This window comes from Populus trichocarpa, chromosome 19 (assembly GCF_000002775.5).
Source record: "Populus trichocarpa isolate Nisqually-1 chromosome 19, P.trichocarpa_v4.1, whole genome shotgun sequence".
In the NCBI taxonomy this organism is placed as follows: Eukaryota; Viridiplantae; Streptophyta; class Magnoliopsida; order Malpighiales; family Salicaceae; genus Populus; species Populus trichocarpa.
Window position 1 is genome coordinate 1,441,744 of NC_037303.2, and position 72,089 is coordinate 1,513,832.

General features: G+C 30.8%; 6 protein-coding genes and 2 non-coding genes across 11 annotated transcripts; 1 reads left to right on the plus strand and 7 right to left on the minus strand.

Moving 5' to 3' along the window:
- The first annotated feature begins 5,824 nt into the window (after positions 1-5,824).
- LOC18108103 (uncharacterized) lies at positions 5,825-10,943 on the plus strand. Its single transcript, XM_006370955.3, has 7 exons — positions 5,825-6,209; positions 7,394-7,423; positions 7,688-7,783; positions 8,368-8,479; positions 8,598-8,889; positions 9,008-9,062; positions 10,731-10,943. The coding sequence occupies exons 1-7, from the start codon at positions 6,057-6,059 to the stop codon at positions 10,797-10,799; spliced, it is 807 nt and encodes a 268-aa protein (XP_006371017.1). The 5' UTR covers positions 5,825-6,056; the 3' UTR covers positions 10,800-10,943.
- Positions 10,944-12,805: 1,862 nt separating this feature from the next.
- On the minus strand, positions 12,806-13,811 carry LOC112325368 (uncharacterized). Its single transcript, XM_024591856.2, has one exon. The coding sequence runs from the start codon at positions 13,620-13,622 to the stop codon at positions 13,035-13,037; it is 588 nt and encodes a 195-aa protein (XP_024447624.1). The 5' UTR covers positions 13,623-13,811; the 3' UTR covers positions 12,806-13,034.
- Positions 13,812-16,210: 2,399 nt separating this feature from the next.
- LOC18108101 (trihelix transcription factor DF1) lies at positions 16,211-18,878 on the minus strand. Its single transcript, XM_024591857.2, has 2 exons — positions 18,291-18,878; positions 16,211-17,875 (listed from the first exon to the last, which is right to left on the minus strand). Exons 1-2 carry the CDS (start codon positions 18,518-18,520, stop codon positions 16,615-16,617), a joined length of 1,491 nt encoding a protein of 496 aa, XP_024447625.1. The 5' UTR covers positions 18,521-18,878; the 3' UTR covers positions 16,211-16,614.
- Positions 18,879-24,983: 6,105 nt separating this feature from the next.
- On the minus strand, positions 24,984-25,098 carry LOC112325403 (U5 spliceosomal RNA). The gene has a single exon (XR_002979458.2). It is a non-coding gene; the product is annotated as a U5 spliceosomal RNA (small nuclear RNA).
- A 922-nt stretch (positions 25,099-26,020) lies between these two features.
- LOC18108099 (actin-7) lies at positions 26,021-33,388 on the minus strand. Of its 4 annotated transcripts, XR_002979335.2 has the most exons (7): positions 33,187-33,355; positions 32,448-32,519; positions 31,953-32,346; positions 31,251-31,864; positions 31,060-31,146; positions 27,865-28,281; positions 26,021-26,661 (listed from the first exon to the last, which is right to left on the minus strand). XR_002979335.2 is itself a non-coding variant. In XM_024591322.2 (6 exons), the coding sequence occupies exons 2-5, from the start codon at positions 32,505-32,507 to the stop codon at positions 31,081-31,083; spliced, it is 1,134 nt and encodes a 377-aa protein (XP_024447090.1). In that variant the 5' UTR covers positions 32,508-32,519; positions 33,187-33,355; the 3' UTR covers positions 26,021-26,661; positions 31,060-31,080. The 4 variants fall into 4 exon arrangements, 3 of the variants coding, with proteins under 3 accessions (XP_024447090.1, XP_024447089.1, XP_052305557.1); XM_024591322.2 differs by lacking the exon at positions 27,865-28,281; XM_024591321.2 differs by lacking the exons at positions 26,021-26,661; positions 27,865-28,281 and adding an exon at positions 30,634-30,885.
- LOC112325402 (U5 spliceosomal RNA) lies at positions 27,488-27,602 on the minus strand. Its single transcript, XR_002979457.2, has one exon. It is a non-coding gene; the product is annotated as a U5 spliceosomal RNA (small nuclear RNA).
- A 14,062-nt stretch (positions 33,389-47,450) lies between the features above and the next one.
- On the minus strand, positions 47,451-48,377 carry LOC18108098 (RING-H2 finger protein ATL78). Its single transcript, XM_006370949.3, has one exon. The coding sequence runs from the start codon at positions 48,313-48,315 to the stop codon at positions 47,638-47,640; it is 678 nt and encodes a 225-aa protein (XP_006371011.2). The 5' UTR covers positions 48,316-48,377; the 3' UTR covers positions 47,451-47,637.
- Positions 48,378-65,742: 17,365 nt separating this feature from the next.
- Positions 65,743-67,020, minus strand: LOC18108097 (RING-H2 finger protein ATL78). Its single transcript, XM_006370948.3, has one exon. The coding sequence runs from the start codon at positions 66,972-66,974 to the stop codon at positions 66,333-66,335; it is 642 nt and encodes a 213-aa protein (XP_006371010.3). The 5' UTR covers positions 66,975-67,020; the 3' UTR covers positions 65,743-66,332.
- Between the last annotated feature and the right edge of the window lie 5,069 nt (positions 67,021-72,089).

The window sequence follows — 72,089 nt, forward strand, 5'->3', positions numbered from 1 at the left end:
GCCGGGGTTTTACTCACTCACCTAGGCCCACAAAATGCGCTTTCCGGGGGGTGGGGTTTCCTCGAATCAAAAAAAAAGTAAGGCAAAGCCAACCTCCACAATTTGGCGATGACGTCTTTCAATGGCACCAGCTTGTTGATGCGTATAAGGGCATGTTACTCGATGAGTAATTCCTTGAGTTTGTAAAAAATGATTTAAGATGCGATATTCACCACCCCAGTCAGTTTGGATGGCTTTAATTTTAGTATTAAATTGACATTCGACTGCAGCTTGAAATTTTTGAAAAATTTGTAATGCATCAGATTTGAGTTTTAATGGGAAGAGCCATAAAAATTTGGTCGAATCATCAAAAAAAACTTATGTAATAACGTGCACATGTAGTTGATAAGATGGGTGCTGGCCCCCAAACATCCGAATATAATAATTCTAATGGTTTCGAAACAGAGATATGTGAATTAGAAAAAGGCAAAGCATGGCTTTTGGCCATTTGACAGTGAGAGCAAATAGAACTTTTATTACTGGTAATGGGAAAGGAAATAGCTTTATTAATAACTGGGAAGGAAGCATGGCCAAGGCGCCGATGCCACAAAGTGGCAGAGATTTGAATACTAGAAAGAGCTTGCGGCTGAAGACGAGCAAGCGACACTGAAAAATTGTAAAGACCGTTACAAAGTGGTCCCCAATGCAGGACATTCCCCAAATAGTCCTTCACAAGAAAAAAAAAGGCATGAAACTCAAAGAAAACGTTATTATCTTGACAGAAATAGTGGACTGAAAGAAGATTTTTTTTAATTCAGGAACTAGTAGTATTTGGTTTAGAACAAACAATTTGGATGGGGAAGATAAAGTGGAAGTACCACTTTGAGTAATTTTCAAACCTGCACCATTTGCCACTTGAATATGATCATAACCATCATAGTCCTCATTTTGAAGATGAATGTTGTTCAGATCATTTGTGAGATGATGTGTGGCTCCTGTATCGAGATGCCACTCATGAGCAGCATGGTGATGTCGGGCAGCAAGAAAAGCATGAGGTGGACGTTGTTGGGATTGATCCTGGTAAGAGAGATCAAAACGATGATAGCATTTAAGTGCATGATGACCCGGTTTGAGGCATACCTGACAAATAAGAGAGTTATATGCTCTTTGATCACGAGTGGTTGAACAGTCACCTCGACCTTTGCCACGATAGCTACTACCACGACCTCGGTTAGAGGATGGATAGATGTTACCAGGGCGAGATTGAAAAAGAGGAGGTTGTCTGGTGGCCATATTCATAGATGCAGCAACCTGAATGGTGTCATGATGTTGATTGATCCTTGACTCAGCAATAAGAAGCAGGGAATAAAGCTCCTTCAATGTGACAGCATCAGAACGAGAGGTAATGGTAGAGACCAATGAGTCATACTCCTGACCAAGGCCAGCAAGAATATAAGTAAGAATTTCATCAGACTTGAGAGGTTGTCCAGCAAGCGCAAGTTCATCAGCCATGCGTTTGATGGAAAGAAAATAATCCTTAGCAGTCATGGCTCCTTTACGTGCAGTGGCAAGCTGAGTACAAAGTTGAACAGCTTTAGCACGTGAAATGGAAGAGAAATTTCGTTGAAGAGCAAGCCATACATCTTTTGAGGTGGTATATGACATGATCTGAGAGAGAACATCCTTCGTAAGAGAAGTATTGATGGTGGCAAGGATTAAAGAATCCTGACGAAGCCAATGGTCATATTCTGGATTGGGTATCTTAGTAATGGCACCTGTAGTGGGATGAGGGGCATCTATCTCTTGTGGAGGTATCTGAATTGTGCCATCAAGATATCCAAAGACACCTTGACCATGGAAATATGGGAGGGCCTGAGCTTTCCAAACAGGATAATTTGAATGATTTAGTTTGACACTGAGGGTAAGAGGTAAATGGGAGAGAGAGGGAAGAGAGAATGGGGAAGCAGTGTTGGGAAGGGTAGCTGAAGAAGAAGAAGCCATTATATGCGAAAAGAAAAAAAAAAGAAGAAGGAGAGGATCAGACATTGGTCTTTTTTGGGCTCTAATATCATATAAGATAAAAGCTCTGTTTTGAATAATGTTTTCTTATTTGTCATTCGTGAATTACAAGGTGTTTAAATAGATTACAGAATAACAAACTTTAACTAAGTGTCCTATAAATCATCTGATTTGAATTCAAAAATAAATTACATGCCTAACTAATAGATTTTGCAGATAAGAGATTTATTGCAGACGTTTTAAACTTTGAATCTTCAGTTGAACTGGTCATGTTGATTTGTTCTTCCACAGTTTTGATATACTAATATTAAAAAAAAAATTAAAAATAAAAAAAAATATTTTGATACAATTCTAAATTAAAAGCAATTTGAAAAGCAATCACTATTGCACTCTTAAACATACTCTTTATCTATTATTTATTTTAATTAATTTAATTGTTATATTTTATTAGTTAGGGTTATAAATTAGTACGTGTTTGGTATTGTGATGTATGTTTTTTTTAAAAAAAAAATTTAAGATTAACACATTAAAATATACTAGTTTAATTTTTAAATGAAAACAATTTGAAAAGACAGGTTATAACACAAAAACACTGATTTTGCTGGATGTAGGGAAAGGTGTTTTTTTTAAAAAAAATCTAATTCAATTGTACATAATTTGCTTAAACCTAATAAAAAGGAATTTAACTATAATTCATGAAAACTGCCAAGAAAAATATTGTATCTTGTGTGCATTTATAATATTCTATTGAAAAATTATTCATGTGCAAATTTTTATATTAAAAAAAAATTCATACGAATTGATATATCAACTAATAAATAGTAAAATAAAGATTTAATGAATTATCTAACCTCCCATTCTATAATAAATTGCCAAAATTATTTTTCCTTTCCATATGCATGTATTTCTCTTCAACAGTACTGTAAAGGGGTAGAATAATAAATATAATTTAATCTTTATCAGAATAAATAGTAACATAAATTATATCAATCACAGATTAAAAAAAAAAAAAACTTTATTGCGAACTAGGAATTGCCCCGATTTAATGCGAGGTGTTTCATAAATGTAAATGCAATGCACACAACTAAGAGGGTTTGGGTGGGAGGTGTGATTGTTTTTTTTTTCAAAAAGCTACCATATTTCTTACTAAAAAGCATGTATTTTTTGTTTTTAGAAAGTATGGTGTGTGCTTTAAGAGAGTGGTACCTTAAAAAAAAAGCTACCACACCTCCCACCCAAACACACCCTAACGAGTATTATATAGAAAACTTGGGTACAACGTATTTTCTTCACTAAGGAGATGGCTTCTTTCTTTCTGTTTTTGCATTTTTCTCTTCTTCTTTTTTTTACTATTTTTTTAATTTTATTTTTTAATATTTACTTCATTTTGAATTTATCTTCCTAAATTATTTTGATTTTCTTTCTATTAGATTATTGCAATCTCAAATAAATATCTCAATATTTAATTTATGCTCGATTTTATGATAATCTATTTTTGTTATTGTTTTATTAAGTAAATAATAGTTTAAAAAATAAAGTTCTTAAACTTAATAAAGTCCATAACTCAAATCATGAATTTAGCTAATTAAGTTGCGAGTTGCTTTTTTTAAGTCATTTTAATTTTTAAAAAGTTTAATCATGTTTTTTATTAGTCGTTCGTGTTGACTTTGGACTCCTCAAGTTGACTAGATTAAATCGGGACAACTTCTACACATTTTAATTTTAAACTCAAGCTAGAAAAGAAATCCAAACATAAAGTTTCAAGGTTAATCAATTAAACTAAATTTAACAACAAATACCAAATAATGTTTTATGACATGAATGTTTTTGTCTGCATTGATTTTTTTTTTAATTTTAATTACAACGTAACCTGACCATGTAAACTAGTAAAGTATAAACCAGAAGGTACTTTTTTTTTTTTTTTTGCAAAAGTTGTTTAAGGAGCTAAAATAAGTCATATAATAATAATAATAATAATAATAATAATAAGATTGAAATTTTCAACCACTGCTTTCTCTTGGTCCGTTAACATCGGCAACTTTTACCTTTATTTGGGCCTAAATTGTTGGGCCACATGGACCTAATGAAAAGTTATTGGGTTACACCAAACCTCTCAAGACTATTATTACATGGGCTTACATGATAAATTAAATTTGGAATAATGATACGTGGGCTGAGCATTTCAATCCAATGCTTGATCTTTGCTTAGCCCACCTTGTGATTATTATTATTTTCGGGTTTAAAATTTAGGATTTTTTAAAGTAACATAATGCACTAAAAAATAATGATAAAAGGAGAAATTTTCATTTTTTTTCCTATTATATTTTCAATTTTTTATTTGAATTCTCCAATTTCTTTTCAAATTTGTCACTATAAGGTATCCAATGACACTTGTATATTTATATAGTTTAAAAAAATATCTTTATAAATTTTTATTTTTTAAAATACAGAGATTCACTGTAAAATTATCTCATAGATTATATTTATTTTATCTACCGAACAATTTTTGTATCCTCTTAATTTATCCCTTGCATTATTAGACATTAACCAAATTGCAACATAAGACAAGAATAAACTCGATATAAAACCAATGAACCACCCACTAAACTAATTTAGTTTGAATTGTTGAAGTATATAAACCAATTAATCTTGAGTTGAAGTGGTCATAACTAAGCAGATTTAATTGATTTAGCGTGTATTTAATATTATAATAATTTTTGTGATTATAATTTAAGAAAAATTATAAAATCTAATTTTTTTAATCAAGATTTCAAGATAAAATCACCAATAAAATCATGTAAATTTATAATATATTAATTGATAAAATACTTTCGAAACAAAATAAGTGAGAGCCTTGATGAGTTCATATGAATCTCTTAAAAATAACACATTATTTACTAAGAGTGTTTGATTTGGAGGTTGTTTTGGTTTTTTTTTGTGAGGCCTACATAAAAAGCATATGTTTTTAGTTTTTAGATGTATGATTTGTGATTTAAAAAAATTATATCTTTAAAAAAGACCACCACACTTCCAACCAAATACATACTTAAACATCGGATTATTAGAACATAAATCCTCGTTTATTTAGTTATTATGTTAAATTAACTATTTGTTAGTGTAACAACAATTTACCTTATATATATATATATATCTTTCATTAATATATTTTTATTATTATCGTGAGTAGTAATTCGGTGTTCGTTTTTCAAGAATTTTTGCTGAACAATTCATATTATCCATGTATTGTTCATATTTCAACAATAATATATTTTTAACAATTTAACTAAAGAACTGGTGACCTGCAACCTATATCGAAACAAGGTTTGGTTCATTTTTAATAACATTATAATAAAAGTTCAAAACCTAAAGTTGTTAAAATTGGCTGAGATTATGAGTTAAGAAAGTTAATCAAAGTAAATTTCATGGGTTAAGAAGGTCAGCTAAGATAAATTTATTTTATTTAAAAAAAAATTAAAGTAATATTATTTTAAAAATATTTAAATTAAATTTTAACTAAATTAAATTTCATATTATTTTTTAAAAAAACTCAACTTAAAGTAAAATAAATTATATTATTTCACGAGACCAAAAAAAATATAAAAACATAAAAAATAAAATTCATGTGCAACATATAAGTTTATAATTGTTTTTTAAATGATATTTGAGATTGTAATAGTAATTATTTTTTAAAATTATTTTTATTTATAATTATATTGAAAAAAAATTGTTTTTAAATTTATTTTTAACATTAATAATATTAAAATAATTTAAAATTAAAAAATTTTAATTTTAAAAAAATTAAATAATCTTTTTGAACGCAGGAAAAAAAACACTCTTATTTCAACCGTACCATTGGGCAAGGAGAGGACTTCGCCGACGCCCTCACTTCCCTCGCTAATCACCGATGCACAAACTCTCACTTTCACTCTCTCTCTCCCCCGCCTCGCTTTTTCGTGCCACAAGAACATCACTTTCCTCCGTATAACAATAGCTCAATTACAAATAAATTCAGGAAAGCATTGAAATATTGTTTTTAGTCAAGAGTTGTTTGTTTTCCTATGATTATGCAAATGCCCCGATGGAGAAACGTGATTTTACTCAAGAATTCATTGGTACCAGCTTCATCACAATCAATAACAACAAGGACCCATTTTGCTTCAATTCATTCTACACCTATTGCATGCGAGAAACGGAAGAGCAAACGGGTTGATGTGAGTTCAAATTAATTTTCTTCTTTGCAGTTGTGGTTTTATGTGGGAAATGTTTAGATTTTTTTTATGAATTTTGGGATTTTTTTATTTGTTTTTGTAATTCAATTTAAGGTGATGATTGATTAGCTACACGGTGTTAGTTTTTGTGTCCTTTTAGCTCAATGTGTGTGAATATATTCATTGGGGTTGTTTCTTTTTGAAATTCAAGATTGAAACTTTATGTTTTGTTTGTTGCTTATGAGTCATAATTCGTAATGGGTCAGCTGGATTCTACTGAAAGATCCCTATTTGTATTGGGTTAGAAATTAGAACCTATCTTCATTATGAACAATTGTCTTGAATGTTGGAAATTGGGAGCTATGCGATTGCAGTAGGTTATTATGAACTAAGTGGACTTGTTCCATGTTCTGTGTCCCATGCTATGAACTGAACCACATGTCTTTAGGTGGAGAGGAAACATGAAGCTTTCAACAAAATGAACTGTACTATGACATTTACCTTGAGTTGAAAATGATCAAGTGGAAAATTTCTAGCAGTTCAAAAATTTCTTCGAGCTGAATATATTTAAGTCCGAAAACTTCTAGGTGTGCTACCTTGTTCTCGTAAAATAAATCTTGAACTCCTCAAACTCTTAGCAACTCTAGACTTGAATGAAACTACCCAAATTCCCATGGATTCTGGTGAAATTTCGACAAAATTATGACAATATTCTGTTCTACAACCAAAAACTGTTGCCATTGACTTCCCGTTGTTGCACAGATTCCAAAAGTATGAATCTTTCATCATTTAGATTTTAGATAAAAATTGTATAAAGTGTGTTTCTCATTTATCCCTGAGGAAGTTATGAGAGTTTACATGCCTCTGATAAGCTGCTAGAAGCATATTTGGGTTTCTCTTGTTTGGGAGCATCATATGGCCAAACCAAATATTGGGACGACGAATAACCAATTTTAAATCTGAATGTTCCTTTTCCAGTTTTTTGAATGTATTGGCCCACATGAAACAGGGAGATGATATTTTCTGGTATACTATTTCTCTTTGTAGTTAATTTCTTTATTAGATGTAAGTTAGAGATTCGTCATTGTTTTTGCTTGTTACATTCTTCATCTATTTGCTTATTTTCTTACAGCTGTGTGGATACTAAAGATTGCCTATGAGAAAGACTAACATTGTTCCTTGGCCAGGATAACAGAGGATCTCAAAAGCCATCTAAGGTAAAGAAAAATGTTGCAACTTCTGGTCAACAACATATGTTACTGTTTCTCTCCCTGCTTAGAAATTGAGATGCTAAAATTTACTTTTCACATAAATTTCAAAAGTCATAAAGCTTTTCTTGTGTCTCCTATCTTGATAAAATTTGCTTTTTTACCCTTTACATTTAACAAACTTTGTATGCACTTCCCTTTCCTGTCAGTGTATTTTATTCATTTAGTTCTCTTTTAAAAAAACAAAATTGTGACATGCGAATATAACTTCAGGATTACATAAAATTTGTAAGACGCCAAAAACGTGCTGATGAGAAGAGAGCATTGAAAGACCTTCTCTACAATAATGGACCTCTTAGAATATTTCAGGTAAACTTCTCTGTTACTTTGTCTGAATTAACAGAAATCCTTGGTGCAAACATACATTATTGCATTGACATTTTACAGAGCATTTTAATTGGAGAACTCTATGAACAAGCAGTCAATCATTCTCAATAACACAGTTTCACCGGTATAGCCTAGATTGCTCTAAGAAGTCTTTTATGTGACTGTATATTGCATCCAGTTTTTGTCTTTGCAGAAAGGATTTACTTGACGATTTTGCAATGAGTGTATGGATACAATCAGTGTCTTCTTGATATGAACCTTCTTTTTCTAGTTTTATATCTATCTAACTCAAATTCTAGTTGTTTAATGAAAAGGTGCAGCATCATCATATCAGTCGTGTAGTTTTTTGGAATGGCAATCTGAATCATGAATCTGATTCTCCATTTTTTTCTTGACCAGAAACAAAAGCCATGAATTGTTCCCTGTTTGTTTATTATGTGAAGCATATCTATTTTCTCAGAGACAGAGCATGTACCTCAACCTTTAATTCTCTTTTTTTTTTTTTTCTGGTCAAAAGTTTAGCTTACATGTTTTACAAGTGATACTGATTTGCATTTTTTATCCAGCACAAGGACCCAGTATGGTCATCCGATGCAGAGCCACCATTTGGCTCCAGAAAAAGGAATGAAAAGGCTTATGCTCGATCTGCTAAGAAATATCACCAAGACAAAATAAGAAGTGGGCTTTTTCCTTTTCCTTTCCTTTTGTTTATTATTTTCAGCCAACTAGCCATAGTACAATGTGACTTCCTCGCTTCTCACAAAAGGATGGACTCCTGACTTCATGAAATGATCAGGTAAGCTAAGAAGAGAGAGTTCTGCTGAGGACTCTGGCGATCCCGAGACAGTTTTTCATGCAACATTTGGAAACAGATGGTATACGTGGTCTAATAAGTCTTTCCAAGGAGAACCATCTGGATTTGAGTGGAGAGAGCCTCCAAAGTGGAAGGACCAAAGATACAAAGAATGGGATGCTAATCGAGAAACAGAGTCTGGCAACGCATCGTATTCTGTGGGATCACATTCTGACAGAACAATCCTTGGTCTGCCTCTAACCGGTCCTTTAAAGATTGAAGATGTTAAGAACGCGTAAGTGCTTTACTGCTTTTCTTGACCACAAAAGTAAGCATATTTTTTTTTTCTTTGATTCAGCAAATCTTCCTCATTACACCATTATTGATCATTTCTGCCTTAATTATGCCTGCAGTTTCCGCTTATCAGCTTTAAAATGGCATCCGGATAAGCATCAAGGTGCTTCACAGGTCAGTTAATAAATTTATCCCTCCACCCATACCAGTATCCAGAAAATCGTGTTTAGTTTTTCCCTCATAAGACTTCGTTGTTTCTTGATCAACGAAGACATTGCCCATCTATAAGCAGGATATGGTATCAAATCCTCATTGCATCACTTTCTGATGATTATAGGGCACACCTATATCTATCAGTTTGTCTTGTAAGTAGTGTGTTTAGAAGTGCTAAGGTTTACAAAGGCTAGTTTGAAATATGTAGAAAACAAGACAAGGATTCTCTACAATGACATTGTAGACCAATTGAAAGGGATGCAGTGCAGCTTGACAGCGTGTTTGTTTTGGGTACAAAATATAACGGGTTCAAATCCTGTCATCCCTGCTGACAGAGTTCTGATAACATGTTTTTGGATGCAAACATGACTTGAAGATGCCTAAACTTATATTAATGCAATCAAGTTTTTATAGAAATTAATTTGACATCACAAAAATGAATTTTATCCAAAATTATTTTAATTGCCAAAAATTCATCATCCAAAATAGCTTTATTGCCGAGATTTATGCATGGTGAAAAATACCTCATGAAAAACTCTTTTAACAAATGTTTTAGTATTTTCACTCAATTGTTTTAAAATGAAGAGCATGAACTTGATGACATGTGCTATTACACTTTTAATCATCAAAAAGCTTTTTATTCATTTCTAGCTAAAAAGACTTTATCACATGAGTTTTCGCATTTTTTATCCAATTTTAGCTAAAATAGTAAACTTGTAATTTTTGAAAGAGTTGTACGTAACACTTTTTACACTAAAGAGGTGACAAGTGCTAGCTGTCTTAAGAGATCAACTTATTTTTTACTAAAGCTTTTGCAACAACTCTTTTTCTTTCAAAAATAGAAATGTAGCCGTTTCTAACATAGATGGAAGAACACATCAAAAATCAAAATATTTTAACCCCATCTTGTTAGTGTGAGAAACAGCCACGTGTGGTCTTTTTGCCTATAAATATCACTCTTTCACTTTAAGTGTAGAACACACAACTCTATTTTTACAACACTTGATGCTTACAAATTCTCTTATCAAAAAAAACTTTTATTATTTTCATAATATTTACAAAGCTTTCTTTGCATCAAATCCCTGTTTCATGTCAGATTACATTCATAAAGACTTGAACTCAATTTACTGTAATTTTCTTTTCATTGTAAGGTGTGAAAAATCCTCCTGAGAGATACCTATTGTAAAAGTGTAAGTGACACTTGAACGACTTGAAAAAAACTTTGATTGTGAGTCATTGAAAGGCTTAATCTTAAGCCTTTCAAAAGATTGTGATCGAAAGGCTTGATCCTTGAAAAAGATTGTGAAAGGTTTTCTAATCTTGATCTTGTAAAAAAGATTAGTGTAGTCTGGATAGTGAATGCGTGAATGGAGGTTTAAAGAATGTAGTAGGTGATTGTCTGAACCACTATAAATTGGCGTCTCTTACTCTCTATCTCATTTTATTTGTGTCTAGCGTGTTGTAGCTGAAATTGATATGTTAAATTTCTTGAAGCATCAAACTTTCAATTGAACATCTCATTCACCCCTCTTAGTTGCTATTTTAGACTTTCAGGTATTGTTAGCTTCAACTTCGATTTTTTTTCCTTGTTTTTCTTCCTGAAGCATTTATTTTCATGAATATTTGCAGGCAGTTGCCGGAGAGAGATTCAAACTTTGTGTCAACGCATACAAATCATTATGTGATGCTCTCGCCTGAGTTTAAGCACCAGGCTGCAACTGAATTCCTCACTGTTAGTCGCCACCTTTTTCTTAATGGAAGCAGCAATAATGGAGAAGAGGTGTACTATATCATTTACTTATATTTTCTTCACAATATTATAAACTAATTCTTTTGATTTTCTTTTTCGCTCTACCAACCCTTTCCTTAACCCATTTTCAATAGCAAGGGTTCAATTTGAGATTTCGATCATATTAGATAAATGGACACAGATGGAATTTTTTCAAGTTTTAGAGAAGCTTGAAATAAATAAATAAATAAATCCATGTTCTAAAATTGTTCATATTCAATGCCTTGGATTAAAATATATAAATATAGGATGAAATGGATAAAATTAATTGTTTAGGCATTAAAAAGAGAATATCCCATTACAGAAGATAAAAAAAAAAATTCCAAAAAACTTTCTAGAAGATTCATAGAACTCCAAAAATATTTCACTTTTACCAGTTCTGCAGTAGAAGATCATGTGAATAAAGAAAAAAAAACAATAAATTATTTGATTTTATTTGGATTTGGCCTTCAATAGAAGATTATCTTTCAAAAATAATCTTCCATTTTTTCCATATAAACAGCCTTCTTACATTGTAAAAAGCAGAGGCCATCTTTTTTGGTAGAGCTGATAGGGCTCTGGTGCCTGAAAGTGTACATATGAGTTGCTGTGGATTATCTGGGCCCTTATTGTGATCTTAACACTGCATGTTCTTCGTTCTATAATCCATGTGGGACCCTTTAATTTGGACAAAAAGCCATGGATAGTTTACTTGTGTTTGAGAGATTGCGGTAGTAATTATTTTATAAAATAGATTTTATTAGGAAATATATTAAAATAAAATAATAATTTTATATAAAAAAGCTTTAAAATTTAAAAAGTTACGGTTTAAAATGCAATTTCAAACTCCACTTGATTCATCAAAGGATTCTAGCCGTGTTTGAGTGAAGAGGTCAATTGTGATAGCATGAAATAGAATGTCTTTCGGACGCTTTTATGAATTGGATAGTTAAAGTAAAGTCTATGACGTAGCTCAAATATGTCAAACATGTAGTTAATTTAACAAAAAATAATCAAAAATTTAAATTCATACTTTTAACATGATATAGTTTACGTGTTCAAAAACAACTATAAATAAAAAAAATTAAAATAAAATTTTAAAAAATAAAATTATTAAAAAAGAAATTCTTGACCCATCTCTGTATTTAACTCAAGTTTAAAATTAAATTATATAAAAATTATTTTAATGTAATTCAATCAACTTAATGTAATTCAATCAACTTAGTCGGTTTAAAAATATTATATGTAATTAAAAGAAATAAAGATAAAATTAAATTTTAAACCAATGAATACTCACTTTCTGGCTACAAATTTTCAACGGGTAGTTTTCTTCCTCCATTCAAATTTCAAACTATAAATATAAATATAAATATAAATATAAATATTAACACAGCTGCATCTATTTATAGATAAATAAATAACTTGAGTTTATTTTACTCTATTTTCGGTCTCCTTGAAATATAAAAATTACAATGTCACTAGAATAGTAAAAACTTTATTTTATTTTTAGTTTCTATGGTTCAGTAATACTTAAAAATTAAGATCTAAACCCTTTATTTTATAATTATTTTAAAAAAACAACAATTTATAGCTTTTGAACTTCAATCAAAAGCCACAATCACAGCTAAAAATCATAACTTTTCTAATCAAACTCTTATTAAATTTTTAAAAACTTAATTAATCAGATCAAATCCAATTCAAACCCAATTAAGTCAAAACCCAATAGAAACAATTGATCTACCCTCTCCCCAAAAAGAGAATGTAAAAAAAGTAGCAAAAGTATTCAAAAGCAGTCCTCATCATGAGCAGTCATCATGCCCAAGACCAAGCTGCTAGCATCTTTGAATGACATTAAATAAATTATTTCCAAAGAGAATATTAAATTAAGTATATCTACTATGAGTTCCTCTCTTGTTTTTGGGTATGCAAAAAAAAAAAAAAAAAGGGGAAACAATAGCTTAGCATTAAAACCAATCAAGGAAAACATAAAAATGAGATTCCAATTTCCAAATTGTAATTGAAATCAAGAATTTAATTCTCAAAAACGAAAACAAATTCTTTCTCACATCAAATTACAGAGATTTGAAGCTATTTTCTTGCTCAACCTTCTAACACTAAGCTTACACTTCTAAAAGACAACATGAATTTGACCAACAGGCAAGGTACTAAAAGCAAAGAAGCACAACTGAAGTAGATACCATGAAGGCATAGATGAAGATCAAGAACCCAAAATGCAAAGCCCAGTTCCTCTTGAACTTACCGAAGTAGCTCTCAGGCGGTTCTTGATAATGAATCTCAAGCTCACCCTCATCACTAACAACAACGTGATCGTGACCATACTCGTTGCTACCACTAGCTGTTCTCATCTTCAACTCCCTTAACTTCTCAGTAGCCAAGCCAAGAGTGAGCTTGTGACACCTTCTTTGGTACTTGAAACCATTGATGCACCTAAGGGTCTGAGCCACGGAGACATAGAAGATGAGGTGTGATAAAGAGAGGAGGATAATGGGTGCCCAACAATGGCGGCATTGAAGGCGATTGGGCTGTGCTTCAGCCATGAAAATGAGAGAAAGGAAGATGAAGAAGAGGAGGAAAAGCTTGTGGAGTTCTTTCTTTTGGAGGTCTATGGCTCTTTTCTTTTCAAGGGTCTTCTCAAAGTGGAGCTGGATTATGGTGTTTATAGCTTGGAAAGCTGTTTCTTTTGGGATTTGTTGGTGGTGGTTGCTCTGGTGGTGGGTTTCATAATCTGCCATTGTTGAGGGAGGGGGCTGTAGGGTGGGGGGGGACTCCTTGTTGTATGTGGCAGGGGAGGGCTATGGGGTTTGTGGAAAAGGCAATATTTTATAGTAGCTGTAATCCAATGGGACATAAAATTCTTGTAAGCATGTTCATCAACTGTTATAATAATGGGAAATTTGGAGCATTCAATTTATGATTTGTTAATTTTGTTTTCGAAGTGAGGGTGTCCGAATTGTTGAGGGAATAGGTATTAAGCTCGGGGATGGATCATGATAAGGTTGGAGCTATAAGTCGGGAGTACTAATTCCTATTTTATTTATTATTATTATTATTAATATGATTATTTCGATACACGCATCTCAATTAATTCTACTTATCCTAAAGTTAATAATCATATAAGTTTCCAGTAGCTCTGAAGGGACTCAAACTCATAACTATTAAGGAGTAAACTCAACACCTGACCAATTAAGCTATCTTTCAGAGTTAATTCATTGTAATTTAGAAGAGTGGTAGTTTTTGTTTTATTAATGTTTTTTTATTTTTGTTTTTAAAAAATATTAAATTAATGTTTTTTTAGTATTTTCGATGATTTTAATATGTTAATATTAAAAAAAAATATTTTTGAAAAGCATTTTATTTCATAATAAAAAACACACTCAAATTAATTCAAAAAAGCATATATATATATATATATATATATATATATATATATATATTAAAAAAATAAAACAACATTATTTAAAAAAAAATCAACAATATTTTTAACTGAGTTTCACATAGTCAACTTAGATATTCGATCAGATTCCGAATTAACTTCATTAATTTTTTTTTATGAAAGTGAAATCTAGTTTAATACTTGAAAAAAAAAACCATCAATTTAATATTAAAAAAATAATTTAAAAACCAAAAGCTATAATAATACTAAACGGACACTAAACCACTCATTAGTTTGAGTTGATATGAAAGACTGAGTATAAAAGAAACTCGGTTCTTACTACAATCAGTAAAACTTGTCCAAATTAGGAAAAATCTTGCCAAAGATTGAGTTTAAAACAGAAGGGGGAGATGGTTTTGCCTATTTTAATTGAAATTATTTAATCTCTAAATAATTTATTTTCCCTGTCATTTTGTCTGTTTCTTCATCTAAATTAACATAAAAATCATATGATTTATGCATAATATATTTTGATATAAAAATATCCCTTACTCTTAATATGATAAGTAATTTATATGTCTTTATATTTTACAAATTGTGTTCAATAACCCTTATTATTTTTTCTGTATAAAATTAATTTTTATTTATGATTTTAGATCATTTTAATATGCTGATGTCAAAAATAATTTTTAAAAAATAAAAAAAATATTATTTTAATATATTTTTAAATAAAAAATACTTTAAAAAACAATAATTAAAATACTCTCAACCACACTAAAATTTGGGTGGAAAGGTAAAATTTCTTCAAGAAAATGTTTCAGTACTGTCGAGGAGTGCATTTGATTTTGGTAATCTACCATTTTCACAAAAATTACAAGAAAAAAAAAACTCAGTAATTTACCAGGGCATGGCCCAACTTTATAATATAAACTAAGCTCAATTTCATGGGCCAAAATCTAGCGTCATCTGTTAAGCTGCACTGCTGCATGTAATTCCTCGGAAGCTGAAATCTAATCCCATGTATACTGTTAGCCACATAATTAAAATATTTTTTTTATCATATAGTATAAGAATTAGCTGATGATCCTAATTAAAATATTTTTCCATTAAATCTTCACCATCTTGTTGCTGACATAACAATTTTCAAATCTTTGTATGACCAATTTGTAAGGTAATATTTAGTTATTATTTCGGATATCGAGATAATTACAATAAAAAAAACTTGTTATTTAATCCTTTTTATTTTAAAAAGATAAAAATTTATTTATTTTTATATTTGTTCATGTAACCAAACATGTTTTTATCCATTTTGTCAATATTAATCATTCTTCACATGCTTGATGGTGATCTCTCTGACTTCTTTAGCAAATTGTTAGCAGTGTTGAATACTTTACAAAGATTTTGTAAGGGAGCCCAAATTAGCAGAGCTCATCTTCATGGCCAGTCTTCACAAGACTGGAAACCTCCTCATCTCTTGGCACTATCAGAACTCTGACCTTCACGCACCCCTTTCAACAGGAGTGTCCATTTTTCTCTACCATGATCACCACGGCAGCACCAATTTGCAGCAGTGGAACTTTCCAAGATCAAGAATGTTACACACATATGCCTAGCCTGTGGCACTGAAGTGGAAAGCATTTTTCTTCCAAGCTTCAGGATTGGAGGCCTGCCAAGGCAAAGATACAAGGATGGATAGGAGATGGCAGGAGTCAAAAGGTACTGCTTTTGCCGATCACACCAGATCAGCTTGCGCACGGGTGATAATGATAGGCACTAGTCAAAAAAGTGAATCACTTTCAACGTAGTGTTAGTGATGAGGGCAGTCTGCCATTTTTTTTCTCCCATAGTTTATCTCCTCTTTACCTGCTCCATGGACTGGTCCCTCCTACACAAAAATAACCTAACTATTTGCAATTTGTCATCTAAAAAGGTGATGCTAGACTGCACTGCTCATGTAACATTTGATTGATACAAATATGAACAAACATTTTCCCACCTTTGCATACATGTGTGAGCTTTCAAAAGCTAAAAAAGTGAAGTGTAAACAATTTTAGTACATATTAACCTACTACTAATTTCAACCTCTATCTCTCTTGACATGTTTATTCAACAAATGATGACCATATACACTATACATATGCAAGGATGCCGCTTTCTATGAGATGTATTCCTAATTGGTTCTTGACAATAAGGTCTTCGAAACCGGAAAGTTCATGGAACCATGGAAGAACTCCATAATCACTTTGACCCACATCTCAGAATAAGGCAAACTAAGTATAGCTGTGGAAAGAAATTCGTTGTCTAATGACTCCATAATTTCCATTGAAGAAGGATCAATAGCTACAATTCCCTTACTCCATAATTTCCAATGAAGAGGGATCAATAGCTACAATTCCATAACCATCTCCATCTTCTTTGCCTCTATAGTCTACTTGAATCTGATCAACATTTTCGCTTTCTCTGTCTTCTGTTGTGGCAGAATCTGGCAGTTGTTGATCTTCTTGGCCACCCATCATATGCATTAAAAGTTCTTCAGGCTTCAACTCGTAACTGGGATTATCAACCCTCCTAGTCTTCTCTCTGTATAGAGCATCAAGCTGCTGAAAATAAGGACAGGTCTTAGAATCCCCAGGTCTTTTTTTATTGCTATCTTTTACCCTCTTGAAGTACTTGTTCATATTCTCCCATTTCTCTTTGCACCTCTTTGCACTCCTATCATAACCGAGATTTTTCATTGATGTTGATATCTCCTCCCACAGCGGCCCTTTTGGTCCATTTTCTTGATACTGGAATTCAAGATAAGTTCGTATCTTGATCAAAGATTCAATTTCTTCTTTAGGCCATCTTGATGAGCTCATGTTGACAAAACTCTCAACACTGCTATTTTCATGTGTCTTCACTACATTCTCCACTGGAACTGCTTGGTTCTTGGACAGTAGCGCTGGAGATGTTTGATTGTCAGGAAATTTCATCGGGACTGTAGGGTTGTCAGGCAATTGCACCGGGATACCTTGCTCAGAGAACTTCTGTAAGAATGCAAGCACAGCTGCATCTTTCGCAGCTGCAATCGCTCTTTCGTGAACTAAAAGCTCTTGTTCTCTCTTAATCCTATCCAATTCTTGCATCTTCCACACTTCTTCTCTAGCTATCCTTTCTTGCTCGCATTTCTCTATTGCTTCTAGAAACTTATTTTGCAAATTCTCTTGCTTTTCTATCACTTCCTTCATCAACCTCTCAAAAAAATCTGTTAATCTCCGCTTCTTCTTTCTTGTTCCTTCTGATTCCTCACTCGAAGTAGATGCAGTTGAAGTAGAGGTGGCGTCGGTGCAATTCATTCTAGGACTCTGGACAGAACATGGAACATCATTTGGGATGAAGCTCACTGGGATTACCGAGGCCGAAGGCATTAAACAATGATCTTTATCTGACGATGTAGGTGACACTAATGCATTGGTCTTATCTAAAGCTTGTAATTGTTCAAAAAACCTATATGTCTTGCCATTCGGCCTACCGGACTGACTTCCTTTGGTTCTTCTATGATACTTGTAAATATTTTCAAACTTCTCTTTGCATTTCTTGGCACTTCTGTTATACCCAAGCTCATTCAATTTCCTGATAGCAACAGTACCAATAGGAAAAAAAATAAATTCCATGGTCTCACTAACGGCTTAAACTTTGAATAAACCAATAAAAAATATCAAACATGATTCAATAACTAAAAATATTAACACACGCAGTAATTTGAGCTAAAAAGCCATCCTTATTAGACCCTTTTGACACTATACACAAAATTTAATGCTAATTAACTTAGACTATAAAAAATGAACACAATAGACAAAAAGAACGGTAATTTTGCAATTCTGCTCAGATGGGTACCTCGAGATTGATTATTATGCAATAATTTGCTAAAAACAAGGTCTTCTCCACCATTTTCTCAGCAACCAAACGTAAAATGACAAAAAAACATAAAGCTCAAAACTTTACGTCATTTTCTATCAAACTCTCCAGAAGAAGCTAAAAAACTCACCTCGAAACCTCTTCCCAAAGAGGAGCTTTAACAACAGAGTCTCTAAATGCAACATCCATATCTGACCTTATCTCCAACAAAGCTAAAGTCTCTTGCTTTGGCCACCTGTTAGCTGTTGAGCACTGCACACCCTCTTCAGCTTGCACCCTCATCCCCTCATCGCCTTCCTCGTCCTCCCAGTCACCGGCGGCGGCGCTTGAATTTTCCAGGAAAGTGGTTGACGCTTCCATGATTTTGATAGGATAAAGAAAAATTACAGCTTTAGACAAGAAAGGTGAATTCTTGGAGTTAAATTTTCTTTCCTTCTTTTTGGGTTTTTGTTTTTTAAAATAAAAATGGGGTTTTTAGCTTCTCTCTTACTGCTACTACCTACAATTCTACTTTGTGGTTATGGTTCAATACAATGGTGGTGAAATTAAATTAGGGTTTTTGGTTTTTATAAAGGGATAAAGCTGGGAAGGTGTAATCAAGTGGTGGGTACAACAAAATAACAAGCTTGATTTTTTTGACATGTGAGTTTTGGAAGTATTTTGGGGTTAAAGGAGATGGAGTTGGGGGTTGACTTTTGGTAAAAAATAGGAGGCTTACAAATAATTAAAAAATAAAATAAAATAATTGATAGAATTAAAGGGTAAAAATTGAAAAGTAAAAGGTAAAAGAATATGGATATGATTGTGGTGGCAAGTTGTTTATTCTTGTCTTAAATAAGAGGCCTACCAAGCCCATTGTTTTCCCTTTTCAGTGTCTCCATTTTACATAATGAGACTAGAGAGGAGGAATCCATGCATTTGGATAGATATAAAAAAAAATTGATGTTTAAGTTGTAATTATTAATATTTATAATACTAAAAGAAAGATAAATATAAAAAAAAGAAATCACACTTGATTTTAAGAATTTATTTCTTATATTTCTCACTCTTAATCCAAAATCTTGAGAGATTTTGTATATCAATATTGACATATTAAGAAAGATAAAGAAATTAAGCATAAGATTGTCTTCATATTTATCTAATCTTCTCATCTCAATAGCATAATTTAGTGTTTGTTTTTATATTACAACCTGTTTTTAAATTAATTTTTATTTAGAAAAAATATTAAATTAATATTTTTAGATATTTTTTTGATGATTTTAATGTGTTGAAATTAAAATTCTAAAAAATATTATTTAAATATATTTTAAATTAAAAAATACTTTTAAAAACTACTCCCAATATAATCTAAAAATCATGTATTATATATATATATATATAAGGGAATGGAAAATGGAATCACATAGAGAGGTTGGAAATATTAAAATAAAATGAATGCTTGTGGGTGTAGACGAGGCTCCATGTCACGATGCCAAGTTTTCGAGATAAGCTGCATGTCACAATGATCCAGAGATCATTAAACAATTAGATTTGACAGCTTTGCAATTAGGACCTTACTTTTACACCAAGGAATATGAGTGGAATACAATACAATAGAATTTGCTCATCCTAATCATGCAAAGCTGGTGAGAAAAATTAGTTTTTTTAATTATACATATATAAAAAAAGTGCTAGAATGGATTACTCAAAGTGTCTTTTTCATAATACTTGCAGGCTGATTTTACAAAAACATTTTTTTTTAATTAAAAACATATTAAAATATTTTTTTTAATTTTTAACATACTAGCATATCAAAACCATTAAAAAGTACGTTAAAAAATATTAATTTAATATTTTTAAAGAGAAAAACAATTTAAAAAACAAATCGAAACACAAGAAAAACCAACTCGGATAATCCTGCCTTCTCATAGATGCCAAGCAAGCAACTACATGAAACAACTCGCAAAAGTCCAATTTTTCAACCATAGATTAAGGTGGTGAAATTGTGTTCTTAAACCACCTATGTATGTAGATAAATGGGACCTTAGTGAGCGTGACAATCCAATTTCAGAGACCTTTTGTCCTCTACTTTGCTTCAAAATATCTTGAATGGATGCTTGCCGGAGATCTCGTAGTGTCAAAATTGAAGTAAAATGGAAGTTATTATCATGGCGCCATGCATGAATGTTTTAATTCTACAAGTAACTCTCTATTCTTGATGAAGACGTCGTGTTAATTTCTAGCATTTGATTGTGGTTTAAAATACATAATTACTTTCTTCTTGCGTGAGGGACTTCACTTTGTCAATAATTTCAACTAGCACCTATGTATGTGATTGTTACGAGGTAAAGGGGAACTTCTAGTATGTTTTTTTTTTTTTAATTATTATTATTATTATTTAGTGTATTGATCAAAAAATAATTATTTAAAAAATAACATCTAGAAAGTTGAATGACCGTTTATATAAAAATAAAATATTTACGTTATGTTATTATTAAATTTAAAGAAGAAACTAAAGCAAGTGGGAGAATTATTGTGAATCCTCTTTCGTCAATTCGTGGATTTTATTGTATGATACTGTGGGTTAATAATTATTTTTAAAGTATTTTTTTATTTAAAAATATATTAAAATAATATATTTTTTAATTTTTTTATATTAACACATCAAAATAATTTAAAAACACAAAAAAAATTAATTAAATTTTTTTTAATAAAAATACTTTTCAATCACATAAAGTAAATGTTTTGCCTTGCCCTATTAGATGTTGTGTTGGCTTGGTGGCAACTTGGTTTCTTTGACTTTGACGATTTCATCTTAAATGCTTAATGAGGTGCTGGCTTAACCTAAAAGAGTATAGAAGATTTACTCATTTTCCCCTTGTTTTTTAGTGTGTCCTAGAATATGATAATTTTTTTAAAAAATGTTTTTTTAAAATATATTTAACTTATAAAAATAAATTGATGTTATTTTTAGTGTTGTTTTATAGTTTTAATGTATTGATATTAAAAATAATAAAAAATATTTTTAATAAATATTTTAATAAATTTTTAAGTAAAAAAATATTTTTAAAATGAACTCTACATCACAATAACATATACTCACTTAATCTAACACTCCCCTTTTATTTTTTCCTTTCGCCTCACATTTAAGACCAATAAATACATGAAAAATCTTATGATATTCAAACTGTAACTAGTAATATCCTATAAGTTACTTGATAAGATTTACTTTGAAAACAAAGACAGACACGAGTGAGAGAAAGAAAATAAGATTCATGACTTATCAAAAATGATAATAATATCTAAGTTATTTACTATAAAATGAATTTAATTAAGTAATTAATAGGATGTTAGTAGCTTCACTTTGAGCACCATAAGATTTCTCATGCTAATCTTTTCAACTTCTAAATTTTAATATACTTTATATTAGGATTTATTAATACCCATAATTTCTCAACACTTACCAAAAAATTTAATCTTTCATCCATTGATAGTACTTTCTTTAAAAATTTAGAATATTGGTATTGATGTAATTATGATGTGTTTATATCATTATATTTAAATAAAATAGTAAGAAAATATTAAATTTAAATCCAAAGTCAAATTATACTATCCTTGAAAATCTTATCTCTTAACATTTTTTTTCTTAAATGTATTTCGATGTGTATATCAAACTTTTTTTTTATTATTATTATTAGAGAATTTTATGGATCGATAATAAATCAAAACGAATTTCCAAGTTCTTGGGCTATTTTCTCTAGACGTTTTATTTATTTCAGTGGAAATTCCACAAACAATTTTGGAATTTTGAAGAGAATGGTGACCTTATAGGACAAAGTAGTTGTTATGAAGTTCATCCAAGAGTCACTTTCCATGGCAGCAAGAAGGGAGCTAGCTGCCTATTTCGCAAAGGAAAGAAATCCAGCTTACCTAAATCATACATGGGGTCAAGTTGAAATTTCTACCATGGAAAGTGAAAAGCAAAGCTATCATCAACCACATGGAATGGAGGATGGAGGGTGAGAAGTAAGCATATGAATGTGAAAGCTTCGAGGCTAAAAAAAGAAAGGATTAAACTCAATGTATGTAATTATGTATAGTATCTTCTTCTTTTTTTGAAATTGTATTCAAGTATTTGACTTGGAAAATCATCAAATTAATTATTTTTTGTGATTTTAATAATTTTGATGTATTAATATTAAAAAAATTATTTTAATATATTTTTAAATGAATAATACTACAAACTTTTCACTATAAATAAAAGCACACACTTACGAACTCTAATGATTGAGGAATTGCTTCAAAGGAAAAGGTTAAGCCATTATAAGGCTTGTGCAGAAATTGGTTGGTAATCCTCAATTTTTTTTAATCAAAGTTTCAATAAGGGATAATTAAAAAAAAAAAGTCTCGAATAGTTTGTTGATTCTTTTACTTTATCTTTATTTATTTTTTTAAATTACACTTTGCATATTAAATCAATTTAAATTTTTAAATCAGATAAAATAATCAAATTACCGTTAAATATATAAAGCACAACTTCTACGAGCCCCAATTTAAGAATGGAGCTTGAAAAAGAAAATGAAAATTCAGAGAAGAGATACCCTCCTTTACCTTTGGAAAAACTAAACGCCCTCAAGAGCCCAAAAGATTCAAATGATCACAAACCCCACCGCCATCGTTGTAAAATTATCGCTCAAAAACAGAAATTATCACACTTCCAAACTGTAAAATTAGTTCTCGGGAGCCATAAATGGAGAAATGACTCACATGAACCCCACCAAAGAATTCAAATGACTCGCATGAACCCCACCAAAATTAATTGTTTTGCAATCATTTTGTCAAGAAATTGATTAAATTCTGGGGCCAAACCACTCATCTTCTTTGCCAAGCCTTGCAAATCGAATCTAGCCAAGGCAGGAGAGGGCGCCCCCAATAACTTTGTCATGTACAAAAATAATGGCTTCAATTATTTCCTGTGGGCTTGATAGAGATTGAAAAGAAAAGGAAGAAGAAAAGAAGAAGTTAGCTACGATAGTGGTTAGAGTTTTTTGAGGTCAATGACAAAGCTATGATATTAGAATTAAAAGGGATTTTTTAGTTATTAAATCAAATATAATAACAATTATGTGTTGATTTTTTCTTGCTTCGCTGACTTGAGAATATAAACTATAATATAATTTCTAAAAAAATAGAAGCAAAGTAAAAACAAACAAGTAAACTATATGATATTTTTTTTTTTTTGTAATCATCTGTTTTAATAATTTTAATAGCATTCCTTAAATATGTTTCCCTGTCATCCTAATTATTTTAAAAATATATAATTTCACTTCAAAACTTTATAACTAAATATGTTTTCATATCCCAAACAAACCTGTTTTATAATTTGTTATGCACATTGTTTCACTAACTATATGATATATTTGTTTTGCTGCCCGGGAAACAATGACAGTGGAGGTAAAGAGTACATGTCACAGTTTTTTTTATATATTTTTTTATTATTATTAATATTGATATCCGAGTTAGCTTGTTCAGACCTCAACTAATTACACGAGCTCTGAAATTAATAATTATGTAAATCTCCAGTGACCATAAGATTTATAAAACTTGAATTAATATATTTTTAGAAAGCAAATTTAAAACCTAACCATTTAAACTATACACCTCATATTAATATCCTTCATATTTTGAGAAGACAGGTATTTTCTTCAAAACTATCTCAGTTTGTATGTGTATTTTTATGATAAGACACTAACCAAACAAAACCTAGAAAAACATGTTCTAGAAAAACTACTATCTTCTGCTCAACGTCTTGAATCTGGATGGTTGGCTCGAGATCACATATCCTTCTCGGCATTCGAATTCACTATTATGAATTTGCTTAGAAGAACATTCTTGTTTTAACTTTGTAGCTATGTGGTGGTGAAGAAAGCATTTGATCCTTGATTTGGTGAACACAGATCAACACTATTATGAATTTATTAAGATATGTTGATGACAACACGAGGATAAGGAGAGATGGCAGTGGCAATATCTTCGTACCAGAGAGAGATCCCGAGAATTTGAAGCTTATAGAGATCAAGAGTTGTTGCTATGAGAGCAAGTTCATTGTTTTAGTGATACAATCTTCCAGAATTGTGCTGATTTCTTCGTTGATTTCAGTTGGAAATTGACTCATTGCAAGCCACATGTAATATATATCCCATTTTGGAAAAACCAAATTCATCACTGTTAGGTTTTTACAAGCAAGCAAGAGAATGTCTCTGCAACTATTGAAAAGGAAAAATCAGCCCAGCCTGCATTGCACAAGGCAGCAAGAATTGCCTAATTGCTGATATATGCATCTTCTTTACAAAAATGAAATAATCAAAGTGAAAGATCATCGATTTTTTAAGGGTTTATGAGGAAAAAAACTCTAAAACTTGTATACCCACACAATTCTCGATTACTTCTTGATCACAGAAAGTGATCCTAAAAATAATATTTGTATCTGTCAAATGCTAGAATGAACATTACATGCAATTGGTCTTCGATAGATCAGCAAAATAAATGAAAATGCACCATGATTTAGTCATAATCAGTAAATTCCAATCCAAGATGACAACATTATAAATGAACAACAATGATAATTTGAGAAAAAAATGAACCCACATATCACAAATAGAACCCTTAAAGTGTATATGAAACAAACTTACCAATCAAACTAACATCAAATCTTAACTTATCTTAAACTAAAATCAAACTTTAACCTTACATCAATTGAAAACATAGCTTTTGGATTCTAGAAATTAAACTAAAATGTAGTATATTTACTGTAGACAAAATTTAGAACTTGAATTGTTGGGGGTCGACACAAAGGAGAACCCCTCCAAAAATAGAGGTATGCCGCTATCAGTGGAGAGCACACGGTATTCTTTAGTAAAAGGCGAAAGAATAGTTCGCTCTGTGCTCACCACACGGCTCCATGGTTTTAGGAATGAGCGATATGTTTTGTTATATAGAGATGAGGGCTAGCTGTTGTGTGTTCCTTTTGTCGATGTGGGACTTGTCCTTTTCTTTCAAAATATTATGTAACTCCTCAACTACGTTTTCTTATATCATTAATCATAGATCACCTTTTATATCTCATCTTAACTGGTGGGATTTTAAATTTATTTCCTATAAATTTTCAATTCAAGTCTTATAAATTTCAAAATAATTAGAGATTTATATGGTTATTAACTTTAAAGGCTTCTAAAATTAGTTGAGATACATACAAGCTGACTCGAACACCTACATTAATTAAAAAAAATTACATTCGAAGAATTAAAACATATTTTTGAATGATTGCTGAAAGATACCAACTGGGTAAGTATACTTCGTTTATAATTATATAACCTGATCTGACCTGACAGTTTTACTTTTATCTTATGACTTGCTGACCGACCTTGTGTAAGGTCAGTGGAAAGAATTAGGGAGAAAATATATAAAGGTAAGTACAACCTTGTAATTAAAGTTGAAGAAAACAACCTTTGAACCTGTTTGTGACACTCCAAAAATTTAGGATGAAGAGATTCCTTCTTGCTTTTTGTGACACTCCAAAATACAAGAACAAAAGTTTTCTTTCTAATTTTTTTTTTTTTTGGCTATGTTCGATGCTATTAGAAGGGCCATAATCTAAAGCCTAGAACAAGTATGTACAACTTCTCATGGTGCTCAGTTCTTACTTCTTACGACTTGGGGAAAACAGTGCTAGAATTTAATATCAACTAGAATTTAGGTTTATAGGAATTTAGAGTTTGCAAGAGTTCTAAGATTGTTAGAATTATGCAATACTTGGCCAATATCTGTTGTATTTTTATTATGTAGGAGTTAGCTAGTTGATTAGTTTTCATCTTAGTTAGATATAGTCACCTTAAACATTCAAAATTATATTCAAGAAAGTATAAGAAAATAATAAAGAGAAAGTATTAGCTGCTGTGTTTTTCTTAGAGCAAAACCAACGTATCAGAGCCTATAGGTTGGAAAGAAGGACCAATAGGTTGGGAAGAAGAAAAGGCGCATGTGAAGCAGCAGTGTCTTTAGCAAATTAGTCTTCCAAAACGATGACGATAACAAGATTTATTTTTCAGAAGCTTGGAGCACAAGACGTAACAGCATTCTACGTTGTGAAGAAAACGAACCAGCAACGATTTGGTCTTTGGAAGAAGAAAATCAGCAGCTTGTAACAGACTCGAGGCAGCAGCAAGTCTCCTAGAACATGACAGTAGCAACGTTGCAGTTGTAGGAAATTACAGTTGCAGAATCACGTGGGCTGCAGACTCATAGCAATAGAGTCTCCACTGAAGTAGTAGAAAAATCAGTTGCAGCAGTCATTGATTCCAGCTTCAGTTCCAGCAGAAATAAACAAACAAATTAAGCAGTAGCTTTTCACGTGACAGAAAGTCTCCAGCAGTCGCAGCTTGGAGCGCCAGCAGCAGCAGCAATAGACAAAAAGTTCAGCAGCAGTTGATTGCAGAAGCAACAAGTCAGTAGAACACACAGTCCTGCAGCAGTAGCATCAAAATTTTTGTTTTTCAAGTAGCCAAAACAACAGTAGCATAGGCAGCAGCAGACATGGGAAATCTTCAAATTGTTATCGGGATCAAAAAGCTTAACAATCAGAATTACACTACGCGGTCAACATGCATGATGTCTTACATGCTAAGCCAAGATCTGTGAGAATTGTGGTCAACTGTAGTGAAAACACACAACCAATCGAAGATACTAATGGAGTCTTGCGCAAGTGGAAGATTAAAGTTAGTAAGGCAATGAAGATATACTAGAACATATTTGGGATGCTACAAAGCCAAAAGAAGCATGAGACACCCTTACTAGTCTTTTATCAAAGAAGAATGATGTCAGATTGCAACTTCTCAACAAGTTGTCGATGACACAATAAAACATGACGATTTCTCAGTACTTTAATAAGATGAAATCAACTTATCGTGAGATTTTTAAATTATAACATGAAACTGCTATTAGAAAAACAAGATGAAGAGCTTACTGATTTTAATAAACCTGAAGTGTTCGGGGCATCTATCACAAGGTTCTGTATGTAATGAAATTATCTCACCAGGTTATATAGAAGAAAATAGCAATGAATCTGATCCAAATAAAAAATTCAAAAAAATTGTATGCAAAGCTCGAACATGGATGTTGTAGTTCACCTTTTACCGGGATTGATATCCGAGGAAGGTTTTCAAGTGAGCTATCCTCCTACTAGGAGCATTTTAGGTTAAAGTTTTGAAGCTTTAATTATATTTTTTTGGATTCATAAAATTAAACTTAAATCTACTAGAAGCAAAAATTTGGAGCTTGAATTGTTGGGGGTCGACACAAAGGAGAACCCCTCCAAAAATAGAGGTATGCCGCTATCAATGGAGAGCACACGGTATTCTTTAGTAAAAGGCGAAAGAATAGTTCGCTCTGTGCTCACCACACGGCTCCATGGTTTCTGGAATTAGCGATATGTTTCATTGTATAGAGATGAGGGCTAGCTGTTGTATGTTCCTTTTGGTCGATGTGGGACAGTCTTGATTTTACTTAAAAAAACATTTTTTAAAAAAATATATTAAAACAACTTCTTTTTAGATATATCATGCTGCTTTAAAAAAAAAAAAAAAAGGGAGTTTTAGATTATTTCAATTTATTTCTATATCATTTTTTCTGCACTACTCATTCTATACTGTGTTGCTACTACTTGTTACCTTATCTATAGGATTGTGCTAATGGATCTGAAGTTCCCTCCAAAACCATTTGTCTCTTCTGCTGCAAAGGACCTTACTACTCAGGGAGCCTAGCGTGCTTGCGATCTGCACTCATGTTCTCTTGTTTTTTTTTCTCTTTTTGATCAATAGATGCTTGCCAGGGATTCTGTAGAGAGATCACCGCTGCATAAGCTACCTGAGCATCCCTGGATTGTTCAAAATGTTGATCCCTCAGGGCATCTTTAGGGTTTGATTTGTCTTTATAAGATGCTTTGCTGCTTCAAGGGAATTGATGGTGTAAGATTTTGGAGAAGAACGCGAAGAACCTTCTGGCAAGTTCTATGAATTTATGAAGAACCGGATCACACACTTTATAAGAGTTCAATATTGCCCATGCTGTATCCAAGCTCTGTAGAACTAAGAAATAAAATTGGTTTATTGAATTTATTTCAATTCAATTTTATGTTGATATAGAGCCCGTGTTCTTTTCTTTTACGATATTCTATTTCCATTTCTAAATTATACACTTTCTGCAACACCATGCCTGTTTCTTTTCCATTTTCAAACATCATGAAACAAAGACCTTGAGATTGTGATCAATTCAAATATATGCCTGGTAAAAGTATTATTAATGCTAAATATAAATTATCAGGATATTTTTGTACATTTATTTACAAACTGATGTAATTAAATGAGAAAACTGAAGTGATTGTTTTTACTATTTTTATGGATAATAACTTACAAATTTATTATTTATTTTTGTAGAAAAATAGTATTTGATACACATTGAATAGTCAAATAAACATAAACTTTTAGTTCCATATAAACATGAAATTTATCACTTGTCAAATTTTCAATGAGGAGGACATCCAAGAAGTGAAGAAGCATTCACGCATGCACACTTATCAATATATAATGTGATTAAATGAATTTTTAGATGGTGGAAAAAGAGATGGAAAATTTTACAAAACATATCCGTTTAATCTTATAAAACACAAGTTCAAATTGTTGTTGCATCAATAACACTATACAACTACTATATTAAAAAAAAAAGTCTCAAAATGATCACGTATATTTAGAATTTGATCTTTATTTAAATTTTGTATCCAATAATTTTAATCAATGTTATGACATGTTCACAAAGTGTAAATCATAAACCATAAACCACCTCAAATAGATGACGTTATAATTAAACTAATTTATATTTCAGGATATTTATAAATAATAATATTTTTACTCGGATCAACTTCACATTGATACATTTATTGTTAGTTTCTGTTTTTTGGTTAAAGTAGGACATTAATGATGTTTTGCTATATTTATTACATATAAATAATCATATATTTCTTGTATAACTTCGAGTTATGAAATAACTACAGGTTCATTTTAGTTATTTTATTATCAACTGTTTTAATACAACTAGTAGCAACAAAAAAATGCTTCTTTTTTTAATTTATTTTTTTCAAACCACAATATCAAACACAATCTCAAACGTAATAACTTTGTCTTGGTTCATGCTAATTGATTTCAATGGAAGAAACATGTGTTTCATTATTTCTTATTGATTTCAATAGAAAAGCGAAGGCAGAGAGCATTAGTCTAATATTGAAGTCTTTGAAAAGCAAAGGCAGAGAGCCCATTCCATAGACGGAATTATAATTAATTCTACTAAAACAAATGCTCTTGGCTAGAATGCTAAGAATAAATTATTTCTCTCCTTGGTATGCTTTCCCAAATATTTTATTTGCCACCAAAGTGACGTAGACTAATGAAGTCACGTAAAAAAGTGGATCAATTCAAACCTAACATTCCAGTAGTGGTACTATTTTGTCATTTTCAGTTCCTTTTTTCTCTCGATTTGACCAGTCAACTAAAAATAAAAATAGCTATCACAGTCATCCAAATGGAATCACTTCGACCAAGCTGATCTCAAGTCAAACACCACAGTATCCAACTACTAGTCCTACCAAACATAGCTGTCAGCCCCCAGTCCACTCCAGGACTGACCCTAAAAAAACTGCGGTTATTAGAACACTTTCGGTCAACCCCGCCTAGCCAATTTTAGTGTCTAGTAATGTACTTGAAAAACAAAGATGAAATTTAAAATACAAATGTATTTTTTTATTTTTTATACCATCGAATCGAATTGAACTGCGGCAGGATACTAAAAGAACCTGTCTAATTCCAATTGTTTAAATCTGTTTTGTAATATGATGCAGCGTTAGTTAAAACCACAAATTAGAAGACATTTTTAAAACCTCGATTAAAAAAACATTTATAGCTTTTGCAAAAACTAACACAACACCATAACTCAATTTAGAGAGAGCTTGTTATTGCTTTGACGCTTTAAAAAAAAATGTGTTTTTATTAATGTGCTTCTGAAATTCAGATGTTAAAAATATAGTTAAATAAATATTATTTTAATATATTTCTAATCAAATTCACTTTAAAAAACAAAAACACAAAAACAAACAATACCTAACCCGCCAATCAAAAGAGGTTGAGAGGCAACAGAAACTGATGACAAATTATGGATTGGATGCACCCAATCATAAATGGCACTAAGTATCTGCCTTTATAGACAGAAGGGCTTTGTACGGGAATAATTATTACTAAGCAACATTAAAATTAGATACTTCTACTAATTATGTCCTGACAGGCAAGCCGTGTAAAACAAACCAACAAAGATATTCTAGAAAGGACTGAGAGATCCGTTCGAAGTTCAAACGGAGAATTAAGTACGATTTCAATATGGTTTATGAAAGCAAATTGACACTAACACAAAATTTCTCATACAATAACTATTAACATTAATGTTCCCAAGGAAAAAAACACCTTCAAATGTTGAGATGGAAAAAAAAATAAAAATAAAAAAGCATCATCACAACCACTCTCCGTCTACAAGCATCCTACTAAAAAGACGCAAGGTTGAACCACAGATGATGTGGAAGAAAGCAAAGAGCTTGACTACCAAAGTGTCTGACCACCACATCGAGAGGGAGGACCATTACAGTTGCGCATCTTAAAAAGCAGCAATAACAACATCGAATCACAAGCCTATTCGATACATTGAATATCAGAATGTTCCCTCCTTCAATGACCCCCACCTCAACAAATTCTCCATATCAACTAGGACTTTGAGTTCATGACACCTTGACACGAAAAAAGCCAACTAAATAGAAAGAAAGAACTCACCATCACCGCACTGTTCGGAACTTAGAAGCACTTCCTGTGGACGATGGATGGGCCAGACTCGTCGTACTCACCCTTGGAAATCCACATCTGACACAACACAAGCCATGCACGTCAGTCTCTTTCAAACACACAACCACACACTCAAGATATAAAGCAAAAGATAAAACGTTATTGAAATGAAAAATCTTCACCTGCTGGAAGGTGCTGAGAGATGCAAGGATTGACCCTCCAATCCAGACACTGTATTTTCTCTCTGGTGGTGCAACAACCTTAATCTTCATGCTGCTTGGGGCAAGGGCAGTGATTTCCTTGCTCATACGGTCAGCAATACCAGGGAACATAGTGGAACCACCACTGAGCACAATATTACCATATAGATCCTTTCTGATATCCACATCACACTTCATGATAGAATTGTAAGTAGTCTCGTGGATACCAGCAGCTTCCATTCCGATGAGAGATGGCTGGAAGAGGACTTCTGGGCAACGGAATCTCTCAGCTCCAATGGTGATGACCTGACCATCAGGTAGCTCATAGTTCTTCTCAACAGAGGAGCTACTCTTGGCAGTCTCAAGCTCCTGCTCATAGTCAAGGGCAACATATGCAAGTTTCTCCTTCATGTCACGGACAATTTCCCGTTCAGCAGTGGTGGTGAACATGTAACCTCTCTCGGTGAGGATCTTCATCAAAGCATCAGTGAGATCACGACCAGCAAGATCCAAACGAAGGATGGCATGTGGAAGGGCATACCCTTCATAGATGGGCACAGTGTGAGACACACCATCACCAGAATCCAGCACAATACCTGTTCACATGAGTAGCCACTCAATACCAAAATCATTTACCCAACCAAAGCAAATACAAAACAGATTTCAATAGAAATAGATACGAACCAGTTGTACGACCACTGGCATACAGGGAAAGGACAGCCTGGATAGCAACATACATTGCAGGCACATTGAAGGTCTCAAACATGATTTGAGTCATCTTCTCTCTGTTAGCCTTAGGGTTAAGAGGAGCCTCTGTAAGGAGGACTGGGTGCTCCTCAGGAGCAACACGAAGCTCATTGTAGAAAGTGTGATGCCAAATCTTCTCCATATCATCCCAGTTGCTAACAATACCATGCTCAATAGGGTATTTCAAGGTCAAGATACCTCTCTTAGATTGTGCTTCGTCACCAACATAAGCATCCTTCTGCCCCATTCCAACCATGACACCAGTGTGTCTTGGTCTACCCACAATACTTGGAAACACTGCCCTGGGAGCATCATCCCCAGCAAACCCAGCCTGCAAACATTACAACACAATATAACTTATTAAATCCAAACAAATTAAGAGTAATAAAATGCAAAACCGAATTTTCACAACTAGTAAAGTAACTAACCCACCTTCACCATTCCAGTTCCATTGTCGCAGACAAGGGGCTGAATATCCTCAGAATCGGCCATTTTCTACAAGTTCTGTGCAAAAAGTCAATAAATGAGTAAAAGAAACAAACTTCACACCAGAAAAATACATTCTACATAATTTACAAATACATCTACATATCTATGAAGCATATAATCAAATACAACATATCTAGTTCCTCCACTATTTAAAAATCAAAATAGACTAGCCAATTAACTATTCCAAATCATTAACCATCCAAAGCTTAATCCAATCAGCATGATTATCTTTCGTTATCATTCCTACTATAATAGAATCCAAATATCCATCGAAAATCATCTATTTTAAGCTTAAAACACAGAAATGCAACCTAAATCTCAATCAATTACCACATCATTTCCAATTTACCAATGTCTTCTAATTCACACTGGCAGATTATAATCTAACAATGACCAAACGAAGTAGGTCAAAATCAAACAGATCTAATAACTTGTCACAAAAACATACAGATCTGGATTCAACACAATCAGATCAAGCTCTCAAATCAAACGATCCAAATCAAACCACCAAATACCTCTAGATCTAACCTTCGACAGCACAAAAATCATAGATCGGAAACAAAAAAACGTTAAAACTTACCGATTCCAAACCAAAAACAACAAAAAGACGGCGTTTAACCAAAACACGATCTACAAAGCTCAAACCAAGACGAAGAGATAGAGAAAGGGATCCTTTACTTACCTTAATCGGAGAAGTATAAGAGAGAATAATCAGAGAACGAACCAAGCCAAATCTAGCTATAGACGTGGCCTGGCCTAAATTGCTTGTTTGTATTGCGGTTGCTGGTGCGAGAGAGAAAGAGAGAGAGAGTAAGGGTTAGCTGAGGAAAGGAGACGACGATTTTATATATAGTGAGAGACAGATAGAAAGGAAGGGATTTTTGAAATGCAAATGAAATTAAGACTAAATTTTTAGGCAGGGGAATCATTTCCACCACGAGAAAAGATAGGGTGACCTGGCTGGCTGACAGCCTTTTTTTATTTTATTTTATTTATGACTTCACTTGTGTTCCCTACATGTTCTGGCCTTGAGGGCTATGGACTCTTTCGGCTTTTGCTGACTTGGTTTTTGACTTTTTTTTCCTTATAATTTCAGCCGTCGGATCTTTATTTGGACGGCTTTGGCGGCTGGGATGGTTGGTTTGTTTTGAATGGTCGGGTCGGGTATGATGGGACCGTTATTTGAGATATAAGTTGTGTTTGTTTACGCACTGCGTGTTTTTATAAATTTTAATTTTTTTAAAATTAAATTTTTATATATTTAGATAATTTGGATATACTAATATTAAAAATAAATTTTAAAAAATAAAAAAATATTATTATTTTAATATATTTTTAAATAAAAAATATTTTAAAAAGCAACTAGTATCACAACACAAACATAATAAACATTTTGTAAACCATTTCTTTTATCTTTTAACCTGTTTGGTTGTACATTGATTTTTCATGGTTTTATATATAGTTGTTAAACTTGTCTTGATTTAATAGATTAATCTAAAAAATTATGATTAAAATGGATTTTAAATTAAAATGGTTTTGACATTAATTTAGATAATTAAATTTAATATCAACTTAATCAAGTCAAAACTAATAGTTAAAAAATATAAAAATAATAAACATGAGTTAACATAACTATCCTGTAAATATCAAAACCTCCTACCAAGTTTAGTAATTATAATTCTATAGAGTTAAAAAAAAAAAAGCATAAGAAATTGTCTATAAAAACATGCATTTCATGATTTTTGTTCCAATTACATTATCAATCATTTTGTAAATAAATTTATATTTATTTATAGGGTTTTATATTCTATTTTAGTGTGCAATAACTTGATATAGATTATTTACCTAAAGAAATTGGTTTTAAGGCATCCTCTTATTAAAAAAAATATGCAAAATATTTATGAACCAACATCTATTAATAGACATGTAAGATTTGTTTCTTTATAAAATTTTATTTGTTTTTATTAAATCAAGTATTCTTCCCACTTTCCTAAATCGGTCCAATTTTTACATCTTTTCAATAAATAAAAATAAATGTTGCCAAGTTGAACGGTTTTATGACTTATAATTCTTTAAATATAAATATATTTTACAAGCCACCACCAACTAAATCTAAATATAATTTATTATAAATATACGTTTCAATAACTCTTTGCAGCCCTTAATAGTACAAATCATCATTAGCAGCCCTAATAAACGGCAATAAAGTAGCCACTTCAAGCTTAGAAAAAAAAAATCGAGTCAATTTCAACTCAAATAAAGTTGATGGTATTTTTTTACAAAATTCTGAATTTTCATATTAAAATATATAACTGATCTAATATATCATAACATAAAATGTTAAAACTAGGAATTCAGACCGGTTTGGCTTCGGTTTTTGATTTGGCTCGATTTTTCAGTTTGGCTTAGTTTTTTTCCGGTTTGGGTTTGGTTCGGTTTTTTTGATTTCATGCTTATAAAACCGAACCGAACAAGTTGGTTTTTTCAAAATTTTAATCAGTTTAATCGGGTTTTTTTCACTGTTCGGTTTTTTTTGTTATTTTTTTTCCGGTTTTCTCGGTTTAATCGATTTTTTAGTTTTTTTGCTCACCCCTAGTTAAAACATAAAATGATAGTATTTTGTCAAAAATTCTAATATTTATATGATAAAAAAATAATATTCACTTTAAATGCTGTAAGAAATTACTTATAATCTCTTTAAAGCAATTATTTTTAAGAGAATATAAGAGAGAAACTCGAAAAAAAGAAGAAGCTTCATGTCTATTTTTCTGTCAATTATATTTTCATTAAACTTATATTTTAGAATATAAAAAACCCTATAAATTTATTTAATTTATATTATAGGAGAAAATCATATTTCATATTCTTGATCTTATTATAAAATATACATGTTCTTATTCAGTTATTTGGTGAATTATTCTTTCACTTGATTAGACTAGAAACTTTCCTTCTTGAGAAAAAATATGATAATTATAGAAACTTTGAAATGGAGGAGCAGAGTAATTGCATTCAGAGAAAAACTCAAAATTATATTCCAGTTATATAGGTAATATAAACTTCACCATTAAACAATTTCTTATATCAATCTTAATTGTAAGATTATTAATGGTCTCTGTTAATTTATCTTGAAAAAATAAAATAATTTGAATGTAAAACTAAATCAACTTTTTCTTTTTTCTTTTTTATTAATGTGGATGTCCGGGTCAGTTTGTGCACCCCTCAACTAATCCTACGGGTCCTGAAGTTAACGACCAAATAAGTCTCTAGTGGTCATCATATTAGCAACCACAGAGCTCGAACTTAAAACTACAGAGAGAGCAAATCTCTTAATCTCAAACTCTTACCATTGGACCACCTACTAGATGATTAAAAACTACATCATCTAACCATCTAGGTGGTGGTCCAGTGGTAAGAACTTGGGATCAAGAGGTTTGCTCCCTCCGTGGTTTCAGGTTCGAGCCCTGTGGTTGCTCATATGATGGCCACTGAAGGCTTACATGGTCGTTAACTTCAGGGCCCGTGGGATTAGTCGAGGTGCACGTAAGCTGGCCCGGACACCCACGTTAAACTAAAAAAAAAAAAACTACATCATCTTAATATTGTGTGTGTGTAATTTTTGCCCTAACATTTATTATTAAGCAGGGACACGAGGAGTCGAGTCTGAAAAATGGCAAGCCTGGGGTCGGCTTGGGTAGGCTTGGCTTACAGGTTTTTTTTTGTCAAAAACTCGAGAATCTTTTATTTCTTTTTGGCATTTAATATTTTCTCTGATGTCATTATTGCAGACAGTGAAAAATCAAAATCAGAGGGAAAAAATGTGGCCCTTTCGGCCTTACTTGCCACTGTTGCTCTGAAGAAAAATTCATGCAACAGAAAATAGCTTGACATTTGGACAAAACCATTTCATGTGGTATTATTGTCTTGTTTACAATTTGTTGTCATGAAACATGTAACCTGTGCACTTCTTTTCTTTTATCTGACACTTTCAAGCGTTTGGTGCTAATTGTAGTTTTTGTTTTTTCCTCCAACTACATATAAAAAAAACTGTTTCATGAGTTAAATAGTATACCGGGCTTTATATATAATTGTATTTTAATTTTTAATTTTTTAATAATTAAAATAGAATTTTTTTTATTGAGATTTATTTTTTTATTTATTTTACATGTAAAAATATATTTTTATATTTTTTAAATTATAACAACAAAAACTACTATAATACCCAATATATACTTTGTTTATATGTAATTTTGAATCGATGTACATCTAACAAATGCCTCACTTGAGCATTTGGATAACAATTTAAACTTCTAGCAATGTTGTGAGAAATCGGACTTGGAAAAGAGTTTGTATTACCGGGTTAATTTATATGATTTTGAGTTAATTTGGATTAATTATTTTTATTAAAATAATATTGTTTTATTTTGTTTTTAGTTGTTGATCTGATTGGGTTTTGATTAGATTTGGTGTGTTCAACTAAGTTACTACAAACACAATTGGTTAATATTACTAGTTTAAATCATTCTTGAAAGCAATTACAAATCTTGATGGATAATAGTCATCTATCTATACGTACAATCGGATTATTAAAATAATTTTTTTTATTAATACACAAATTTATTTGTTTCAATTTAGAACTTTTTATAACTTTTAAGAATAAGTTTCAAAATTGTTAAATCGAAATCATAGAACTACCATGCATTATAATACAAGATAGCTATATGTGGCCAAAAATAAATAATAATAATAATAATAATAATTGTATTTCGTGGTCCCTAAAATTTAATATGTAACTGGTTACACCCTTATACTTTAATTTTGGGCACCAAACATTCAATGGGCAGTCACAGAGAGTCCCTCCAGACTACTCATGCTTGTTATTCGTGCTTACCACATCTACATATATATGTATATAAAAAAAATGAGGTATACGCAAGCTGATCCGAACATCCATATTAATCTAAAAAAAAAAAATCACATGCGTCCACAAATTGAAAGCTCGAGGGTTTGCACAGCTATATCTAAAGGTTTAAAATGATCAAAATCTAAGACTTTGAGGACAACAAGTGTAATTCACTCCCTTTGTTAGATGCATAGTTAAGAGATTCAACCTGACCCAAGGGCAAGGATTACATAATGGATCGGTTAACCGTGAGTCAATGACTTGACCTAAATTTATTGTTTTTTTTTTAAATAAAAAATCATAATGTTATCATTTTAAATAATAAAAAAAAGTTAACAAGGTCATTTTGGTCGTGGGTTGACCCGTCAAGCACCATGGTTTGATCGGGTCAATTATATGAACAGTTTAAAAAAACCAATCTAGGACACGATTTAGGTTAGTGGATCATCGGGTTAGCCAAGTTTATTGTTTTTTTTTAAATCAAAACATTATCATTTTTTTTTTTAAAAAGAGAGTTAATGAGGTCATTTTGATTGTGAATTAACCCATCAAGCACCATGATTTAATTAAGTCAATTATATAATCGGTCTAAAAACACCAATTTAGAACATGATTTAGGTTAGCAATCATCGGATTAACCAATTAAACTAGCCTAGGTTTCATAACCCTAATTAAGGTACTCGAGAACATGTAAGAAACGGGGGATAAAGTAGATGTAAATGGATCTTAAATATTTTCTGATCTGCCTCCAAACTTGCATGTGCTTACATGTGCAAATGCACAACTATTTCTTCCTAGACAAATTATCGATGAAGTTAGAGGGGGGATCCGAGCTGGGAATGGTCGGGGAGGCACATAAAATATTGGTGAATGTCAGGGGATATTGCTTGGGATTTCAGGATCTGCAAGAATATTAATCAAATCAAGGTGTTGATCAGTGCATGTTTGCACTGTCTAAATGTGACCTTTTTTGGCAGCCACATTTCCACACTAAGGAGGAAGAACTTTCGTGTACTCTTAGTGGCATGCCATTACAGGGAATCGTGAATATTTATTCCTTGTGATAAAGTTTCCTCACGTGCATAATGTCGACATTACAAATCCATTTCCATTTTCCTTGTTTTTTTTATTTTTTTATTTCAGTTTTACCGACGAAATATTTTATTAAAAACTCAAGTTCAAGCATTTTCGAGCCTTTCGTGTGTTTGATATTACACCACGAGTGTTTTTTTAATATTTTTTAATTAAAAATATATCAAAATAATATTGTTTTAAAATTTTTATACTAGCATGTTAAAATTATTAAAAAATACTTAAAAAAACATATTTTTTTTATACAAAAAACACCTGGAGAGTATTTGACAGTGTGGTTACAGTTGCTTTTCAAATAATTTTTTGTGCCGAAATGCATGCCAATGATGTTTTTTCATTTTTAAAAATTATTTTTGATATTAGCACATCAAAACGATTTAAAACATATTAAATTTTAGAAAAAAAAAATTTTAAATTTTTTGGGAACGCGGTTTGCACCGCGTTCCCAAACGTATTCTTAAAAAACAGAAACTACTGCAATATCCTTGTGATTAAAGAAGTATGCATCTCATGGTGTAAATAATCATGCAATCCTCTAACAAGAGTTTGCAATTGTGTATTGATTTTGCTTTACAACTATTTTACATGGAATCACCAGGAAAAAAAAAAAGGTGGATTCCAAGCAAAGACTCAATTATCACTTTGGGAATGTATGTCTGATGTAATTCAATGCAATGTCAAAAAGTAATGGTGTAAAATCAGTTCCTTGCTCTCTACTCACCCATACCGTAACCTAATCTTGTCCACTGCCTAAGGAATCGAAAACAGAAGCTATCACCGCAATGCATTTTCCCACATTTGGTAGATCTAGTCATTTATGAGTCACCGAAAGCTTTATTGAGTTGCTGCAGCCTGTATGGTGATGATCAATCATCTATATATATATATATATATATATATATATATATATATATATATACATAGGTTAGAAATGGTGATTTAAGGGATTTTACATCCTAGAAACGGTATGTTTTTACATTTTTTAAAAAATTTGAAAAACATTAAATTTTTTTATTTTTTTCTTTACTTTAAATTAATTTTTTTATATTTTTAGATTATTTTAATATGCTGATATCAAAAATAAATTTTAAAAATAAAAAAATATTATTTCGATGTATTTTCAAGTAAAATATTTTAGAAAATAACCACTATCACAATATCAAACTGACTCTTTATTTTTATATAAAATATAAATAAACAACCCAGAGTCCTATGTATAAGATAGTTAAAGTAAGAATTGAACAATATTTTACCCCATCTTTGTACTAGATGTCATAGTTATAAAATTTAATATGATTAAAGTCTCGGGTTATGAATTTATCGGATCAATTTACAAGTTGATGGGACAATTTAATTTTTAGATCAAATCGCTGCCATTTTGTTTTTAAAATACAATCATGTTTTAGTTATATATAAAAAAAGATTCTAATTCAAAATAAAATCCAATTCAAGTCAGATTTTAGATCAACAGGTAATCAAATTGACCTGTTAGGCAATTAGGTGTTTTATAACTGTTCTTGATAATTTTTGGGACCAGGAAGGAGAGCTGGAAAGTGTGATTAATTGCAAGTTGCGAAGTCCTCCATCTTGTAAGTATCACTCTACTAACAAAGAAGAGGATATATCTCTCTTTTCCGGATCAAGTGAGATTCTTGGCAAAGAGAAGATTTTTGGCGTGCAATTGAGGAGATGAAATAATGTGATGAAGCGAATGCTAGACCTGCTAGAACCAGTATGATCCATCACTTATTGACCTCTTTTTTCTCTTTTCTCCATGAAGTGACAATGTCGAGCAAGCAAAAAAAGTTGAACTATGAAGGCCGTATTTACTTTCTTGACAAAATTCTTTCTGTCAAAAAGGATGGAAATTAATGGCTGATTTGGAAGGTTGTTGCGGTTGTTTTTTAAAGTATTTTTTATATTAAGATGTATTAAAATGATATTTTTTTATTTTTTAAAAATTATTTTTGAGGTTAGCGCATCAAAACGATCGAAAATATATAAAAAAATTATTTTTAACAAAAAAAAAAATATATTTTAAATTTTTTAAAAATATGTATTGAACCGCATTTCACACCACAATACAAATTCACAATTGCATGTGGCAAAGCCACAACTCCCAAGTAGATTTTAATTACAGGCATTGACTACATGGATACAAAAAAAGAAAGCAAGACTAGGCACCTACTTGTCAAGAAATTCAAAAGTCGGTGCAGAAATCTTGTGGTCATGTGTATTATTTAATACATCTAAAAAGACTTGGATGTCATCTCTCCTTTCAAGGTTTTTTTTTTTAAAAAAAAATTTATTATTTAATGATACTTGATTTCAAATTTCTCTTTATAAATTATATTGATATATTTTTTACAAGATTATTATAGTCTCAGTTAAATATCATGATATTTAATTTGTGCTCGATTTTATGAGTGATTATTTTTATTATTATATAATTAAATAAAAAATAATTTTAAAAAACAAAGTTTATAAACCTAGTAGAGTTTATAACTAGTATCACGAATTTGACATGTTAAATAAAGAAATTCAAATCAATTCAATATGTCGACGTCTCAATATTAAAATAACAACATCTTTTTAATTTTTTCTAAAATCAAACCGTCATTTTTATTGTCTTAGAACCCACCTATTCAATTAAATTATATTAAATTAATTTTTATATAATTTAATTTTAATTTATTTTTAAATTACTCGAGCAATAGAAAATCCATTGAAACTAGTTTGTACTATTTGATGAATCCCATAAGTGACAAAAGTCAAACAGTCTAATTAGAAGTGTGGCATCAACATATTAAAATGATTCACAAATACATAAAAAAATTAATTTAATTTTTTTCTTCAAAATTTACTAAAATTCCGGTGCAAACACAGCTCCAAACACGCATGAAAAACAAGTCATTTTCAACTCCGTTTTGGGGTTGCGGTGCTACCCTTTTTCATTAAAATTTGAATTATTTTTCTTGCTTTAAATTAGTATTTTAGTGTTATTGAATCATTTTAATGTACTTATATAAAAAATGAATTTTAAAAAATAAAAATAAATATTATTTTTAAAATAACTTATAAAACTTCTCCCAAACCACCCCAATTAATATTTTTATCCCAAAAACGTGTCAGAATCATCGAAGTAAGAGCAGATCTTTCACAATCAGTGATGACTAGTGGTGAACATACCGCCATGTTAATTTGAAGAAGAGATAGAAAACCACACACCACACCATTTGAAATTCAAGCATTAGTGGTGGAACTGGAGGCAATACTACCCAACAACCGCGAGCCATGATTAAAATATTTCAAACAACAAATAAATCAAATGAAAACTCTCTTTTTTTACTTCAATGTATGCGCAATTAGTAGTATAATTATTAAATCTAGACTCATCTGGGTAAGTTGATTTGATAACTTATTGATTTGAAGAATAATTTTAGTCTTATTTCATTTAAATTAGTTTTGAAATTGACCCAAACAAATTTAAAATGATACTCAACCAAATTAATTTCAAGAATATTTTTGAAATTATTTATTATTTATTTTTTTAATTTCAGTGCAAACACAGCTCCGAACATGCATAAAAAAACATGTTATTTTCAACTTCGTTTTGAGGTTTAAGATTAATTTTAAGAAATATTTTTTAATTATTTTATTAAAAATATTATTATTTTAAAGCTGATATGACATACTAGCAAAGTTAGGTCAGAAATAATAATTATGAGCCATTATGCACCCAATTTTAACGAATCTCTTGTAACCCTAAATAAATGTTATGGCTAGTTGTGTCTAAGAACTATTTGGACCAACTAAAGTTCTCCTTCACACTTCAAACCTAGAGTGGGTTATTTTGTGAGACTTGGTCTTTAATTAGACTCTCTACATTAAGCACATTTACTACTTTGGGTGTTAAATAGAGGGATATCTGCAATACCGAATCACAATAATTATTTTTTAAAATGTTTTTTTATTTAAAAATATATTAAAATATTTATCAGAATGATTTAAAAATATCAAAAAATATTAATTTAAAAAAAAATTTAAAATTTAACAAAATAATAGTTACACCACATAGCCAAACACTCCTTTAAATTCAAAATATAAGATCATCCACCCCATATGGAGAAGGAAAGACCAAGGTCTCATGATCCCATTTTTTGCCTAAAAATAATCTATTTGCTGGCAATTCTTGAATGTGGAAAAGGTTCAAAAAAGCTTTGAGGCAAAAACAAGCAATCACTTGATTTGAAATACCAATAGGAACGTAGTTTGGTAGTGGATTACCAGCTAACAGAGTACAAAATTGATATTTAAAGAGAACCTTCAAAAAATTCAGCGTAATTGATAAGTTGATTTTCAAAAAAAATTTAGCGTAATTAATAAGTTGATTTTCTGCTTACGTTGTAATTCAAGGTTTGGACCCTAAGAACGTACGGAGACAATAAAATAAATGAATATACCAACCAAGCTAAGATGCTTTATGAGAAATCTTATCAAGAATGTAAGTAGTTTTGGAGCTTGAAAGCTGACTCAAGAATATTCTTATTGATAAAAAAACAAAAAAAATTTAGTTACCTTAAGAATATTTTGGAGATTGTGGTATAATATATTTTTATTTGCAGGGTGTGTACTTCTTGTAAGAATCTGGGATAGCCGGAGTTTTACTCGCTCACCTAGACCCACAAAATATGTTTTTTGGAGAATGAGGTTTTTTCGAATAAAAAAAAAATATATTTTCATTTGAAAATATTTGAAAATAATTTTTTTAATTTATTTTAATTTATTTTATATTAGTAAATTAAAAACATTAAAAATATTAATTAAACGTTTTTATAAAGTTACCCTAAATATTTATTTGTAAAAAAAGATTAATAGCATAATCACTCTTGACTAGCATACAACTAAGAAATGCAAGTTTTTTTTTTTTTTTACTATGAATATAATATATATATATTTTTTTGTTAATTGTAAGTGTCCGGACTAGTTTACGCGCACCTCGACTAATCCTTCGAGGCCCTGAAGTTAACGATCATGTAAGCCTATAGTGGCCCTGAAGTGTGTGACACTTGAACTAGTGTCTTCTAAGAAACAAACCCAGAATTTGATCAATTGAACTATATCTTTTAAGATTATAAATATAATATTTTTCATTGATCAAAAGACACGATTATCACTCACCAAATCTCGTCCATTCTAAAAAAAAAGAGATATAAATTGCAAGAACTCATAACTTGAAAGATTGATCTGGACTCGTTGCCATAGTTGGAGGATCGATTTGTACACTGGCCTTACACACGTACACAACTAGTTTTAGCGCCACTATCTTTCGAATTAGGGTTTGGTGAGAGGAGGCCAGGGATTGTGGATTAGTGGTTCAAAATCAAGCGATACTGAATCACTGATTGGCTGGGACTTGATTTAGCTTCAACATCAAAATTTACTTTTGGATTTTCTCTTCGATTGATAAAGATGTTGCCATCACTTTCTCCTACAGGGCTTTGATTTGAGCCCCGATTATCTGCCGCCATGTTAAGGTGTGGGAGTTATCTTGAAGGCTGGTGCCATGTCCATCACAAGTTAAACTCTCATTTTCTAATCCCATGGAGATTCTTCAACATGTTTGGTGACCACACAAAAAAAAGAAAAAACGGCATTTTAAACTCAAAAGAAACGTTGCCATCGTCAATGGCCCCCTTGCATCAGGCTTGTGTAATCACCAGCCTAGTTTACCTTCATGTTTGGATCTCTTAGAATGCGTTTTGTATCGCGTTTTTAAAAAAATAATTTTTTTTTTTAAAATTTAATATGATTTGTATGTGTTGAATCGTTTTGATGTGCTGATATCAAAAATAATTTTTTAAAAATAAAAAAACATCATTGACATGTATTTCGGCACGAAAAGTTATTTAAAAAACAACCGCTATCACATTGCCAAGCACTCTCTTACAATATGTGCGCATGCGTGTGGATGGAGTAGTTTTTACGGTTTTTTTTAAATATTTTTTTTTATAATTTTTAAAAATATATATTTAGTTAAAGTTATTGCGAGATAGTTTTTTGTTTATAAAATAAATAAAAAACTATTTTTTATAAATAAAAAATAAGTTATTTTAACTTTTATAAAATTAAAATTTCAAATGTAATTATGCATGGTTCAGTGTAAAAATAAAAAATATTGGTCGGGACTTGATTTTTTTCTTTGTAGTTAGGCAAAATCAAATTAAAGCTACTGTAATATCTAAAAATATAAGATGTTTTTTATAAAAAAAAAATCATCTTGAAACCATGTTTTTTTTTTATTAGAGGAAACAATAGTTTTATTTGATTAATTTATATGTAATTAAATCAGTTTAATGAGTTTTTGATTTTTTATTTGAGCACATGAGATTTGAAATGAAGAGGGGTCAAGTGAGAAAACAAACTATTTTTTTTAAAGGTGTTGGAGTTAATTCAAATGTTCGATGAGCTTTAAGAAAAGAATTTTTTTTATGAATAAATTAAATAAATAATTTAAATTTGGGTTGAAAATAATAAATTCTTAATACATTAAAACGAATAAGATCATATTGGCATTAATATCAGAATTATATTTATGCAAGTTAGGCATATTGGTGAATTGGGCAAAGTACTGGGCCCATTAAAAGTAAGCCCAGGGCCGTCCCAGGAGATATTCAACACCACTGGGCATAGTTTCAATGAACATGGTTTACTTGATGATCTAGTAACATAATCTTTTTTCATGTTAGTTTTCAAATCGGATTTAACAACTATATATACATGATAAAAACTGTGTTTTTGTTCTGCAAGTAGCGTTTGTGCTTGAGTATTTAACCAGACAGTTGATCAGTTGCAAAAATTATATTTCTTGATCATATGGAGTTGGCCAGGTCTCTTGGTATCAAGTCTTTCGAAATCAAGTGAGTTTCATGGGGGTGCTAAATACTGGTGTGGGGAAAGAGGTATTCGAGCACTGAGTCTTGTTTATTGAAGCATAAATTGAGCTTCCCAGTGGTTATTTTGCAAGTTGCCAGACTTTTGAGTGAATGCAGTCCATGTCTGAACCAAGAATTTTCACCAGATATGCACATCTCATGTTGATTAAACTTTTCGTTTAATAACTTCAACTTTAATAACTAATTTGTGAAGAGTTTGGATTTTATCATCTCAAATTCGTTCAAATTTCAAGTTCATAAGAAGTTTTATTAATTATGTGTTAATGAAAATATAAGATCATTCTCGAGAATTCATCAAATAACATGTTTCTTTGACAAGATGAGCGCTTGTCTACAGATTTTTCCCCCTGATCACAATGTTTATTTGCACTTTCTCCCCCTATTCACCAGCTTCCGTTGTCTTTCTTTGTCTGATAGCAAGTTTATAATTTTCTTTGGTGCACACTTTTGAACTGATAGCTGTCCTGAAGCCCCTCTGTGCTTCCTTCTGTGCCCTAAACATAAACATTCAGACTTTTGCTTCCACTCTGGCATGGTTCTTATAATGAGTAGACCGATCCATCTCCATGATGATCTTGAATAAACTACGTTCTTGTGATTGGCTTGACTATCAGGTGTTCGTTTATGTCTACGTTTTTTTCCCGTTTTATTTCCCGTCTTAACTCTGTGAGAAAACGTCTAGAGTGACAAGGTGACTTTATAGACAATGTGTATGTATATATATACAGGAAATCTTTAATCTATATAAAAAATCATATAATATTCAATGACATTTATCTTTTCTAAAAAAGGTGTCTTGAGATGTCCTCTCTACGGCTTGATGATGCACCTTTATGGGCTAAAGATTAGATGATAATGTATCTTCAATAATTTAACAAGGCATCAAGAACGTGGAAGATCTTTGCTTCTTCGATTCTAGGCCTACCTCAAGTTGTAAACCTACCCGATCTTTGTTCCTTGATGGCTTCAAGAGACTCTATACTTCATTTTGTTTTCTCGATATCGAACCTTAAATTTGTTAGAGGCATCTAATTATGAGAATGTTTCAGAAATTTTGTATTCACTGCAATGTGATTGCATTCTCCTTTGCGCTCACCATGTTATAGTTATAAAACTCGATCCAGAAATCAGTTTGAGATTTACTCGGATCACCCTAATCAATAAATCATTAGGTTGATCTACCGAGCCAGACCAGCCGAATCTTCACTAGTCACGGTGCCAATGCCTTGGCTTCTCTTTAGTGTCATTTAAGCATTACAGTCAAATCAAGGACCCACATTCAACATCAATAGCGCATTACATGATTCTTTGCAGCCAGGGAAGAGTGATTTTTCACTCTTCTCTACGAGTCACTTTCATGCTAGTACTATGATACAAAACTCCCCTTTTATTTCATTTGGGAATATGTATTGCATTCATCCTCAGCTTCCATTGATCCTTGAAGCTCCTTTGATTGGATGAACATATTGTTTTACACATTATTGCTATGTTTTTAAGTCTTTTCAAGTGCTCTTACAATGAGGCTGTTTCCCTTGCTGTTGATTGCTTTGAAGTAAAGCTAATGAAAACAATGAGCACTCGTAGTGGGTCAAGATTCTTGGAAAATAATTTGTGCTTGCTTACCATGAATATAGTATGAGGGATTTTCCTTTACTCTTTACACTCCCTCTTGACATTTACTCCTATGTTGAGCTGCTCCTATATGAATATTACTACATATTATACTGCTGCAATACCGTCCTTTGTAGGTCTAGCACTAGCACTAATACTGAGACTTGGCATTCTTTTATTATTAGTAAAGAGAAATCTTTAGCTAATTCACTCACCTTATTGGCCTTCCACATTAAGACAAGGGAGTTTTTCAGTGATTTTCCTTCTCAATTTCCTACAGCCAGCATATTGAACCAGCTAGGTGTTTGAGGGATCCTACATGGTTCCAGGTCCTTCAAGTTCTGTTTTTGGCCTGTAATTCTGATTTAAGAACTACTGTTTAACACATTGTGAGGAAAGAAAAATTGTGCATTATGTTAACAATTTCAAACTGCTAAAAATTTACATGTGTACTGCACTTCTTGTGGATGGTAGCCTATAACCTGTGGCAAATTAAGGCCTTTAAGTATCATCCTTCAAGGGGCAGGGCTAAACATATTATACAATAAAAAGTGAAAAAAAGAAAGGAAAATTCTTAGCTATTTTCCCTGTAATCTCGTATCAAACCTTCAGGTTCTAGGGGCAATATGCTCACAATGGTTTCTTGTACTGGTAGAGAGGTTCCTGATGTGCTAGCCTGGCTACAACCAATAATTTTTTGACATGTCTCTATCAGGCAGTGCCTGCATGTAGGGCAGGATGAGTGGGAGCTAAGCCACTTATCAATGCATTTGACATGGAATCCATGGTGGCACTTAGGAAGAAGCCGCACACGCTCACCAGGAGTGAACTCTGAGAGGCATATTACACACTCTGTGTCAAGGCCAGGCAGGTTCAAGTCACTTGAGTAATTTACCACTGGGAAAGACTTTAATGCTCTTCGATTCACTCCAGTGTTTGCTGACTGAGTCGAGGGGTTCGCAGCAGATTCTGAAGCTGCTATGTTAGAGCACCTTAATGCACACCTAATGATGGAATTGAGCCCCAGTGAGCAAATCAGTGCACACAACAGAACTGAAAGGACCATAACAACATTCGCATCAAAGCTGCTGCCAGTGCCAGTGGAAGGTTCAGATGGCGCACTGTTTCCAGGAGCTGGAGGAGTTGCCGTGTTTGTTGATTGGTAAAGAGGGTTATGTAATAGCAATCTTCTTGAGTAGAAGTCCCCAAGAAAATCTTGAAAGAGTTGAGTAGTTGAAGTAGAAGCAGACATGTTCCGATAGCTTGGACTTTGGAGGGTTGAAGACAGAAATATTTGTAGGTGGTTGCATATTGATGTTATATATATATAGGGAAAGTTGAAAGGATCCAATTTTCCACTTGATCTTTGATATAATATTCACAATTATTACACTAATAAAACTATAATTTCGAATATTCTGAGGGTTTTAGCACGCAACAAGTCATTATCTCTTATTTTTATGTAGGTCTCTGACATGTGGATGCTCCACTGAACCGTTTGTATTTTAATGGTTTTCTTATCAAACTGGGGCCATTCCACTTGCTTCTGTTCAGACAACTACATGTATCAATTTCATTTCAGGAATCAAAACCTCAAAATGCTGTCAGGGACCCAGAAAACTCCAGGAAGGACTCACGAAGGTTCCTTGGCTAAAGGTGACATGAAAAATATGATTTCGAAGTCAATTCAAATGAGCTTTTGTACACTTCTTTATAAGATAGAGGTTCTATTTTTTCAATTTCAATTTGATTCCGGAATTGTTTTGAGTCAGACACAACTCAATTTTGATTGAGCACAAATCAGTTGACAGATATGCAGCTAGTCACTACACTCATTGGTCTCCCTGTAGCAAATTCACTTTGTTTTTCCACCCCCCTTTTGCTTGGCCTTTAGGATCTTAATTAATCCTTTTCAGTGTGCTGAATCAACCTTAGCTAATAGATTAGCTACTGAGTGGTTTGCCTCTCAAATTCTAACTAGCTGCAGTAAACATTCTGTATGAAACCTGCTAATAATAAGTTCATAGTTTTTTCCTTCTCTTTTAGCATAACCTGAGTGATCTGCCTGCATCTCAATAATTATGTAAACCTCCACTAATTGGGAGGACATGACACTCCCAACTGTAAGCCACAACCTTGTGTTCAAGCTCCATTTCACATTGGTAGCATCATGGCTATATTCTTATTATTATACTAACCTCAACATTCTTATATATCTGTTATATATGTTGTCTAGATGGGCTCCTGTGCGTCACCAGCCTTCGAGTATACTTCGACAAGTATCATAAAAGTTAGATTTGGGAATGGTACTAAAGATCCCATGTTTTGTTGGTCTGCAATCTGTGATCTTTTGCCACACAAGTAGGTTGATTGTAATCCAAATTTGTTCTATTTATTAGCTTCTTCATGTGGCTGTAAATTAAAGCAATATTCTTAACTAGATCTTCAACGAATATGTGGTATATAAAAAGTCATGTTAGTGCTTGATGAAAATGTTAAAAATTTGAAGGCTAATGTTAAGGCTAGTGTGAACCTATTTTGCATATTGCATTAAAATGCCAAAAAAGAAGCGACAAAAAAAAAAAAAAAAAAACACAAATTTGCAAAATCTACGTGTCAAAAGATAATCTGAACTGAAAAAGACTGCATGACCCAGGAAGATCCAAGCTAGGCCACAAAGTCACAACTTCTAGTCATACCTTGTTTTGCAAAACCATCAGCCATATGGTTAGTATCGTGCCAAACACGAGAGAAAGATACCGATCCCAAATATGAAGAGAATCTAGATGCAGAACTGTTATTTAACTGATACAATACTTTTAGGATTGATCTTATAGATTTATGTGTAAAACGAGTTGCTCAAGGGGGCCAAGAAAGCAAGTGGGGGAACACTTTTCTCTTTCTTTTAGCTAAATACGCTGGCTTAAAGGATTTCTTTTGATTTTCTTTGTACAAGAAGTACCACTACTATGATCCTTATCTCTTTTACAGTTGAGTTTTTTTTAAATAATATTAAAATTTTAATTTTTAGTTTAAATTTTTGAATTAAGATAATTTTTTAACATCAGAATTTTGTTAATCAAGCGGTTATGAGTTTAAATTTCATCATTCTTATTTTATTTAATAAAAATTAAGTATAAGATAAAATAAATTTATATAAGTTTCAAGTTTAAAAGGTTTTTATTTAAAAAATATAAATTATATATTAATATCTTACCTATCCACTTAAATTTCTAGATTAAGATAATTTTTTTAACAGGTTTGTTAGGTTGTTGTTGCATTGTCGTCCAAAGAAGTAGAGCTGGAGAGGTGGATCATCATGTTTTCTGATGCACGTTCTGTTCTCTTACTTGGGGCTCACAGTGATGAGCATTGATCTTGTTTACTTGATTGTTGGTTCTATGAATGTGGAAAGCAAAATTTAAGTGGGAAAGTTCTATTAGCAAACATTCTTGCATGCCATGTTTGAAATTGCTACGTTTCAAAGTGTCTTTTAACTCAAAAACTATAGGATTGATGTTCTTTTCATTCTAAATTAAGTTTTTTTCTAGATATTTTTTAATAATCTTGATATAAACATAATCATAAAAAAAACCCTAAAAGTATTCTACTTGCATTATGTTATCAAACTCACAAAATTATACGTGCAAAGTTAGCAGTAGATATAGGGTAATTTGTTCTATTCTCTCATAGAGGTAGCTTTATTGAAACTTGAAACCTTATCAATGAGGTAGCTTTATTGAAACTTGAAACCTTATCTCTGTGTATAGGATGTCTAGATCATTATATAAAGAGTCCAAAGGGATCAAACTTTTAGATCAGGCCATATTTTACAGCTGAAAAAAGGGTTGTCATAGTAAACAACAACAAAATGATTGAAAATTGTAAAATAACTAGAAATTGATCTTCAAATATATATTTTTTAAAATCTTTGAGGTTTTTTTCTAAATCCCAAGGAATAGGAGCAGAAAAATCTGAAACCATTCAAATGCATGTGTTTATGCTTTTGTTAAATCTATTGTTTTCGTTGATGCCTTGTGATCCTTGACAAGGCAAAGTGTGTTGCAGTTTTAATGGAGAATGTGCGACTTGACAAATTTTTGGATTACTCTCTCTCTCTCTCTAGATATATTTTCTTATCTCCCATAGTATAGCAAGACCTCTTAGTCGCATGCCCCGATCCAATGAGAAAATTTTGCTTGAAGGACTTGGCAAGAATATTAAAAGGAAGTAAAACATTTGTGCTGCAATCACCTTGGCTAGCTCTAGTTCGCTTGCGCCACCACAGATTATGGGGGAAGATTTCATTGCATGTTAAGCTAAGAACAAGATCATGCATCACAGTCACAGATAACATGGCAGCCCACTAAGTTAATGGGGGTCAAACTTCATGCATGGCTGACATTAATTATTAAGTGAACAAAAACAGCTCAATAGAGAAGATGGGGGTTGACTTTTGGAGAAGACGAGCAAGGAGCTGAGGTCCCTCCATGAAGACATGAATAGTGAGTCCATGCGCTGAGGCAATTAAATTGATAGGGCAAGTATTTGTGAGTGCTTGAAGTTTTAGAACACTTGAATTATGGTTTTGTGCTCTTAATCACATCAGCTAAAGTAGAACACAGAGATTGAAACAAGGAATTATTGGAATATATCTTTCAAGGTTTTATTAATCCTAGGCAGCATTCATGGCTTGAAATCTATCTCTCGGCCACCATCAAGCTTATCATATTGGATAGTGAAAAGGTATGTTCTTCAGTGGCGCACACCATGATTTTTCCAGTCAACAGAAGGGGATCTCTTGCTAGTAATTGCTACTCCTGTAGGATTTTATGAACAAAATAGAATCATAAAAAAGTATGTACACTTCAGTGTCACTCAAGTGTATGGTCTGACTTGCCTTTTGAATTCTTATAGTCAAGTTCAAAAAAGTATGTACACCAACAGGAGCTAGTGCTCTCGGAACGAAAGGTTGGTAAGTCAAGCTATTTTCTGAATTGAGATATTGACCATGGCCATGAATGTCAGAAAATTGACTACAACCATATCAGTCTCTCCTTTTTTTTGGTTGAGAGAAGGGATGCAACCATATGCGGTGGTTTTATTAAGACATATTAACCCTTGTATTTATGAGACTCGATTCAGAGACTGTCTCTAATCTAAAAAAGAGTCTAGACTTTTAGTTATCAGGTAAATATACAGATATCTAGATCAAACCAAGTTATTATTTTTTTTTTATCAAACTAGTGTGGTTTCACTCTCTCTATTTTTTAGAAAAATATTTTCTTGATGTTGACTCCACCATATCTAAACCAGGTTTGACCTGATTAATCAGATCCCAAATAAACCAAGTCGTGTTAACCGGGTTTCATCATGTTAATATCTTTTTAATTCAATTTAAAATTTTATTTTTCTAGATCAACCTATCGGGTTGGGTTAGATTTAACAATCATGTTAACCCTTATAAACAACAAACTAACCCTTATAGTTATAGAAATGGTTCGAGTATTGACTTGAAAAAAGATTTGAGTTATTAGATCAACCTGAATTAATTATTTTTATTAAAGTTATATTGTTTTGTCCTTTAAAAAAACAAAAATTCTATAAGTATTGATCTAGACTTGAGTTTAGCGGTCATATCAACCAAATCATTGATTAACCGAGCCAAATCAATTTAGTATTAAACTCTTGACCAAATCAAGTTTTGAGCCACGAGTTTTTTAAATCAATCTATCAAATTGAGCCAGGTGGGAATTTTTGTCTATAGTCAAGTTCTTCTGACTGTCTTCCTTGAATTGATCTTAATAGTTATTTGATCCGTCTTATACCAGTACGTGCTTTGGATGTTTGCTTTCCATAGAATACATTATTCACTCTTCTTGTTAATGGTTGACTTTGCCAATACTTTTTTATTCATTATACAATGCCTTAAAAGCTTATAATATATTACTCCTTTCGTCCAAATATGTTCATCCATATTTCTTTTTGGGGATAAAAACTTGTCCTTCTTTCTATTTTGAGATATCCCACAACTAATTATGGCATATAAATATGTAAAAATAAATACAAAAACCAATGCATGAACTAGGATTCGAATCCATTTCAATTTAATGGTAAAATAAACTCTTGACCATGAACTTTATTACATTAGTTTAATATGCATTTCATTCTAAAATAAAATAAAAAAATAACATTGAAAAGTTGTTTGGAAACAGATGATATCATATGCAATTAATTGTATTTTTTTTAAAATGCATAAAAAGTTTAATGATAATAAAACTTTCGAATAGAGAGAGTGATGATTTTCTATTTTTCAAATGAAGCATATAAATTTTTGAGATTAATTATTTAATTAATCACATGCAGCTCTATTTCAAGAAATATTCAGTTCTGAGACTATAATATCTTTGAGATTATGCACATAAAGCAATAGATGAACATTTTAATAAATAGATGGAAATCCAAGCGTGGACAAACTCAATGGGAGAAAAATGGTAGGAAGATAGTATATTGGGTGGTAATGGGTCTCAATTGTTTTTTAAAGTTATTTTTAAATTATTTTTCACAATAAAAAGAATATTAGATTAATGTTTTTTTTTATAGCTTTGATGTGATTCTATAAAACAAGTCTATAAAAATAAAAATATTATTTTAATATATTTTAAATTAAAAAATACTTTAAAAAATGCTTTGAATCACGTTATCAAAACACTATCAGAACATGCACCGCTCACTGTATAGTTGATTTAGAGGGTGATTGAGAGTGTAATCCATTTATTTTTTCAAAAATTTAGAATTTTTTTTGCTTTAAATTAATTTTTTTAGTGTTTTTGAATTGTTTTAATATACTGATGTCAAAAATAAATTATTTTTTTAAACAAAAATACACCAAAAAAAAATATCTACCACTACTCCATACCCCTCTTTATTTACGAACTACCATGTTAACATTCCTACCACTATCAATCAATAGGCGAACCCACTAACATGTGTCTCGCTACAATAATACACTTCTCTCCCTTTTCATTTTTAAAGATTTGAAAAGCTTATAATTTAATTAATTTGTTACATGCATGTATGTGGTACCAAAAATTATCTTAAAATCATCTGTTTGTGATGCCTCGAGTGACATTATAAAGTAGATGGTTTCTCTCAATAAATGCCCCAACATGTAGGCCTAAGATTAAATATGGAGGAATGGGATTATGGGCTTTATACATAATGGGCATCCTTTAATGATGATGTTTTCTCTTACATTTATTCCCTTATTAAAACTCCAAAAATTATTTAATATACTTTAATTTTAGCTGGATTTTGGGGTCCAATTAGGAGCTAACATACCAGACTTTGGAATAAGACTTTTTAAAAGTATATAAAGCAATATATATTGGTGCTACCACTCGCCAACCATCTTAGCTATCTCCTTGGTGCCGACAATTGATGATAGAAAGTCTCAATAATAAATTGGGTGAATAAGAGATAAACGTGTATTTCCCAGACTAGTGGAAAAAAAAAAACAGAGTCTATACTTTTTTACTCAAAAACTTATTTTTAACCCAAATTTGACCTAAACACCAAGAAAAGAGTTTAAAAACATTGGAAAATCCATAAATAGTCTTAAAAAAAAATAAAAAAATAAAAACAAAAACCTAAAATCAACCCGAAACAAAAACTCTTTATAAGATTAGATCTGGTTTTTAAGACAATTGTAAGGTAAAAATAAATATACAAGTTGAACTCCTCTCATCAAATAGAACATCATAACACCAAGATCGACCATTTTGGTGGTTAGAATATGTGTGAATGTTGATTTTCTCTCTCTACCTTTAGAATCTGGCGTCCTCTCTCTTCTCTCAATCGAAGGATTAAAAATTAAGAAAAATAAACTTTTATTCCAAAATTGAATTGAAAAACTATTGATGATCGAAAATGGATAATTTGTAAAGTTTGAGGACTAAAGTATACTTATTTATGATAACTTTGAAAGCATCACCCATTTGCGATGCATTTTTTTCACTTTGATCCTCCTTCTTTCAATTTTTTCTTTAATCAACAAATTTGTTTCAATTTTTCTTTAATTGTGCCAAAAAAGGATGCAATCATGGAAATTAAAAGTTTAAGAATTAAAATTAAAAGAAACAAAAATTTTAAATAATAAATCCACAATGAAATATAAAAAGGTGAACAATGCAGGCGTGCACAATGTTTATAACATAACTTGTAGTCTTTGTAATAAATAAATGTTAAAAAAGTACTTCATGGCCAAACCTGGCTTCATTGCCTAGGTAAAATATATGTTCTTGGTAAAGTTATTAAACTTTATGTGGTCCATGATGTTGTTAAAGGTTCGGGTCATGGGTTGAATGGATTAATCTAGTTCAATTAAAATGATATCGTTTTATTTTTTTAATAGTTAAAACGATGTTGTTTTGATTTTTTTTTAAATCAAACTAGGTTTTGAAAGGGTTGTAGATTGACTCACTAGGTTTGCCCTAATTTAACCGAGTCAACTCTTACTTTGTTTTTTTAAAACCCAACTCAAGCTAGGTCTTAAGTGGACATGATCTTAGGTTGATTTATCGGGCTGAACCGAGTTTAATATCCTTACTTCTCTTAGCTATAATTATGATGAAGTAGTTTAATAGAGATTATTATCATCATAGAGCAAGTTATTTAATACTGATATCATGATGCTAAATTCTTGGAGCAAAACAAAAAAATTCAGTGCCGTTAAGGATAAACAATTGAAAAGCGTACAATGGTGAGAAAGGATTAGCAGGCCTTTAAATAGTAAAAAGGGTTGAATTTGGATGGGATTCTAGATTGGATTAATATTGGTTTTGTATGCCAAAGAAAAAAAGAGGAAGGAGAATTAAAGGCAGATTGTAAATTTGGTCACTTGTATCGATACTTAAATCTTTGCGATGAGTTTTAAGTCCTTGGATATTTTTTGTTTCTGTTTCAGTAGCAATATTCTATTTTTAAACTGTGATTTTGTTGTAAAAGTTGCTTGATTAATGGATTTCTTTAATTCATAAAATAAATAAATAAATAAATAAATAAATAAAAAGAAGGGTGTGGGTTATTAATATATTAGAGAATAATATAAATCATGGGGTCTCACCTAACAACCAAAACTTTTGGATTGAGATAGTTGTTTAACATAATATTAAAATTTTAATGATCAAATGGTCACAGGTGCAAGTTTCAAGTCTAAAAGGCTTTCACTTAAAGGTGTATGTCAGAGAATAATATAAATCATATCTTGAGATCTTACCTAACAATTTAAGTTTTGAGTTGAGATGGTTCTCTGACACTCGGGGATCTTCTTATAAGAAAATATTGGAAAACATTAAAGTTTGATTGTGATACGGTGCAAAGTGCTTTTAAAAAATGTGTATTTAGTAATACGATGCATAATGCTTAATTTAAAATTGTTTTTTAATTAAATATACATTAAAATAATTTTTTTTTATTTTTTTTATTTTTAATGTCAATACATCTAAACTATAAAAAAAAACACCTAAAAAACACCTTCTATAACTTATGAATGAATGACATTTACAATACCTATTTTTTTTTAAAAAAATATATAAGTAGTAAAGTATTTGTGCAAATGGATCCAGCTGCATGAATGTCTTTGAGAATCTTATATATGAATAACATTTACAAACACCCATTTTTAAAAATATTTAAGTAGTAGGATATATGTGCAAAGGGATCCACCAATGTTGATTTCTTGGGATATCATAACCTATTATTCCATCTTGTTTATGAAAAACCATCTTGTTTTTCAAAGAAAAGAGACTCCGCGTCAAGGTGCAAAGCTATAATTAAGGGGTGCGGGGGGAAAATGTTTAAAAAGAAAGATGACATATATGAACTATGGAAACTAATGATAGCAAAACTGATTTTTTTGAAAAGTTTGTCCTCATTAACGTTTCGATGTTCAAGAAAATCATTTACACAAAGTATTTAAATGAAAACGTAAGAAATTATAAAATAATAAAAAATTGGTTGGGTTAAAAATATTTTTTTATTTTTATAGTTTTTGAAAATACTTTAATCTAATACCTTTTCATATCTCATGTCGAATCCATACCACTTATAAAATAATCAAAACTTGGTTAAGTCAAAAATATATTTTTTAGATATTTTTTGTTTTTATATTTTTTGGAAAATATGTTCAACAAATAACATAAAAAACAATTTATGACATAAATACTTCAATCTAGGACTTTTTTATATCTCATGTCGAATCTAGTAAGCAAAATATTATTAACGTAAACAAGAAGATAAAAAATATCATCACTCTTAGATAAGATGAATAATGATGTGTCAACTTTAGAAAAATCCAACAGAGAAAAGATAATTGTAAAGATATCAGAATTACATAAAAGCAAATAGAGAAGTGAAGAGAAGCAGAGAGAATTTCTGAAGAGAAGAGAAAGAAGAAATTATTGTATTCTCTTAATGTTTTATTTAACACTATTATAGACCTTTTATATCAAGCTATAGTTAAAAGTTTGTTTACGTTCTCTAACCTCTCTTTCTTTCACTGATTAATTGCTAACAGACTTTCTTAATTGTCTAACAAGACTAGCAACATTACTGCCAACAGACTTTCTTAACTGACTAACAACATTTTAATCACATGATTCTTTAATCTTTTAACATGTGGCAAAACTAGGACCTTTGATATCTTTACAATAATCACTCAAGAGAGTGTACAATACCCGAGGAGCTTGTTTCAAGCCACATAAATACTTATGCAATCGACACAAATGAAAGGAAAGAGTATAATCAATAGAACCTAGAGATTGCTGCATGTAGCCCTCTTTATCATGTATCCCATTAAAAAAGACATTATATATATATATATATATATATATATATATATATATATATATATATATATATATTGCAATTTCCTATAATATAGGTGATAAAGCTAGCAAAAGCTGAACACTAAGGCAATGGAAAACATTCCTTCAATGGCAAAGCCCAAATACCAATTGGAAAACATATCAATTATAATTTTTATAATATGAAATTCCTCTCATCAGTTGCATTAATCTAACTTTTATTTTCAGGCATAGATTGATGAAAAAAAAAAAAGAAAACAAATTTGTGGATAGATGGAAAAATTCTATGAACAAGGGTCTAGGGTTGGTTTTGCTTTCTTTCTAATGGGAGAAGAAAAAACACAGAAAAAACAAACCACATAGTTTATTGCCTTAATAAAATGCCCTTCCAATCCCTCCTACATTTCCTTTTCCACCTTCAAGATCTCCAATTAATACATCCCAAATGCACCAATGAAAGTCAAATATTTCAATATATAATGCCCCAAAACCCACTAAAATCTATTGCCAACTTTACCACCTTCATTTTAATTCGGGCATGAAGAATGAGATAAGCTTACTCTTACCAGGTACATACTCTGAATGGCATTAGTTTCCTCCTCTCGTACTTTTACTTCCACTGAGTATGCCCAGCAGATAATGTTTTCATAGATATTAGCTTGATCCTTGCTGCACGATTGGCTAACCTAGCAACAAGGTTGCCATTATACTCGGATGCTACTAAAGTTGAACACTACTGTGATGCATTCTTAATGATTGTATATAAAACAAGCGAGCCAATAATTGCAGATAGGACCAAACATGATGACTGAAACAATATTTGGAACCAATCTGTGGCCAGTGTAAAGTTCTGAAGAGGGATAGGTGGTGCCTCCTGATGGCGAAGGAGATGCTAGCATTGGTGGTTGAGAAAAGAGGGCTTCTTGTAACAATTTTCTCGAGGGTTTTTCTCTTAGGAAATCTTGAAAGTGTTGAATAGATGTAGAAAAGGTGGTTCTAGACGTGCTTGTTGAGTTTAGTGAGTTCTTCGCTGGACGTATATGGTTGCATTTGAGGTGATTTATATATGTAAAACCCAGTGAAAACCCGGTTTTACAAAAAGAAATTCATATATATATATAAAGCATATTTGAAAAAACATTTTAGAGATTGCTAGTAGTTTATGCTAAAATGTTGGGGTTAATATAATTCTTTTGTGACTCGTGCCTGAGTCAGGGTGCCACAAAATTACAAGCAAAAAGTGCTTTTCATATATATATTTTTTTTGGAGTCATGAAGACACACCTGTATCCCACAATCTTTCTGTTATTTACCTGAAGCCCTGTGTCATTATTTATTTATTTATATGAATATACTTTTGTAATCATCACCAATAAGGTCATTTTCAGCCCTCTCATTTACTTAGGCAAGATAATTGGCTGAAAATGGAAGTGGCCAAGCAAGCCACTCTATCTTTTTACTCGTGATCCCTGTTTGTACACTATATGATTCCCAATTATTTATTGAATCAATACACTCTCTCTCTCTATTTAGTCTATTTTGAAGAATGGTTGTTTTTTAAAGTATTTTTCATTCATAAATATATTAAAATGATGTTTTTTTATTTTTAAAAATTATTTTGAGATCAGCGGATCAAAACGATCCGAAAACATAAAAAAAATTAATTTTTAATAATTTTTTTAAAAATCTTTTAATAATATAGGTTAGCCCGTGTTTTCAAATCGTATTTAAATAGATACAGTTATGGTCACTAATAAAGTAGTAGAATCTTTCCTATCAAATTATTAAATTATTACAATATTTAAATATCACCATTACCAATAACTAATATTTGATTGAGAGTTTAAAAAATAATGTATTATAATTCTTGGTTTTTTTTCTATATGAATTATATTTTGAATCGATAAATCATCAAGTTAACTTTTTTATATAATTAAACTCCAAGCCCTTAAACTTCTAATTCGTGCTTGCTTTGATCCTCTATGGACAAATTATGGATATCATATGACTGCACCATATTATGTCACCTACATACATACATAAAAGTGGACATAGGGACTCAAAGAACCATGACCATGGTAGCGAGATGTATGATATTTTTATAATATATATTTTTAATTAAAATATATTAAAATAATATTTTTTATTTTTATTATCGGCACATAAAACTATCCAAAATAAATATAAAGAATATTAATTTAATATTTTTAAATAAAAAATAATTTTAAAAATCAAATCACTCACATAGTTATCTTCAATTTTTTTTTTAGTTTAACGTGGGTGTCCGGGTCAGCTTGCGTGCACCTCTACTAATCCCACGGGCCCTGAAGTTAACAACCAAACCATGTAAGTCTTCAGTGACCATTATATGAGCAACTACATAGCTCGAAATTGAAACCACAGAAAAAATAAAGCTTTTAATTCCAAATTTTTATCATTGAACTACCTTCTAGATGGCTAATTATCTTCAAATTTTATATATGTATCCACTTGCACTCCTTTTGTTTTGAAGTTCTCTTGAAAAAGAGACAATCACACCTTTTTCATAAAAATGTATCTCTTTCATGAATCTGTCTGCAAATGTGTACGGACTAGTACAAGCCCATTGGTTGGTCGATAGTTATCCCAATAATCACACCTTATCCCGTTCACTTGATTATAAATATATTTCACACATTTTATTATGTGCAAGAGGTTGAAGCTTTTCCACACCTATCAATGTATCTATTAAGAAGAAATTTTTGATACTGCTGTAACTTTTATTTCTTTTTTTAACTATATATAAAAAATCTTTAGTTAACTAAAGTATTTCTACATTTTACATATGTCTTGTATATAATTATATTTTAAATTTATAAATACTAAAATAACTTACTTTTTAGTCATGAAAACTTGTTTTTTTATTTATTTTAATTGTTAAAATCCATCTCACAATAATTTTAACAAAACACATTTTTTAAAAATTACTTTTTAAAAATTACAACTATTTTTTTTTAAATTTCAATTGCAAAAAATAGTAAAATAAGTGGCATAACATTCTATTTATAGAAAACTAGAAAACCTTATAAATGATAAAATAACAATTTTCCCCTCTGAATAATATTACATATATTATTTCAGGAAAAATTTTAGAAATTTATTTAATCAAGTCCCAATTTGATTTTTCTAGATCTAGAATTGCAATTCCTTGTATAAATTACACTATAGTCCTTAATTTTTAAAACCTATTTACAATCAAGTCTGATTAATTATCTCATTTTAATTTCTAACCAACGATTTTTATGTGTGACCCATTAGGTTCTCTAATAAGTTGACCCAAATAAAAATCATAATCCTAAATAAAATATGATTAAAAAAATTAATTTATTATCAATTCAACAATTAATTGATTTATATTTGAAGATCAAGTACAATGTCTAATAACCTGTAATGATCCCTCAAATATTAGAAAAATCATAAGTAGTTTAACTTAACTTTTTAATAACTAATTTATCAGTGTAATTATTATCTCTTCATCAACAATTTTCTAATTTAGATATTATTGCATGAAGTGTGTCTACTATGTCAAATCATATATGTTCTCAACATTGATTTTTTGAATAAAATTAAAAATTCTTTTTAAATCTCGTTCCACTTTACGTAAGAATTTATAATTAATATTATTTGAGAACAAATGAAATAATTTTTTTAATTCACGTAGGATGATGAATCCTCTCTTGATTACAAATACTTTCGTATAGTTCATGTTATACTCAATATCTGTTAATTTGTTACCTTTGATTAAGACAACGTGTAACGGGATCAAAATATAACACTCTTTATATAAGATAACCTAGTGATCTCAAGTCTAATAATCACTTACACAACTGTCACAAGAGCCTTTCCATAGACACATTATTATTAAGGCTTTTTTGGGGTGAAATTGAAATGTTTGGCTATTGTGTCATTCCAAATAATATTTTGAATAAAATTCTTTGCAGTTTTTTTATCCTTATATTATGAGTGAATGAATTGTATTTTTCCAATAATATTTTGGATATTAACCTCATACATATTTCATATCCTTATATTAAAATGAGTAATAATAAATTATTATCCCTAATAATATTGTGGATATCAACCTCTTTTAAGTCTTTTTATCTTTATATTAAAAGTGAATAATATTTTCTTGCTAAAAAAATTAATATTTTTGAAATATACATCAAAATCATTTGGAATTTTACAAACTTGTTATAAAATCCATGTAATATCTTTTTTTTAAAACATGCCAAAATATTTTAAGTTTTCTATAAATAATTCTCAAATAATTTTAAGAATTTTTGTGCATATGCAAGAAAAAAAGAAAATATTTTTTTATTGTTTTTTAGGTTTTGTTTGCAAAAAACTTATTTTTTTTTTGTAATAAAACTGTCAGAACAGGTTTAAGAAGATGTTTGCCAAATTAACCCTTAAACGAAAAAAACCTTTAGCCCAAATATAGTAAGGCAAACATGGTCTTAATCTTTGACTCGACTAGGTTGATTCGAGATCCTTGGTTCGGCCATGAATCGAGCCAAAGATTTGAGGTTGACCAAAAAAAAAAACAAGAAACAAAAACAAAGCCAAAAACAAATTAAACTAAAAAAAAAACTCAAAAATTCTTTAACAAAATGGATCAAACACCAAAGAAATAAAGAACATGAAGAATAGTCAAACAAATTCCAGCAACTTGAACACTAATCCAGACCAGATTTCATGAAATCAAAAGCACAGAAAGGTTGGAAATCACTAAAGGGTCAAGGATTATGGGTTCATTCACTTCAATTATCATTAATTCTTCACAATCTAGCCATAAAAAGGTTTCAGTCCAAAACCAAAATCCTAAGATTAAATGTTGAAATACATGTTATAAATGCAAACTAACCCTAGATTATTGGCTAATAATGTTATGCGAAGATGCAGATGCAAATAAATAAAAGAAAACAAGTCAAAATCACGTAGCTAAGACAATGTTCTTTGGAAGAACACGAAGAACCCGAACCCAGCAACGTGAAACCCAACCCAGACTAGATACTATCAAACCAAAACCACAGACATGTTGGAAATCATGAAAGGATCAATAATACAGCATCCATTCACTTTGATTATCAAAGTATCAACACGATTTTGTCAAAATAGATTTCGGTTCAAAACTAAAACCTTAGGATTAAAAGCCCTCAAAACTTGTTATTGATGTAAATAAATCCTAGATTATTGATTAATTAAGTTGCCCATTAGTCCAAAAAATTGGACCAAAATTAATTAAAATTATGAACCTAAGACAAAGTTCTTTCCAAGAACACGAAAAACACTACCCAGTAACCCATAAATAGCTCAGAAACTGAGCACATTGTCAAGCCTTCAAGACTGACATTTTTTTAATTCTAAAACATGCTTTCTTCATTCTAACAAATTACACAACCATAACCAAACATGTTTGAATAAAAAAAACTAATAAATAACATCAAAATATCAAAATCATGCAAGAGGTTCCAAACTTTGAAATTTCAAAACTTAAAATAGTGTACCAAAACATGAAATTTTGATTTAAAATTGACTCTTTAAATATTTGGAACCCAAATCATGCCTAAGAACCAAAAACACACACTAACAAATTAGAAAAAAAAACATTAATAACCCTACTTCTAGATTTCTAAATCACTTTATTTCATTTAATCTAAACATCTAAGCATATTATAAACATCCAACAACAAACAGACAACTCCAAACATGATCAAACAAAGAAAAAAACGATATTATACGCATTACTTCTTTTCCAAGTTTGTTACCTTCTCTTAAAGTTAAGGAAATCCTTGAGTTAGGATTTTAAACCTTCAAAATTTAGTCTTTTATCAATATTTTCCTCACCTTTCTCTCTCTCCTTTCTCCCCCCCTCTTGCCCTAATTTTTAAGAGGGTATTTATAGGGTTTTAAGCTAAGATTTTTATGTATTTAATCAAAGATTGATCCTTTTTTCTCAAAACTTGACCCTCTAATCAAAATGAAAAAGTTTTGGGTATGTTTATAGTCGTGGGCTCTGTACCTACACTGGTTTTACAATGGTGGTCTTGCAACAAACTTGGTTTTAGAGATTTTAGTGTTTTTTTTCCAAATTTGAAGACTAAGGAGCTTGTTTTTGTCTTTTTGATCTTGAGAGAAACACGATCAACCTTTTATAAGACCCCACTTAGAAGGCTTGAAGTGTGAACACATGAAAAAGATTAGTGGTTTTTCAAAATGGGTATCACAACCATTGACGACTGAGTTACCCATTTTTGAGGTTTCATCGAAGTAACTTTGATGTCATTTAAAGTTACTAGATGGGGTGCACTCATTTTGTTTGGATCCGACCTTGCTTAATTTGAAGGTCTATAACTCCATATTTATTCGTTTGAAAGTGTCAACCCGATTAGTCCAGAATTTGAAAATGAGTGATGGTTGATCAAAGATAAGATGCTGTTGAATTCGTTGAAGAAAATAAGATGTAAACATTTGATGAGAGTAGCTGATCTTTGTAAAGGAAGTGTTTTTTAGTTGAATGGTGGTGGTTACACCCCCGAGGTGATAAAAAACACCATATTTATTCACTTAAAAGTGCCTACTTGATCAGTTAAAATTGTCAAAGAAGAAGTTAAATAGTGGTCAAACAATGCATTGTTTAGGTTAAACCCTAAAATTAAGGTTTTTTTTTTTTAATTTTGGATTTGACAAACTTCAAATTAGTCCACATTCTTTCAATTTCTTTTAATTGTACCAATAATTAGCTCATAAACTCTTAATTTCATGCAATTTTACCCATGCCAAACTCAATTATTAACCCCAAAGTTTAGTGTCTTTTTCATTTTAGTCCTTAAATTTTGATTTGTGCATATTGACCCTCAATTGACAATCAAACTTTTAATTGTCTTCAATTTGTGCCCTTAATTGATCAATTTCAAACTTTACATTCACGCACCTTTTTCATTTTGGTCCTTGGTTTTGAATTTTTTCCATCAAATCCTTAATTGCTCATCAAACTTTAATATTTATGCAATTAAGTACTTGTTTTGATCAAATTGACTCTTTAAAATTGCATTTCAACCCCAAGACATTAATTTCTTCAAATTAAAGCCTAAATTGACTTCAATTTCTCTTGCAATTAAAACCTCAATAAATTCAATTAAACCTTAAAAAAAATCCTATTGAATCCTTAAACATACAATCTTGAATTTTCCTCCTTAAATTGAATTTTTCTTGCCAGTAGAGCTTTTATCAGTTAAAATTGAACTGTCAAATTTTACAATCTTGTGTATTTTAATCTTCCTCAACCAGTCTTTGATTGTTTTCTGGGCATTCTCCATGTTCTCCTCACTGATATATCTTTTTATTTTCTTCAATATTTGTTTTCAATTCTTTGTATTTTCTTTTTTTTTCTTTGCATGTTTATTAGGATCCCAAAATGCATAACAACAAAGAAAAAAATAAACATGTATCAGTCTCAACAGTTCTAATTAATATTCAGTTTTAATAGAACATTAACTATAAACATTTAGGAATAATACTTTGATGCAATATGAATCCTGTAATTAAACAACTTTATAGTTTTTCTTAAAAAGTATTTTTTTTCCAAAAACTTTATCTTTAATTTAGATTAATTAATCAAATATTTGATGAATATTAAAGATAAATAAGTTTTTATTAATAAATTAAATATATTTATATGAACAAAGTTAATGTCATGTGTAATCAACCTGCAAGACATGTAGACTAACAACTAATGTTTAGAATAAAGTTATAAAAAAGGTTCTTATAGACACTTTGTTTCCAAATGAAATCATTTAGTTTTAGATTATTCCCACTATCTGTTTAATCCGATTACAATCATGCGTGCGTGTATATATAATCTATGTTTTTGTAACAAGATTCCTACAAAAGTTACAGTGGCAAGGAATTTTGCTACAAAAACATAGATTGTATTTGATAAGACCAATAACAAGTATATATACATTAAAACAGCTCTAAAGTAGTGTAAATTGTGAGAATTTCATGTTCAAAGCCTACTTAAAAACAAAATTCTTGGGCTGGCAAAAGAGTGATTCTTTCAGGGACAGTGAGGATTTTAAATCTTTGCACCGCAGCCGCACCTTGAGTGCCATATTCCAAATTTCAACATCATAGAAAAGGATAACAAGTGCAATATTACTCAGCCACCACCTTTGACAGACAATAGTAATCCTTGAATGCCATCATTTTCCTTGCCAATTTGGACTGTCTGGAAATATCATTCTCTCCCTGTAGCTAGCTAGCCACAACTCCAATTGGGGTCATTTTGACAGCTTTGAGCTCCAACTTGAGTAAACTTTATTAGATTTTAAAATGGATGACAAAATAGTTAGCAGAAATTCACTTAGCTGACTCCCCTGTAATTGCTGACCAAACCTTCACGCTCGAGGGGTGCAATGTTCACAACTCTTTCTTGGATGGGAGGAGGTGGTTGTTCTGATGAGCTAGCCTGACTAACACCAGCAATCTTGTGGCATGTCTCCTTAAGGCAGTGCCTGCATGTCGGGCAAGATGAGTGTGAGCTGAGCCACATATCAATGCACCTCACATGAAATACATGGCTACACTTTGGCAAAATTCGAACACGATCACCAAATACAAACTCTGATATGCATATGACACATTCTGTGTCCAACCCAGGCAATTTACTATCCTTTGCTGAGTAATTCACTACAGGGAAAGTTTTCAAGGCTTTTTTCTTGATCCCTCTATTGGAAGAATTTCCATTTACGTTTGAACACCATAATGCACACCTTACGAAAGAATTTAGCCCAAGTGAACTAAAGAGTGCACACATTAGGACTATAAAGACAACAACAACATTTATATTGAAGCTCTTATCCCCTGTGGCGTTAGGATTCAATGGATGATGGGCGTTACTAGAAGGTAAAGGAGAAAGAGGGTTGTGTAGTAGCAATTTTCTTAGGTGAAAAACACCATGAAAATGTTGGAAAGGTAGAGGGGGTGTGGAAAAAGTAGAAGACATTTGTGTTGAGTATGGTTCATGAGTGTGGATATTTCTTCTTGTAGCGGGATTATATAAACGGAAAAGAACAAACTTTAGATTAAGTTTTTTATGAATCTTTGGTTCTGGATTTGATTTAATTGACCTCTCCAATAGAAAGTTTAGAGTACATGAGGTTTCATGACCCCACACAAAAAGGTTTATCTTCTAATTATGAAACATGCTCGGCTAGTAGGTTCATCTAGTCGATTTTTATTCAAGTTAGATTTTATAAAAAATAAGAGAGAGTTGATCCTATTTAATTTGTTTTGTAACTCAACTCAATTCACTCGAATAAAACTTAATAAAATTAAAAAAAAACATAATATTTTTTTAAAAATAATTAATCTAGATTAATCAATATTAACCCGACTTAATTATAATCTATATCTTTCACTAAGTTAATTCTTAAATTAGGTTAGATAATTATAATTTTTTATATCCTTCGTTTATTTACTATTTCTTTTTTGTTCATATTTAAAAAGGAATCGTACGAAGGAGTGATTCTAATCTATATAAAAAATGTAAAATAAGCAATACACTTATCTTATCTTTTTAATTATTTAATTGGCTTTCAATTCAAAAAATGACTAACCCACTTTCTATTGCAAAGCGGGCAGCAGCCTTTCTTTGACAAATATCTGCATATCGGACGTGGGATCTGCCCGTCGAAGACAAGTTTATCGGTTCAGATTCTAGAGGGTTTTTTAAGACATAATTTATTCAACTTGCCTCATCCCCGCCAATCAATTTGTTTACCTGTAGATATATCACCTCGAGAGTTAAAAGGTGATTCGAATAAATTTAAATAATACAATAAATTAACATATGATATAGTTAATTTGATTGAAATTTAAGGATTTTTTTCTAAAATATTTTTCATTTGAATCTATGATTTTTAATTTGTTTTTTAAAAAAACATAGTAATTGTTCATTTTAAAAAACAAAAATAATTTCATTTTGAGTTAAATTCGAGTTCGAGTTGAGTTACATTAACCTTGAACCAGCTCGAATATCATGAATTAGGTCTGTTAAACATGATTAAAACCAAGTAGATAAGAGTCAATTAGCAATATGCAATTGGCACACTTGTTTATTTAGGATGGGGCGGCCCCTAGGAACAGACGCACTACAAAATACAGGGTCTGATACTTTTTTTTTTGTTCCAGTTGCCAGAACGTAACATTAATTAATAATCGAAAAGTGAACATTTTAAATTTCAATTAGCTTATCTCTTGTATCAATCACAGATATTAGACCCGCCTGAAATTTAACCTATTAAAAAACTATAGGTTAATAAATAAATAACCAGATCAACTTGGTCAATAAATACTAGTTTACTCAATATAAACTTTTTGTTTAAACAACATTACTTTGTATTTTTTCTTAAAAAAATTTCATAATATTAACCTAGATGGATTAATCAAATCGGAGAACAACCTATTAAATCAATTAAATTTTATGGAGTTAATATCTTTTCTACTGATATTAAAACATAAAATAAATGAAATTTCAAGTAAATATTTCAAAGAAAAAATGTTTGCTGAATTCTGAGAAATTAACCAATGATGTAGATAATCATTACAATTTCTATCCCCTTCAATTAGGCTAATTTCCCATTAATTTTACTCTCTACGAACTCTCCATATTCTAATCAAAGATAATTAATGTTAATACTTTAGACTAAACCATCATGAGGCAGCGTGTCCGCCAATCATCAGTCACATCAATCCACTCAGGAGAGAAATTAGAGAGAATACATGGTCCCTCCGCAGCACTGATCAGCTCCTATCAGGTTGCAATCAAGCAGTCAGATTTGCAGTCTGATGACCTCTGCCTGTGGCTTTAAGCAAAAATAATATTCTTTGATTAATATTATTCTCTAATTTTTTTTTTAAAGTAAAATTTTTTTGGGCTTGAAACTTGTACAGACCTATATTATCTTGTACTTAATTTTTATCAAATAAATAGGGATGATGAGATTCGAACTCGTAACCGCTTGGTCATCAAGGCTCTGATACCATGTCAAAGAACCAATTCAACTCAATAGCTTAAACTGTTAGGTGAGGTCCCAGAATATGATTTATATTATTCGCTAATATATACTATATCTTTGTGAAATCTTTCCTAAGCATGTAAAAGATTCGAGGTAGAGAGGTGATTAAAAATAAACATCAAAAGAAGTTTGGCAAGGTTCTAATTATTGATGATTTCATTGCATATGTACAGCATGCATATAATGCATAGTTTAAGACGTTGATAATATTATTTAACCTCTAACAGTTATCTACTTCTGCTTTTTTGTTACTTTCTTTTCTTGATCCATTGGCTTTCAGTACTTTTTGTGATAAGAAATCCGACATGAGCTAACCTCTGTGTGTGTATTTGCTCGAAGCACCACTTGTTTGCATATCCAACTTGGTCTAGGCTGGATTTCACTAGGCTTTTATTTGATTTGTGAGCCTCTCTACTCAGAGAGAGACAGAATCAACTAATATCTTTTCACAAACACTAGCAGTTGAGAAAGTTGTCTAGTCTCAACTACTTGGATATATCTAAGTAGATTTGCCTCTCTCAAATGAGTGGTAACATTAGATATGTTGTCCAGAGAAAATATTTTTAAGTAAAAAAATGTCATATTTAGTGGTTGGACAACTCCTTGCAGGCTATCCGAACAACGCGAGGAGCATCCATAAGCAACTTTTTTTTATATTATATTTAATAAATATAATTTACAACAATGCTCCTGAGTACCCTTGAAAATTATAATGAAAACAATGTAAAATGACAAAAAAAAAACCATTGGTTAATAGTTCAATTGGTTATATCTTTAAAGACATCAAAGTAATTAAATTACTAGAAACAAATAAAAATACAAAAATATCCATGAGTAGTAAGCATTAGATTATTTAATTTCAGGTTTAAATGAGTAATTTTATTGTATATTAAAAAGCATTTACCAAACTAACCCCATATATTTCGCAAAAGCTGATTGTGTTAAGGTGAAAATACTACCTACCCCTGAGGCCAATTCAAAGTTTTAATGGTCAAGGGATAATATAGTAATTATACTATTATAATGAATAAGAATTTGTGTCTGAGGGCATAGTAATTTCCTTTCACCATTACTTTTTATTAATGGTAGATTATATTTGTGGAAGTCATACATTAACATTTCAATGTAGTAATGAACAAGAGAAATGTCAAGTCCCTTTTCAATTTGATCCTAAGAAATATGAGGATATTTTTATTAAAAAATTTCATTTTTTTTTCAATTCAATCTTTCAACATTGAGTTTACTAGTATTAAATTTTATAATTTGTTTTGATTTGATTTCTACGAAGTTAACCCAGACTTATGACTTGGGTCGTGGTTTTTACAGGTTAGCCGTGTTGACTCAGATCATTTTTTTGTTTTTTTTATAATTAATATTTTTTTTCCTGAACTTCATCCTTTAACATCAGGTTAATCACAAATTGGACTTCATAACTATTTTTTAATTTTATTTCTACAAGGTTACCACCGACTCATGAATCTGGTCACGAGTTTTGCGAGTTAGTCAGGTTGACTTGGGTTTATTTTCCTTTTTTAATTATTTTTTTTTCAATATCATCCATCAACATTGGGTTGATTGGTAATTTAACTTTGTAATTTTTTTTATCATTTGCTTTTTATGGAGTTATCTTCGTCTCCTAATCTGGATTTGACAATTTAACTTGAGTTGACTCGGGTCGTTTTCTTTCCTTTTTTTATTTGATTTTTTTTTTCAATTTAATCCTTCAACATTGAGTTGATTGAGAATTGATCTTCATAATTTTTTTTTTATTTTTTTAATATGGGATTATCATAGTCTTATGACTTAGGTTGTAGGTTAGGTTAGTTGACTAAGTTTTTTTAGATGATTTTTTTTTCAATTTCATAATTCAATATTGAGTTGATTGAGAATTGAGTTTCATAATTATTTTTAGTTTTCATTTTATGAGGTTATCCTCATTTCATTACCCGAGTCACAGGTTTGGTCGGTTGACTCAGATGATTTTTCGTGTTCTTTTTAAGTTGAGTTTTCTTAAAATTTCATTCGTCAACGTTGGGTTAATTGGGACTTGAGTTTTATAATTTGTTTTCATTTATTTTCTATGGGGTTATCCCGGTCTCATGACTCAGGTTAACTTGAGCCGAGTCAACTCATTTTTTTAGTTGAATTTTATTTTTAATTTTATCATTCATCATTAGATTGATTGAGAATTTGATTTAATAATTTTTTTATTTATTTTTTATAGAGTTATTAGGGAATCGTGATATTGGTGGTAAATTTGGTAAGTTAACTTCAATTATACTTGAGAGAGGGTCTTGAATTGATTAGAATGTTTCACCATAAATTTGGATGATAAAAACTCAATAACATATTTTAGGAATTAGTTTGTCTCGGTTTAGTAAATCAAAAGCCTTAGTATCTTGTCCATAAGTGATTTTGTTTTACTACAATGCTTTTGTTTGATTTCTGTTTGCTAGTTTCTTAGGTCCTTTTTGTTTACTAGAAAGTAGTTTCTTTTTGGAAAGTGAATTCCGGAAAAATGAATTATTTTTTAATGTTTGGTAGTGTAATGGAAAATAAGTTGGAAAATACTTTCCAGTGTTTGGTTATGTCATGGAAAATAAGCTGGAAAATAACTTATTAATGTTTTATTTTTTTTTCAAGTTTATTACAATAATGAGGAACAAATCTTACAAATTAAAAGGTTGAATGAGAATGAAACTGAAAAAAAATATAATTTCATAAATTATCTCAAATAAAATAAATAATAATCAAAATAATAGAGATTAAATTTCAAAAATAAAAAAAATGGAAAGATGAAGAAATTAAAATAATAATAATTAACATTTCATAAATTATTTCAAATAAAATAAGTAACAATCAAAAGAATGAGGACCAAATTTGATAGATAAAAAATTTCAATTAAAAAATGATAAGGAAAAAACAAATAACAATTATTAACATTTCAATTAAAAAATGTCATCTAATATGTCATTGTATTAATATTTGAAAAAATATTTTGTTAAATATGAACTATATTTTGAGTTACTAATTTTTTTTTT

What these genes read in the sequence shown, in the direction of transcription:
- LOC18108103 (XM_006370955.3), top strand. Translation starts at nt 6,057, where the DNA reads ATGATTATGCAAATGCCCCGATGGAGAAACGTGATTTTACTCAAGAAT. An exon ending in GGAAGAGCAAACGGGTTGAT is followed by an intron (nt 6,210 to 7,393) that starts GTGAGTTCAAAT and finishes TTCCTTGGCCAG; the next exon opens with GATAACAGAGGATCTCAAAA. An exon ending in TCACCAAGACAAAATAAGAA is followed by an intron (nt 8,480 to 8,597) that starts GTGGGCTTTTTC and finishes TGAAATGATCAG; the next exon opens with GTAAGCTAAGAAGAGAGAGT.
- LOC112325368 (XM_024591856.2), bottom strand. Translation starts at nt 13,622, where the DNA reads ATGGCAGATTATGAAACCCACCACCAGAGCAACCACCACCAACAAATC.
- LOC18108097 (XM_006370948.3), bottom strand. Translation starts at nt 66,974, where the DNA reads ATGTCTTCTACTTTTTCCACACCCCCTCTACCTTTCCAACATTTTCAT.
- LOC18108099 (XM_024591322.2), bottom strand. Translation starts at nt 32,507, where the DNA reads ATGGCCGATTCTGAGGATATTCAGCCCCTTGTCTGCGACAATGGAACT. An exon ending in TGCCAGTGGTCGTACAACTG is followed by an intron (nt 31,865 to 31,952) that starts GTTCGTATCTAT and finishes TCATGTGAACAG; the next exon opens with GTATTGTGCTGGATTCTGGT. An exon ending in CTCTCAGCACCTTCCAGCAG is followed by an intron (nt 31,147 to 31,250) that starts GTGAAGATTTTT and finishes GTGTTGTGTCAG; the next exon opens with ATGTGGATTTCCAAGGGTGA.
- LOC18108098 (XM_006370949.3), bottom strand. Translation starts at nt 48,315, where the DNA reads ATGTCTGCTTCTACTTCAACTACTCAACTCTTTCAAGATTTTCTTGGG.
- LOC18108101 (XM_024591857.2), bottom strand. Translation starts at nt 18,520, where the DNA reads ATGGAAGCGTCAACCACTTTCCTGGAAAATTCAAGCGCCGCCGCCGGT. An exon ending in CTTTGGGAAGAGGTTTCGAG is followed by an intron (nt 17,876 to 18,290) that starts GTGAGTTTTTTA and finishes TGTTGCTATCAG; the next exon opens with GAAATTGAATGAGCTTGGGT.